The sequence below is a fragment of the Arachis hypogaea genome, chromosome 17 (assembly GCF_003086295.3).
Source record: "Arachis hypogaea cultivar Tifrunner chromosome 17, arahy.Tifrunner.gnm2.J5K5, whole genome shotgun sequence".
In the NCBI taxonomy this organism is placed as follows: Eukaryota; Viridiplantae; Streptophyta; class Magnoliopsida; order Fabales; family Fabaceae; genus Arachis; species Arachis hypogaea.
In genome coordinates this window covers 132,090,535-132,160,703 of record NC_092052.1, presented here as the reverse complement: position 1 = coordinate 132,160,703, position 70,169 = coordinate 132,090,535, and the positions used below count along the sequence as shown (strand labels likewise).

Here is a 70,169-nt window from a genome sequence, read left to right as displayed (position 1 = left end):
CTTTATTTGTTTCTTATTTTGTCAACCATTTTGGTTTGGGAATATAGATATCCTCTTCTAAATTTGGCCACAATATTTGAGTTCTTAACTGTTTTATATGGCAGATCCCACTTACATGATACGTGCAGTTCCAAGTAATGCATCAGACAATGTCTACTGTACGCTTCTTGCTCAGAGTGCAGTTCATGGAGCAATGGCTGGGTTTACTGGATACACAAGTGGGCTTGTCAATGGAAGACAAACTTATATTCCATTCCAAGTAAGTTACTAAGTTACTCCATATACCTACACAGGTTCTGAATTGTTTTATAACTTAGCATTCTTCTACTACCTGCATGTAAAAAATGAAGGCATAGGTATTTGTATATGCTAATATTGTTGAGAACCAAGAATGATTTACTGTTGTACACAGAACAAATTTGTGATGTTTTCACCCCACATGCATTTGCATTCTATTACTTCAATTTTTAAGTGATAGTTTGTGTTTTCCTGCTATACAATAATTCCGACTTTTGTGGATGAATGTTAAAAATTTTGATACACAGAGAATCATTGAGAGGCAGAACCAGGTTGTGATTACCGATAGGATGTGGGCAAGACTTCTTTCTTCGACCAACCAGCCAAGCTTTATAAACCCCAAAGATGGGGAGAAAATCAAGAAAACAGAACAGCATCCTACTCGGTTGTCAGAAGGGAAAAATTGCAAAGATGTTGAAGTCAAGAAAGCAGAGAAACCTCCCACTCAGATCCTCGGAGTGGACAACTCTAAAGTTGGACAAAATTCAGAAAACCATGTTGACAGTAGTAACAAGGCATAAAATCTCATGCCAACTCCTTAATTTTTTGTATTTGGTGGCACCAGTTTGAACTAAGCGTATAGCAGAAGGGATGTTACATTTGTGACCATTTCCATGTGTTGCAAGTTGGAAAGCCCTTGTATCAAGATCACTCTACAGCACCTACTCAGTATGTAGATGTTTCTGTTGCTAAATATCCCGGGGATTAATAACCATGACATGTAACTATTTGTTCTGGAAATGAGGTTTACTAGTTTATCAGGTAGTATTGTTGAAAACTGTGTGCTAATTGAGTTTTATCAAAATTAGTAGGCTAAAGTATTATTTTGGTTTTTAATATTTGAGTTAAATTCTAATTTGGTTCCAAATATTTTAAACATCTTATTTCAATTCTAAAAAATTTTAAACGGATTCAATGTTGTCCTATTATTAAATTTGATTCGAATAATTAATGAAATTTTTTTTATTAGTGATTATTAGTGAGTTGATTAACTTACATACAATAATATTAAATTTATTTAAAATTTTTTGAGATTGAAATAAAACTTTTAAAAAGTTAGAGATTAAATTATAATTTGATTCAAATGTTAGTAATTAAAATAGTAGTTTATCCAAATTAATATTAATATGTGAGTATGTTTTCTGTGTACACGTACGTGTATACTGTAGTTTGATTTGAGAGTCATATGAGATTTAGAAAGTTCACTATAATTCTTGCTTGAGGAATAAAGCAACATTCAAGTTAGGGGTGGCAATACCACCCGAACTCGCGGGTACCCATTCTGTCCCTACTCGCTTGAAGCGGATAATTACTCGCTTCGCACCGGGACAGGTTTTTAGCAGGACGGGTTCTTAGGGGGCAGGGCGGGGTCGGGTTTAGGTATTACCCGTCCTTACCCGTCCCGGTATATATATAATATATATAATTTTAATATATAATATGTATAATATATGTAAAATAATTAGTAAATGATTAATAATATTGTATTATATTTAAATTTTTATTTTAATTTATGTTATGTATGTGATGATAGTTATATAAATTTTGAAATTTAATTTTATTTATTAGATTTTAATAATTATAGGAGCGGGTAGGAGTGGGGCGGGTTAGGGTTCAACGTTTTACTTCTCGCGTGTAGAAGCGGGGCGGATTCTACGCGAATTGTTGTACGGCGGGGCGGGATCGGATAGAGCAAAAATTCGCCTCTACCCACCCCGTTGCCACTCCTAATTCAAGGGGAAATAACTTTGATATCCAGATCCAAAGAAATTATGATATGGATCAAGGGAAAAGAATTCATAGGCACCAGTGTGCTGAGTGGTTCATTGAAGCATTTAGGTTTGATTTGGTAAAATTTTTATTTTTTAAAAGTTATAACATTTATATTTAGTAAATTAAATTAAAAATGACTTAATAAGCACAAACAATAATAAATGTGTTTGATAAAATAATTTTTAAAATTTAAAAAATATTATAATAGACATTAATGTAAGAATTAAATTTAAATATTAATTAATAGAATAAACTATAATTTTTTATTTTTGAATGTTTTTTTTATATTTTTTTTGCCTTACTTATGAAATAAATGATAAGAAATTACACTTTATTCTCTAAGATAAAATTTAAAATTTAGAGGATTTAAATCCTAATTAACATACGAGATTATATTAGTTTTTTTAATTTTAATATGTACATGCTAACTTTTAAAAATCGCAAGCACATGAGTTTTTAAATTTACTAAACACAAAATAGTGTGTTTTTCGAAAAATTTTGCCAACTAAACGTTAAAAAGAAAGAAATATCAAATTCGAAAGGGAATGGAAAGCTCTAGCCAAAAAGAATGACGTTGAAACTTGAAAGTATTGTAAAAAGAGAAGGAATGTAAATATAGCATGCATGAGGATATAAGTTCCTGAGCAGATTCGTAATAATTTTTAATGTTTGGCTACGGCCATTAATTATGTAATTTGTAAGGGAAAAATGTTTTTAGTAAAGTATAGTGCTAGTAAAAGACTAAAAGAGTAAATTTTTTTACTAAATTTGTAGAAAATATTGTTTATAAAAAAAATTCTTCATTTTAAAGGGTACAATGACATGGTCGCTTTTTAATTTTAATATTTAATGATGTTTTTTTATTGTTATTGCCGGTGTGTCTTATCCATGAGTGTGAATGGTTCGTGACGGCGTGGAAGACAAATCGGAAGCGCAGATTTTTAAGGGAATAAAATTGGAGGGTCAGTTTTGTTATAATTCAGAGCTTTAGATTTGAGTTTTGAGTTTGAGAGAAGCCTCAAACGGCCAGATTTAAATTGAAGAGAATCGGACAGTGATGATAGAGTTGGTGAAATCTGTGCCTCAGATTTGAGACCCTTAAAATCCAACAGCTCCGCAAATCTGAGCCTCAGATTTGTGGCCATTCCCATGTATCGCCCATGCACTCCAACTTTTGAAGACTAAAGTCACGCTCCTATCTGAATATTACTTTCTTTAATTTCTTCTCTGCAACACTCCTATTTACTCTTGTAATTCATCTCCTACTCACCCAACAAATTAATCATAATGCCTAAAAAAAAAATTAAAGAAGTTGATCGTTCTGAACTTCACATTATTAATTATCTTAGCCAAATTAATTATGTAAGTATTTTTTTTTTAGTTTTTTTTAAATATAAATATAATAATAATAATATTTGTGAGTTAATATTATTTATAGTAAATAAATGATAATATTAACATTATTTAGATCGTTGTTAGTTTTACATGCATTATATGTTTATAACAGTAACGTAGCTAGTTTACATTAATAATAATAATATGCATATATATGTCTATCACAGTAGCTAGTTTACGGTGTTAATAATAATAATAATAATAATAATAATAATAATAATATGGTTGAGAATAATAATTAATATTATATTTGTTATGCTATAATTATAATTATTTTATAAATTTATTAATTGTATTTGTTAGTAGAATCTGTAATTGAAATTTAGTTTGTTGGTTGAAAGATTTTATATCACCGGATTTTGAGGTTGTTGGTAGTATTTATTTAATGTTAGTGTCATTATGAATTAATTAAAGAATGTCAACAAATAAATTAATAGAGCTTAGTTTGTCGATAATTTGAGTAATTATTTTAAACGGCCTGTTACACATACAAGCAAAAACGAGTTACAAGCTTTACAAGTTTGGCCCAGCCCAAAAAGAATTCACGCGCATGAAGAGGGATTGAATGGAGCGTAACATTCACGCGCTCCCACTCAAAACGGTTACGTTCTCTTCGAGTAATGGCAGACTCTTCCACTTCTTCCACTTCTCAAAGCAATTCGAAGAAAACGCTACTCTTCCGTTTTCGAGCGAAAATCGAAAATCAAAATATACAACTCGTCGCTAACCTTCGAAACCTCCATCAACACACCATCAAACTCTCCATCAAGAATCTCCAGCGAAAACAAAGCAACAATACTCAAGGTACGTTACATGACGATTCCTGTATATTTTCCAGATTACGAACTAGGTTTTACTTTTCTTCTACGTTGTTGTTCTAGGGTTTACTGTTATTCTTGCTTCTTTGTTACACTGTTCTTCTACATTGTTGTTCTAGGTTCTCCTGTTATTCTTGTTGTTCTAGATCTTCTGGTAACTGATTTTTGGGAGTATATTCCGTAGATTGGGGGGTGTATATTGCTTGACCTTGTAATGTTGCTTGATATTGAAGCATGTTTGAGTGATACCTGACTGATATATATGGATGTATCTGAATCATATCTATGGGTGTATCTCACTGTTATCAATGGGTGTATGTGAATCATATCTATGGGTGTATCTTACTGTTATCTTTGGGTGTATCTGACTCATATATATAGGCGTATCTTACTGATGTCTTTGGGTGTATTTTTCATTTCAGAGAAAATGGCAGCAAGAAACCAAACAAAAGACCTTAAGTGTGCCACACATCTCCTAAGTGATAAATTCAGAAACATGACTGAGGAGAAGAAGGCGATTGTGAGGGATCTAGGATTCGGTGGGTTGATGCACATCCCACCACTAAGGGTGCATCACCAACTGTTAAGGGAGCTGGCAAACAACTTCAAACTTGGGGAGAACAGACTGGAAACAGGATATGGTTCTTTCAAAATAACCCCAAGAAAGATAGGTCATGCGCTTGGCATCAATGCAACAGGTAACTAGCTCAAAATTATAGGTGTATATTAAGTTGATGCTTGGGTGTATTTAAGGTTAATGCTTGGGTGTATTTGAACCGACTTTGATACTTTGTTGTTTTCCTTTTTGTAGGAAATCTGTTTCCTCAGAAAGTCGAGTATAAGAAACTTTCTGAGGATGACAAAATAATTTTTAGAAGATTCTAGGGTAAGACCCTCAAAAGTCTTATCGATGAGATGATGGATATCGGCGTTGGTAACGAAGAGGAACGCCTAATGTTCAAGAGGATTTTCATCCTCTATATACAGATGGCGTTCCTTTTGCCAACGACAATAAACAAAATCTCGCCTGTATACCTGGCCCCAATTTTTGAGATGGACGGCATCTCGGAGCGAAACTGGGGGGGACCATGTTTTGACCTTCATCGTCAAGGGCATCACAGACTACAAGGAGAAAAAGAAGAAGGCAATTGATGGCTGCCTCTTTGCCCTGATGATAATATACTTTCATCTTTCAGAAAACAAAGGCAAGAAGAGGGCTAAAAGACCACCAAAACCATGGATTGCCAACTGGAGTAAGGAGCAGTTGGTCGAAAGAATGAATGCAGAAACAGAGGAAATTTTGGTAAGTTGAACATAATATGTTGGATGTATATTTATTTATCTGAATGCTGCTAAATAAATTATCTGATATTTCAGGGGATTGTAAACATGGCGCAAACAAGAGAGAAAATGAAAAAAAATAAAGAAAACAGAAAAAAAACAAGAAATCAAGAAAACAAAAAAAAGGAAGGCAAGTTCAACATTGTCTTCGGAGGAAGAAACAACTACTGACAGTGACAGTTCTACCTCTGAGTCTGAGACTCAAGAAGACTCAGAGAATTCAGCAAGAAAACGCCCCAGCAAAAAGGGGAAAAAGTAAGTACCATACTTGGGTGTAATTTCTTTTTCGAGTTGAGTGTATTTTGTGGAACCATTTGGGTGTATTTTGTTGATCAAGTTGGGTGTATGTTGTTTATTAAGTTGGGATATTTCGTTTGTTGTGTTGGGTGTATATTGTCCATTCGATTGGTTGTATCTTGTGCATTCATTTGGGTGTATTTTGTACCTGTATCTTATTTTGTCTGAATAACATGAAATCTGTTTAGAATACCGGCTGTGAACTTGGGAAGTGATGATCCTTCCTCTCAAGGACGCACAGAACAGAGTAGTGTAAACCAGCCGTTAGAGAGCATGTAATTTCTCTTTCAGATAATCGTTACTTTTGTTCTTCTATTAACTTCTACTTCTAATTCTATATATATATTTTTTTAGAAAAAAAGCCCTTTATTATTTTATTCAAGAAAAAAAGGCAGGAAAAAAAAGCAAAAACTGCAAGTATGTAAGTTCTCAAAAAACAAAGCCTGTCTTCTTTTTGAATTGTTCGGGTGTATTTTTTGACTTTCTTTGGGTGTATTTTAGGTTGAGTCCAGCTGATTCGAATATGATGGTTGTGAGGGAACAGACACCGTCGGATGCGCTTGCAATGTGAGTTTTCCAAGAATATTTCAACCTTATAACCTTATTATTTTCAAAGGCATTGTTAACCTTTCATTTTTCTTCTTGTTTAGAGTCCCGATTCAAGTTTTTGTGCCGGCGTCCCAAACAACCACTGTGTCGGAACTTCAAGAAACACCTGAGACAGATTTTGAACCAACCCCTTCGCTACAGATTGAAGGAACTACAGAAACGTAAGAAATAGTATTGTGTGTATATTTGTTTAGAGTTTGGGTGTATATTTGCTAACAGTTTGGGTGTATATTGTTCCTGATTAGTTTTTTTTACGCCATTATTAATTTTGTGTAACTGTGCAGCACTCTTGAACCCCCCCAACAACTTGAAGAAACCACACCCACACTTCCCCCAGCTCCATCTAAAATGTAAGTTCATCAGACTAAAATCAATCTTTACTTATCATCCGTATATTCTTACTCTTATAATACGTTATACATGATGACGCAGTCATCCAGACGCAGAAGACGTTGCTGCCCTGATGATGATGGCACGGACAACATCCTATGTTCCTAAAACAGATCCAGTGCCATCATTCAGCCTTGGCTTGACTGATTCAAGCCAGGAGGGAGCGTCAACGCAGGAGACAGAAAGGGCAAAATCTCCAGAAACTGCAAATTTGCTAGAACAATTAGACGATTTGGTACAAAAAATAGCAAGCAGTGCGGCGAAAGAAAAAATTAAAAGTCCACAAATTCAAAGGGAGACTAGGGGAGAAAGTTCTGGGAAGTTTGAAACTCCTGAGGGAATAAATCAGATTACGGATGATATGAAAGAAAAGTGCTACATCTGGGGGACGCGACTGAAGACATACGCAGATGGCGGTACTAACGAGTATGACCACATGTGCACTCTGATTGCCCAAGATAATTACATTTTATATAGAATGCACCTTGCATCCCTCCAGGCATAAAGTTATATAGAATCTGAGGTAATATTAGAATAACATTAATGTTTTACACCAAAGTTTACTGCAATGTTTATTAACATAAATTGATTTTGGCATATATTTCTAGATTGTATCTGCCATGTGCCACATCCTCAACCGGAAAAATGATAAAAGGTTTCAAGAACAAGTATACTGTCTGCCCCCTGATATTGTGGTAAGTTGTGTAGTCATTTGGGTGTATTTAAAGTATTTATTTGGGTGTATTTTCAGTATTTCATTTTTTGTTTCGCAATTGTTGCAGAGCATGGCCCTTTCGAAGCACCCAAAGGGGGAATTCATATCACCGAAAACCAATAAAGAATTCAGGGTGGAAGACTACCTGAGTTTTATTCCCTTCATAGATGCAAAAAAAAAAAACTTCTCATCCATATGTAAGTTTTCATTTGCTAAATTTGTTAGTACCGTTCTTTACTTATATGCTAAATAAAACAACACACTGTTGAAATGTGGCAATCCTTCAGATTTTTGCACCTGTTTGCTACTCGGGCCATTGGTGGTTATGGGTGATTGATACAACAAAGCGGAGATGTCGTATACTTGACCCGCTACACAAGAAAGCTCCAAGCGATGAGAGAAAGCAGCTTAATAAATTCACTGTATGTTGCCTCTGTGTTCTTTACTTTAATAGATAGGTCTATTTCAGTTCAATATAAGGTGTATGTATGTTTTGCTTTGGGTGTAATTATGTTCTCTTTTGGGTGTAATTTCTTCGTCGGGTTGGGTGTATTTTGTGGAACCATTTGCCTTTGTATCTTGTGTATTCATTTGGGTGTATATTGTTTATCAAGTTGGGTGTATTTCGTTAGTTGGGTTGGGTGTATATTGTCCATTCAGTTGGTTGTATCTTGTGCATTCATTCGGGTGTATTACTGATTTGTTTTGGTATTTAAGGGATATGTATTTTCAAGATTGAGAGCATATGCTGGCGGGGAACCTCTGCAGAAAGACGAGAAGGAGAAGGAAATTAAAGCATCATATGTTAAAATATCAAGCCAAAAATCAAGGTATAAATTTGTGACTCTGAACATTAAACTTTCCTAAATGAGATTTGTAATTTATTTTCTTCGTTTTCAGCTATGACTGCGGTATCTATGTTATGAAGTGGCTTGAGTTAATTGAGCCGGAAAACATTAAAAAGGGGAAGTATGGATGGGATAATTGGAAACAGGTAACTGTCTTTAGAACTATATAACTCTGTATTACTTTACTGAATTAATATTGCTGTTTAAATAGAATATACTTTTTAATTGTAGGAGGAGGTGGACCACTATAGAGTGGAGTATGCTTCGCGGATACTATTCAGTGAGATGAATAAAAAGAGAGATCAGGCAATTAGAGAGAGTAATGCTATAAGGCTGTCGAAGCCATCCTCTGTATTATTGAGTCCGTTTTGTCAGATAAATTCTGCTGATATAGAAACTGCGTAATCCAACTGCTGGGTAGTTTGTAAATTGAACAAATGTTGTAAATATTTTCCATTTATCAACAACTTCTATTCCATGTATATTTTTTTCCATAATTAAACTATCTGTGCTGTTAAACTGTTTGTGCTGTATTCAAAAGCTGTATTACAGGTGGTAAAATATGAAGGAAAAAATCAAGGCATATATAAACGCAAATTATAAACTTTTACACCCAACGCAAGTGTAATAATACACCCAAGATTTCATAAAATATACACCCAAACTGTCTGTGCTGTTAAACTGTCTGTGCTGTATTCAAAATGTATGAATTACAGGTACTAAAATATGAAGAAAAACATCAAATCAAATATACACCCATAACCTGCGAATTTTTACACCCAAATAAAGTTGAACATACACCCTGAAATCTATCCCCCCCTGATGCTTTGAGACTAAAACCCTGAACCCTAAACACTTAAAACCTAAACCCTTACCCCTAACCTGTAAACCCTAAAACACAAATATTATATATATGTATCTATATGTAAATTGTGAATTAACAAAAATACACCTAAAAGCACAGTGCTTCTACACCCATATTCTGAAAAACTATACACCCAAAGAGTTATCCCCTGCTGCTGGTACCCTGAACTGATAATTCATAACATGTCCTTGATATTGGCTGGAATTTGAATGCACCGCTGATGCAGCATCAAACAGGTTTATCTGAATATAACACTCACATATTAGCTAAACTATTAACGAGAAAAATAAACTCAATCACCACAAATTTAAAGAACATTACTTTTACCTCGCTTAAAACTTTCGTCTTCTTCTTCTTTGTGGCATTTGCGATCTGTTTGTCCAACTTTGAACCTAGCCTATTTTTTGGACGTCCTCTTGTTCGAATCCTTGGCGGGCTTTGAAGCTCGTTAACGGATTCCAAGTTGGCGTTTTCGTGGGATAAAGAAGATGTCCCCTTCCTTTTGGCTTTTAAAGATTCCATCTCAGCCATGACGTTATCGTACGAACGGTGCAGAATTACAGTCAGCTCCTCCGATTCAGATGCAAATTCGCAAATATTTTGCGAACGAAAAACCAATTGGTCGAACCTCTTGCTTCGTGGCTCCATCAGTGGCTCGTCATGGCTGCTCTTAATGTGTGCGTGTCACCTCTTTACCTTCTTGCTCCATCGTTCCAGTATATATCTAGGTGACACTTGGCTTACTTGTTCGAAACTTAACATGCTTAGTGCGTGACGGCACAGTATCCCTCTCGACTCGAATAATAAGCATTGGCATTTTACCTCGGCTGCAACTGAGTTGTAAGTAACCACAAACTTGTTGAATATTGAGCTGGAAACTTGTTCTTCGACTTCGTATACTGAATAGCCTAGAGCGGAATTCGTTAATCTGGTGATGCAATTCGCCTTTCCTCTGAATTGTGCTTGGACTTCCCTAAACTTTTGATGAGTGTACGCATCTTGAAACTGAGCTTCAATGGAGGATTTGGTTGCACACGGTATGACCGTATGAAAATCTGCAGCATCTGATTCTCTCTCTTCTTGCTCCCTGCTTCCGAGGCAATTATCGTATTGTTTGACGAACTGAATAAGCGAGTTGTTCCGGGTGATATACTTGTTAAAAAATGAATGCATGCTCTCGCTCCTTTGTGTGCTTCTCATCCCTGCCCAGAAGTGGTGATCCAGATAGATAGGAACCCATATGTGACGGTCTTCGTACAGATCTGCAGAATACACCCAAACACAGACTATAAATACACCCGAAAGAACATGCAATTTACACCTCTGCTGCAGATTTTAAAAAGACATTACCTGAAAGCCACTTGTTGTCTGCAAGACCAAAATTCAACAGAAAATCATTCCAATTCCTATCGAATAAGTCTTTGCTATGAGAGTTCCAAACAACTTGGCTCATTTCTTGTTCAATATCGGCATGTCCCTTGTACCCGTTTAATTTCTTGGAATCTTCTTCATGATGTGCCAAATACACCAACGGTGAATTGTTGTTGGCATACAGGCCTATAAAGCCCTTTTCATTGATGCGCATTGATCGGTGAGAAACCCTTTCGGAGCGTTTCCTCCCATGCAACGAAGCCAGCATTGAAATAACCATTTGAATGATTCAATTTCTTCGTTCTTCATCAAAGAGCATCCGAGAAGTGTTGACTGACCGTGGTGATTCACCCCAACAAAAGAACCACAGACCAAATTATACCTGAAACAAATTACCATAGTGCAGAATGCAAAATCATTAAATACACCCCAACAGATTCTTCGTATACACCCAAAGAAACAGCCAATATACACCTCTGCTGCGAATTCATAAAAATACATTAATTTAGCATCATAAACAGGGGCAGTTTGTTACCTGTTTGTATTGTAGGTGGTGTCGAATGAAATGACGTCTCCGAAATACTCAAAGGCAGCTCTGCTTCTTGTATCGGCCCAAAAAGCCAGCTTAATAGATTGATCCTCCTCGAGTTCGAGCTCAAAAAAGAAATTATGATTCTTCTCTTTCATTCTTAACAAATATTTTCCAAATTCCTTTGCATCTTCTTGTTCGAAAACATTCCGCACTTCCCTGGTAATGTAATTTCTCACGTCCTTTTCGATAAAATTTAACTCGCGGTGACCCCCGGCAGCCGCAACAAATGATTGGTAGGTTTTGCTTGGTCTGATACCGGCCTCCTCGTTATTCTCTATTGTACGACGAATGGACATGCTTAGTTCCCTGTGCTGTTTGAGCATCTCTGCTTTACTTGGACAGCAGGGGTGTGAATGATCCAGCACAACCTTTGAAATGATCCAAGCACCGACATCCTTCAATGTGTGTATATAAATTCTTGCAGGACAGTTTAGACCGGCTGTTGGATTGGTCTTCTCGGTCGAAGATATTTTAGATTTCCATTTTCCCTCTCTGCTACATGTAATCAGTTGATTCTTAATCTCGTTTCCCTTCCTATTTGTGCATCGAACTCTTGTAGAGAAACCTGCAGCCTTGGCGTAGTTCCTGTAAAATTTTCCAGCATCTTCAAGGGTGGTAAAGGTCATTCCAACCTTCGGAACAAGCTCGTCATCAACAACCGAGAGAGGCTGCACATTACACCATGTCAAAAACTGTAAATACACCCATAGATATGATTCAAATACACCCATAGATATGATTCAAATACACCCAATCATGTCTAATATGATATACCCGAACCGCAATATCTCAACTAAAATGACAATAAAGCCATAAACTGTAAATACACATGCTGCAAAATACACCATGTCAAAAACTAAAAATACACCCAATCATGTCTGATATAATACACCTGAACAACAACAACTCAATTAAAATAACAAAAAACCAGTAAAGTGTAAATACACCCACACTTCTAGCAAAAATACACCCAAAAAAGACCTGATCTACACCCGAGCGTCTGCTATAAATTCCAGATAATTAATCAAAACTAATACATTGAATCGACAGATTCATGTTAACGTGTTAGTTTCACAGTCGATGTTCAACAATTTTTCAACTACACAATGCTATACAAATTACTGCAAGAAAATTCATACTAATCCTATGTAAATCAAACCTCAGGAACTTCGTTAGATTCAAATTCATAATCCACTTCACCTGGATTCAGCTGACAATCTGAGGTTGAATGATCCGTTATCTTCAAAATGAGTTCAAACTTTGATTTCAGAAAATAACAAATCAAAATAGAAAACGAAGCTCGAGTTGCACAGAGAGAGGAAAGTAACGTAAACGAAGAACATACCAGCGAGAAAAGGAGAGGAAAAGAACGATGGAGAAGAAGGAGGGAAGACGCGCGAGAAGAAGAACAAGCAAATCTCCAAATAACAAAAACGAAGAAGGAAACAAATCTTTTAAATTTGGTAGTTAGATATACGCGGGATCTTATATAGCGCGTGTATACAACGTATGTGTAGCAGCGCGTTTTTTTGTTTTATTGTTTAATGAACTTGTAAAGCATACAAGCCCTAATGGCTTGTATGCAGAGCTTTTCCGTATTTTAAATTATATGCAAATATGAATTAGAATTTTTGGTTTAATGTATAAATTATATTTGTAGTAGAATAGATAAGAATTTGAACTAATTATTGCAAAAAATAATTAAGTTATTAAAGATAATAATTAATTAGGTTATGTGTTAAATCATAATTAGTTATGGCCTTTTTATTTACAGTTCTGTGTAGGGTAAAAATTTATTTATTGTTATAAACAAATTGAATATGTTTATCTGGATGTTGTTGATAAGATACCTAGTTATAATGACAATTAAGTAAATATTGATTTACTTGATAATTTTGTGTACGTTCAAATAAATTTAATGTTAATTATTACGTGTTTTAACTTATATATAATTAATTAAGTAAGACAACTTGAGTTATTATTTGTCTATATTTTGTAGGGTACAAGAAATTTGAGGTGTGTCCAAAGGAATTCACTGGAATCACATAATCCGATTGTCGAGCTTTTTATTTGTCTATATGCCTGATGCAAAACATGTGAAACACTATCGGAGGCGATCAAGCTCTATTACTGCGAGCCACGACTGAGCTAATAGAATCATGTCAATCAGAGATAAGGCTCACTCTATCCCATGTCACCATATGTTGTCGCAGGTTACTAAGAAAGAAATGCAACGCATCAGAATTTCACCCTCAACAATGGCAAATGCAAGTGGTACGATATTGTTATTTCCATCCTGTGAAACTGCGACCAACAAACAACCCTTATATTTTCCATATAGATGAGTCCCGTCTACTTGCACATCTGGTTTGCAGTGCTTGAATGCCCTAATGCAAGGATAATAACTCCAAAGACCCGATGTAACACCCGGACATCAGGGACCAAGTCATCCCCTCGGTATACAGGCATGGTCTCAAAGTGGACAGCTGCTGATAGCTCCTTGTGACACATGGCTTCAAACCATCTGGGCAAATCTTCGTAAGAAGCTTCCCACCTTCCGAATATTTTTTCAATTGACTTCTGCTTTGTTAACCATACTTTGTGATAACTTATGGTATAATTAAACTTTGATTGAACCTCAGTAATGACAGATTTCACCTTTACGGATGGGTCAGCCTCCACCAATGGCTGAATTGCTTCTGCAATTGTGATGGAATCTAACTTTGAATGGTCTTGAGAAATACTGGATCTAATGCAAGTGTGACTTCCATTATATCTTCTTATCTCCCAACAATACTTCCTCTGGATCATGCTAACCCTAATCAGCCAATCACAACTAGTGTTATACTATGTACATTTGACATAGAATGTTTGGAGTTCCGATTCACACACCCGGTAGTCTACGCATCTACAAATAACATAATCTTTAACTGCCGCAATCACAGCTTCCCGAAAATTGAATTCCATTCCCACGATAAATTCACCGTCTGTCACAACAGGAAACTCCGCGACAACAACACCATGACCTAAACTTAGAAGTGTACTTATACAAAAATAAGCACGTAGTTTAAATTTATATCAATAAATATATAAATATATAACCTTAGATTTTGAATTTTATATAATTAGTATAAAATATATAATATATAACATAAATAATTATACGTTTTAAATTTTAAATATTTAGTATGAAATATATAATATATAACATAAATAATTATATACGTAGATTTTAAATATTTTATATACGTAGATTTTAAATTTTATATAATTAGTATAAAATATATAATATATCATAAATAAATTTACAATTTAAACTTTAAATATTTATAACATTCCTAAATGAATATGATTATATATATATATATATATATATATATATATATATATATATATATATATATATGCCTACATTAATGCTTACATAGTTAGAAGTACACTTTAAATATGTATCATATATAATATAAATATATACGTTTTAAATATATAAATATATAGTATACATATAAAAATATATTATCTAAACATATAATTAAATTTTAAAATTTTAATTATTAAATACATACATATACATTTTATATATTTCAATATGAGATATAAATTTATAAAATTACACATATAAAATAATAAAATAACCAAAACCATAAAATCTACACACTAATACTTTTTATACTCCATATATAATTAAATAATGCCAATCTTGTTATTATTCTACAAATACAGTTAAACATCTCTAATTGCATAAAAAATTTAATAATAATCATACTATTTTTATTTTATACCAAAATTAATTATTTATATTGTAAAGTTACTATACGATTATTTAAACCACATACCCATATTGAAGTATGCTGGAAATTATAGTGTATGCATATCCTCCAAATCTAACACGCACATGAAAAATGGCTCTTGGAACAGATCTTGGTTAGTCAATGCATTTGCCACTTCTCTCACATCTGTCTCCATAGTGTCATCAGCTTCATCATCATCTTTATTTGGACCAACAATCTTATAGTTGCCTTCAAACTCATCTTTGTTGTCACTGCTGTAATCTCTCCATTCGATATTCTGATCAGCTTCAGATTGTTGGAACTCAATGTATAACTCAATACACGACACTTGTTCTCGAGTTTGACAATAGATTGAAAACATCTCTCGCATACTCACTTCATCAGTGACATATTTCGTTTGGAAATGAACGAACCCACCAAACATTGATATAGGATGCCGATACAAAATATTCGATACCGTCTTTGATATATGCGGGTCTACTCTTTCACAAATAACCCTTTCCTCCATTTTGTTTAAAAATTATGCTTTCACTAATAGTTCATATGGACAAAAAAAAAAAGGAAGAAACTCAAAATGGTAAAGAACCAGAAAAAAAATGAGTGAAAGAAAATAAAATTTCTGCAAGTAGGCCGTTAGTGTGTGTATATATATATATATATATATATATATATATATATATATATATATATATATATATATATATATATATCTGAGTCTCAGATAGTAATTTTTCTATAATTAATTTTTTTTATTTGCAAAACTGACCGATCGATTTGGATTTTTAATTTTTATATTTTTTTATTACTAAAAATTGATCCACCAATTTGTTAAAAGTAAAAAAAAAATTGTTTACACACAATTCGAAAGCTCCGAATTGTGAGCTATCTAATTTCAATTTTCAGCAAACTAAATTCGGAGCCTCAGATTTCTTCTCCTCCCTAAATCGGTGCATCCGATTTGTTCTTCTGAATTAAAAAAAAAACCCACCTCCATATACTTTAGGAAAGTTATCCGGTATGCCGACATAAGTGTGGAATATGGTATTCATTGTACCATCAAGTAGGTTGTTTTAAATTTGTCCATTAGTGAAGGGCAGATAATCCAAAATAACCTCAAACATTCTATTAAAATTACATTAAGGACCAGCTGTGAAAGTAAAGTTGGAGTGGAGCTTCTTAATTAGCATAGCTAGCGTGAGTTCAGAAGCTTTGGGCCTCAGCCGGTTTAGAGAAAACCCATCTGATTGTTGTAATAAATAGTTTTGCAAGAGCGAAATCAGATCGAAGGTAAAATGGAGTGAGAGAGTGGATGTGGCGATCCAGTGTTGGGTTGTTCAGCTCCGAAGTAGTGCGTTCATTTTGTGTTGATTTCGGAATGACGTATTTCAAGGAAGACCAAGGTGGGATGCCAGTGAAGGATAAGGTCAGTAAGCTGTTGCCTATATGATGTTCAATGTGATTTAGATTTTGGTAAGATTTTGCCTATGCTCAGTGGGTATTTTGGGGGGAGGGGCACATGGGTTTGGAACAGTGTATGTCGATCCATTAAATTTTTGCTTAGAAATGTAGATGATGGTATGGGTTTGATGGTGTAGATGGATTTAACCGATAATGGAAGAATATAAATTTATATAGTAAATTTATTGCGTAGCCTAAGGGTGCTGTGATTGTGGAGAGTTTATTGGTATGGAATACCGAGTTATTTTGGGAGTTAGTTAAGCAAGGTACTTTGTGATGTGATTTTTGAGGAAGATGATTATTAGTGTAAGTATAGCATGTTTTACTTTGGAGTGTTGGTGGTGTCACATTCATGGTCTATCCATGTTCTTCCTTCCGGACGTAACTGATATTCTGTTTGCTCAATTTGCCACAGTATTGCTAAATGGTTTTGTGAGGTACAGAGTCTCGGGAGAAGTTGGGGCAGCAGAGGTAGAGCAAAATTTTTTTTAATGTCTTTTTGTAGCAGAACGATCCACGAGTTGGATGCAGAGGATGAAGAGAATTTTAACGTCTCAGAGGATAGTGAGAATTGTGATGCAACGGTATGAGTGGCTTTGGTGTATAATTTAGTAGGTTGTATAGTAATTGTAATTTAGGATTGTTAGTGGTAACCTTAACTAGTCAGCTTGTCTCTGTGCAGGAGACGCCGATGGATACAGGGATGGAGGCAGAGGCAGAGGAGTTGGAGGGAGAATCACCGGATGAACGACACGTGAGCAAAATGGCAGTGCTGAAAATGTAATGCTAAGTCGTGCACATATATTAGAGATGGAGTTCGCTAACCTGGATGAGGCGTGTGTTTTCTATGAGCAATACAGTCGAGCAAAGGGTTTTGCCATGCGACAAGGGAAGAAAATGAAGAATAGGAAGGGTGAAATTGTTCGCTACACGTACCTGTGTAATAGAGAAGGATTTAGACATAGAAAATGGCTTCAGATGCAAGATCGGAAGAGGGAGCACAAGGTTATAACCCGTTGCGGGTGTCAGTTTGAGATGAGGATAAAGCGAAAAGCTGATAGCACCAGTTGGTATGTGTGTCGTTTTGTGGATGAGCATAACCACGACCTTCTTCCAGAAAAGTTTGTGTTATACTTGCCAGCTTACAGGAAAATATTAGATGTTGATGTAGCCCACATCGAAAGTTTGAGGCAAGTTGGGATTTCAATTCCAAAAATTTATGAGTCTATTGCTGTCCAGGCGCGGGGGGGGGGGGGGGGGGGTTTAACCTAGTTCCATTCACGAAGAGAAATATGTATAATGTGGTTAGGCGGCAACGTGCAATGCACTGCGGCGATGTGAATGCCGCATTACGGTATTTCAATTCTTGTGCAAGGGCAGATGAGAACATGTATTGGCGATACCAGGTTGGGGATGAGCAACAAATGTGTGATCTGTTTTGGAGTGACGGGTGTAGTCAACATGATTACAAAATATTTGGTGATATTTTGGCATTTGATGCGACGTATGGGCGAAACAAGTACAATCTGCCGGTGATTGTGTTTTCTGGGGTGAACCACCATAACCAAACATGTGTTTTCGGCATAGCCATGGTGTCTTCTGAAACACAAGCGGCATATGTGTGGGTGTTGGGAAGGTTTTTGGAGTGCATGGGAGGGAAAGCGCCTAAGGCAGTTATTACTGATGGGGATAGAGCAATGCGGCTTGCCATTCAGGAAGTGTTTCCAGAGGCTCATCACAAGCTTTGTGCATGGCACCTACTGAAAAATGCAACCGTGAATGTGTGTAAGCCTCGCTTCACAACTCTGCTTAGAAATTGCATGCTTGCTAATGTTGAGGTTGAGGAGTTTGAGAGGCAATGGGATGCAATGATGGATGAATGTGGGGTGTGGGAAGTAGAGTGGGTAAAGGATTTATATGCTAAGAAGATGTCTTGGGCAACGGCATACATACGCGGATGCTTTTATGCTGGGCTGAGGACAACATCGACTGCATGCAAAAATGGGCAGGTTTGTGGAAAGGAGATACGGAATCTTGGAGTTTGTCACGAACTTCCAACGGTGTGTTGATTTCCTAAGGAATAATGAGGAGGAGCTTGACTTCAGGTCGTTGTATGGGAGCCCCGTTCTCCAAACTCAGTTTCCAGAGCTAGAGAAGTCAGGTGCATTGAACTATACGAAGGAAATATTTGTGCGCTTTAGAGATGCGCTAAAGAAAAGCGTGCGGATTACTATTGTAGAGTGCAACAAATTGGACGATCAGACGGTTTATGTGACACAGAAGTATCGTAGGCCACAGTTCCGGTGGACTGTTGCCCACCATTTTCGAGAGGATTCCTTTTTTTGTAGTTGCTTGAGGTTTGAGTCGTTCGGACTACCTTGTGTGCACATACTTGCGGTGTTGGTGCAGTTGGACATAGGTTGTCTTCCGAAAAGCATAGTGTTGAAATGCTGGTCGAAGACTGCCAAGGTTGAGCTGGAGGGGTCTTCCCCCATGAACGAAGAGGGGGATGTGAATGCAGTATACAAGGTTCGAGTGGGTGCTTTCCTGTAGCATTGTAAGTGACTGGCAAGAGTTGCGTGTATGCGAGATAATGATTTCAAGAGTTATTTGGAGAAGATAGTTGAAGAAACCGCTTTCTTGAAAATGAAGAATGGTGTTGGGACTGCCGGCAGGTGCAGCGTTGATGGTACCGAAGAAGGAGTGCGCGATCCCGTTGCGGTTCGGAGTAAGGGAACTGGGCGTGGTCAAGAGCCTTTTGGGTGCCGAGGAAGAAAGCGGCACAAGTGCAGCACCTGTGGTGTAGTTGGACATCACCGAACTCGTTGCCCGAGCGGTCCAGCAAGTCAGCCAACATGTAGCCAAGACCCGACAGAAGATATTGTACCCCACAGTGAATCACAGAGCCATGCCTTGGTACGTACAGTGACTAACCTTTTTAGTAGAAAAAGTTTGTGTTTATGATATGCTATATGGATGTCAAATAATTTTCTGGGCAAACCAGTTCAGTATACTAAGTAGAGTTTATTGAATGACTAAATAACCTTGTGGGACTCACTGTGTGGCATACTCAAATCTGCAGCATGAGTATTGGTTTGAAATGACAGATCCGTCTTTATTAATGGATTGATTGGTGGGTCCGTTAATTAAGTAGATGATAATGATCCATTTCATATGCATGCAATAACATTGACATAAAGTGGGGAATTTGATCCTAATTTGTGTGTGGTTCGTAGGATGCCGGCGACAAAGACCAAAGCCAGAGAGGTAGCAAGACCGTGCGTGTGATTGCAAGCCCGTTGACCGATAACTAAAGTCCAGCAGGTGGAGTTCATGTTGTTGGGAACTAAACCGTAGTGGAATGTTTGTCTACTAATTAGCTAATTTCGCTTGTGTATTGCTCCATATGTTTGTGGTTGCGGTAAGTTATGTTCTTGAATAGGATAGAATAGCTAATGGAGAACTTTTCTATGTATTCATTTTTACTATGATGTTATCAACATTCAGCAAAACAAATGACCAAAACTTGTTTGTTTGGCAAAACAGCTGTCATGAAAACCTTGCAATATAAAATTGACAGTCTCATTATGTGTTACGTCTTTATTTTTAGCTTCTTGATGCATGATATTGTTGCAGGATATGTGTAGTCTACAAGTAGAGAGTTGATGGGTGAAAGGATAATGAAACCATGAAACGTTCTTACTAAATTAAAGCTCCTAATGGCTTTAGGTAAATAAAGGAAGAATTGACATAATTAACTTTTTATTTAGTTAGAATAAATTTCCGTTTCTAAGCAGGGAACATTAACCCATCATGCAGAAAAATCATAAAATACATATGTAAAAGTTGATATCCATCAAATATTTCAATAGTTAGATAAAACAAGTCAAAAGATAGACAGTCAACTGAGCAATGTTGTTGAAAATAGCACAATTTTTGGTGTCAGGTAACAAAACAAACCAGATATATAAAAGTAGGAGTTTGCGCCAACAAGAGTCTCATGAAATGTTGATAATTAGATGTAGTGTCACATGAAATGTTGATAATTGTTCCACAGCTAGGATGAATTACATGGGTTCCAATAGTTAGGCAACTAAAATTAGGCCACCCACTACACACATGTGTGGCCATGTTTTAGTTGCAACAAAAAATCCTTAATTTAGTTTTATAGACCAACCTAAACTGCACTACACCAAATGCAAGCTGGCCATGCTGACATCATACAACATATTTACCAAAATGCAAGTAACTTGTTCCAACATTATACATAGTGACAAGCCACCGAATAAAAAAATGGAGCATCTATAGCGGTTTGAATGCAGCAAACTGCATGTATTACAGGCCGCCCCTGCTCATGGAATCCTTGTCATTGCAGGATGTGATAAGTCGCCAAACAACTTCAGCCTTGCTGTCGATGAACCCACGACACTGGTTGACATCCGACTGAACAATGCTTAAGGCGGCCCTCATGCGCACATGCTCGTTGTTCCCCTAAAACAATTCCAACCAAAGGGTGGGTTACTAATACAAAAGTAAGGTTTGCATGTTGCCTTAAATCTATTTGCAATTATATTAACATGGCAGTAGGCTACCAGCAACAGCTAACAAAAGAAATAAGGTTAGGAGGAGGTTGGTTGACGTACTATGTGGCAGAATAATTTAGTAGAAAAGCCCCATTGTGTTGTAGCCAGGATAAACACCATATTGCAGATTCTGTGCTACAAAAAATTTTGACCGAAGTTAAAAGTTTATCAAATTGTTTACACCAGGCAAAATTGAAAACAGTCCTTTTTGAGGCAGTGAGTGTGAGTAACCTATCCAGGTCTTTTGGTAGACCCTGTGGGTAGATGAAGTGTCCCCAATTGGAGGGGTCAGGGTTTGTGTGGCGGAAGTTAACGAGGTTCCTGCTGTGGACGAACATTTTCCCCAAAGCATGACACTACATAAAATAAGAAGAAACAAGTCAACCCATGAATGGCGTCCGGAAGGAATGAAAACTGTGGTTACCGAATAAAATAGTAGACAAAGTATAGCTCACGATCTTAGTCATGTTGGACTCCCTTCGCAGAATGCTCTCCGGAGACCGGTTCACATCCAGCGCATATATTTTCGATGCCTTGACGTCCAGCAGCATAACATACCATGCGTCTCTGGCTTTCCAAATTGGCACAAACACATGCCCCGAACAAGCAATGAAGGCAACATAGCAATTCAGCCTCAGTGGTACTATATGCAGAATGCCTTTTTTTTTCACAAACATGGATGACAACTGTATTTTAGTAAACAACAAACTTACATGTTCCAGGTTTTCGGTTTGAGGCATCCAACGTCCTTCATAACTGTTCTGCAATTGTGGGATGGGAGCATCAGCAAGCACAGTAGTAGCAAAGTCATACGGAAAGTAACACATCAATTAGGGGTATTGTACTACCAACCTTGTGGACACAAGTTTTCCGTCCATTAACACCAATATTCACTAACCTCACTCACCGAACTACCTAAGGGTAACACACAGCATAACAGATTCGTCCATGCATGGCATGAATTTCTGAACATTTAGGATCAGGGAAATTTAAACGTTTCAACCAATACTCCAACCCATTTCGCTGCTCCTAAACCATTCTTACAAAAGCCAACAAACTAACCACTGTCACATACTCAAAGAATGGTAGGCGATAGAAGCCAACACACATGGCTTTTCCTTAGAACTGTTAACCCTAAAGCCACGCAACACATGCTCAGCTTATCCACTGTTACGAAGATGGGCCTTAACTTTGGGCCCATTGGCAGCGACGGATACAACTTAATCCACAAATTGGGTTTCAAAAAAATTAAAAAACCAAATGTTTGAGGTCCATATGCTACAATTATCGTCCACTAAATGTTCCTCGTCTTCACATTTCTGTTCCTTGGGAGAATGAGAATGGAAACGTCTTCCGATGAACTTCTGCATCTGCTATGGTAGGCAAATCATTCTCACCTGTCATAGAGGGTAGCCTGTCTCTTCCTTCGTGTCCGTTTCAGACCCACGTGCTCGGTCTGCAGCTATGCTTTGGGGTCCCTGGTGGATACACATCTCGATTTTTAAAGGAGTGACCACAAACTCATTTTGAAATTTAAAAATCACGTTTAAAGGAGACCAATAAAAAGTAGCGCAAGCTTCCTTAACAATGTTCATCGCAACTAATCCCCCGATGAATAAGACCCACATGCAAAAAAAATTAAAAATATCGTCACAATCGACTATAATTATTCACACGGCCACACGGGATTTCCTTTTTAACTAATTTATTCTTTTTTCCAAGATCAATAATTTTTTTATAACACAACTATAAGACACATTTCAATACCATCAAAATTAAAATTTCAAAACATCAACTGCCGAACTAAAATTTTGTGTAAAACCTAAATATTTTTGTTCACAGGTGGGTGGTTTAAATACGAACGTTTTGGACGACAAAACAAGGCTCACGAATACCAACTATAAGAGACAGGTCAATGTAGAAGTCACAGTTTACAACGAGATGTTGCATGCAATTCATTTTGCAAACTTTAGTCCAACTGTGCGCTAAGCATGTCTTCAACACACATTTATGTTTGGCAATGTTTACATGAAACTGTATTATGCTAAAAAATATAAAATGATATTGCTTAGAGTACACAACTTATAATCGCTTTTCAATAAGAATGTACCCCAATCAAGCAACAAGTAAAATAATTTTGTTATATTATCCTATCATTGAAGTGACCGTATTTATTTAGATGTTATTAATTAGCTTAACAATAAATTTAATATTTCTTAACTAAAATAACAGTAACATTTTAAAGTTGTCATTTTGTTAGCTTTCAAGAAGAAAAAATTTGATTATTCTAAAAAAAAGTTCTTCTTAGCATGGTACTCTTTTTCTAGTACTCTAAATAACGTTATTCTTAATAGTATTTGAGAATCCAGCGTGTCTGACTTTATTCTTATATGGTATCATAATTTATATCTTAAAAAAAAGTTAAAACATTCTATAACTAAATTTTAAAATACGAAAACAACTTTTTTTAAGCATTTACCTTAAAAACTAAAATACCATTTCGGAATAAAATTTGCTTCATCGTATTAGAAATTGTAAATTTAATATTCGATACAATTAAAATATTCATATAATTAATTTTTAAAATAACAAAATAACATTTTAAGGTTGATCTAAAAAAAATTCATATACCATTATAGATTAAATTTATGTTGTTTGATCGTATTAGAACTGAAAAATTCGAATTCACTTTTAACAAAAATAAAATACTCATTTAAATGACTAATGTACCCTTTTTAAAAGTTAAATAAAAATATTTTTTTTAAAATTTAAAAAAATACCAAAATATCTTTTAGATATCAACATAGTTGACTGTATTACAAATTAATGTTTCAATTTCATTATAAAAAGACTGAAATTTACCTAAATTTCATTTTAAGAGAAAAAAAAATCTTCTAAACTTCAATTTTAAAGAGACAAAATTTTTTGTTATAATTATAATACATCTTATTATTATTCATATTAATCACGCACATTAATTGCTATTATTATAACAATTATTATTACTTTTATTATTGTTACTTCTTATGACTACCACATTTTTTAACCAAAACATTTTACACCTTTTAATAAAATTGTTTTAATTAACGAGCAAGTGATTTAAATTTGCATGTTACTCAACATGAATTTCTACTGGCAACAATTTCAGCCCTTTTTTTGCCAGAGCTATGTCTAGTCTTAGTCAAACTGTCCATGCTTTGTCAGGAAGAGTAGAATATATTTTCATTCTCTACCAATGCCATCTATATCATTACACCCATTTGAAAATCTAAATTTTTTATCCTTGCACCCTCGCATATGCTACACATTCTTCCTATTCATTTTAGTTACTCCTATATAACTGCCATTTTGACGTCAGGGTCGTGGAGGCCACACACAAACCACAAACAAAAAAGAAATTCACCCACACGGGCCGCATGGAACCAACACCATACTATTATTGCGTTTTTGCCGGTTGGGTGCCTAGGTTCTACACTTCCTTCGAAGAGGTTCAAGAACAGATCAATGACTTCCATGGTCCATCTTGGTGTAAGTTTGCATTTCTTGATAATGCCGATAAAGCATGGGTCCTCTTCTTCGGCGACGGGGACTACGATCGTGGTCTAAGCCGGATTAACAATGGCTTGGCGCCAGAGCCAGTTACCCTGGACCATTATCGTGAAAAACAGCGTGTCGCATTGCGAGCCTTGCATGAACAGTTTCGCTGCGAAGACCAGATCCCCCTTCCTTACTACCTGCGAGGTAAGTTCCTGTCACACCTAAACTGCTTTATATTCATACTCTAATCACATTTCCTTGCTAGTAGCACCTAATACTCCTCTTTGTTTTCGTAGCCGACGACCTTGCCCCCAGAAAACCCACCAACGCTCACCTTCTCACCTTCAGCATGAGAAAACTGCTTAGTGATGCATGTGACAGGCTTGAAATTCCGGAACCCCTGTACTGAGTCATCACAAAAACCTTTCGCGATGGTCGCACATGTTACCGCCACCTCGCCTCACTGGTCCCTCCCCCTGTCAACAACCTTTGGTCGAGTCTGGCCGGATTGCCTTCGATGTCGATACCAGCATAGAAGACGCCGCGAGAATGACACTACGCGCACTCTGTGCCAGCCTAGAAGTCGCCGTCGACGACTACAACTACGATATTGTCCAGGCTTTGACGGACAAATATGCTAACCTAGCCAATCACTTTCGCAACACCGAGCGAAAGGGAAAGATGAGCGTCGCACACTCAGACGACGACACTGAAGAACCCCCAGAAAAGGTTTTTGACCTTGATGCCATCACCAACTGCAGGATGGGTGCATCCAGCTCCGCCATCCCACCCGACTCGGACTAATCTTTCTGGCCGCATCCTGCTCCAACTGCATCTCCACCCGGCTCTAAATATAAGTTCCCGCACCTTAAGTCGTCTCTCTTCTATGTCACATGTTGTTCTACCAGTCCCATCCTCCCTTCCATATGGTTACCTTCACTACTTCCCTCATGCCAGTTTCTGTCTTTAAACTTCTGCAAGTTTCTACCAATACTTTTATTGTCATGCAATGCTAATCACGTTGTAACAAATTTTTTTTATTGTCATGAGTTTCAGCATGGGTTTACCATTTTTATCATATCTCATTCTTAACCATCATCTCTTTTAAAATTTGGTATTAACTGGACGAAATAACAACTTAAGTTGTACTAATCACTCTGTACTCTAACGATTCCTCCCTACTTAAGTGCTAATTACAATATACTTAAGTTTAATCATACCAAAATAACTACCTAAACCCTTTTTTGGGAGCATTTCCTCATTTTGCTTGGAGCCATTCTCCTGCGACATCTCCCATCCAATAAATAATGACTGAGTAACATTTTACTTTACTCCTTCATTTCTTCTAATTTTATTTTAATCTTATTTCATGAATTTCACTTATTTGAAATTTTTTTAAAGAAATATCCATTACCTATCAACTGCAAATTTTGGTAAACAAAAAATATTCTAAATTTACATAAATATTAAAAAAAATTTGCAACCACAAAAGCATATTTTTCCTCCTCCTATTTTTGCAAATACCATATAATTCACTTTTAGAAAAAATCAATAATTTTTTTAAAAACGTTTTCATGCACAGGACAAATCAATCAAAACTAAGACTTGCTTCGACTTAATTTGCTCACATTTTTTCCTTTGAAATGTACCTGACAAAATTTAACTTACATTAAAAATTGCATCCGCTATGTGGTGTTATTATGACTTTTTTTTTCACATAAAATAAAAAATTATACTTTTCGTGCTCATATTAGTCATTATAATTAATTGATAACGAACGTCACACAACAAAACAAAGGATAACGACAGCAATAAACAGAAGAATTACGCTTTCAACAAAATAACTTAAAATCAAAAGATTATACCACAATAAATAACATATTTCAAACCAATTAATTTTTTACAATTCAACTTAAACATTTAAAACAAAAAATAACCATTTAAATTGGTAACAACATACATTAACTTAAGCCTAATTTTTAGAAAGGTCAAAATTGTACTAAATAATGCCTAACTTTTAACTTTCATGAATTTGTTTTTGCAAAAATATTTTTATAAAAAAAAACCACTTTCACAAATTTCTCTACAAGCGAACCATACTTTATTTAAAACAACAAAAACATCGGATGCTTTTGATATTTTGAATTTTTTAAACATATTTTTCTAAACACAAAAATAATTTTATCTATTAAAATTTTGTACACATAACAAATAAATCCACAAATAACTCTAACTCATGAAATAGCATTAGAATAAAATGAAAACAGGTAACCCGGTCACATAACATTTTACCCACTCAATACTCTTTTTTGGAACACACTCATTCACAACGGTCCAACACAGCATTTTTGTTTTATAGAATTGAACTGGCCCAAACCATAAAACATGGCCCAATCATAGAAGACAAGCAACCAAAAAGGCAATTCGCCCAAAACCAGATCGGCTCCACTCAGCTTCGCCATATCACTCCTCCACAGCTTTCAAGCATCAACTCACTATGGGCAAACATGCCAACCGCTTTCTCCCTCAACGCATAACTTTACAAACCCGTTGAGGCCCCACCATGCGTATTACACACTCTCCTTCACGAAAGACAGCATGCCTCCAATCCTCACCATTCCACTTTTTTAAATTATATCTGTATGGCTGAATAGCGTGGAATATCACGTTCCGCAACGCCACAACGCCATACCTGAACATCTTCCTATACTTTATAAACACACCTGCTCTCCGTATTCTGACATCGTAGCATTATATTGTCCAATTTGTAATGTGTTTTCGTTCTACTTTTTGTTTTCTACTATAATCCTTCAATGATTTCTCTCATTTTTTCACTTGATTCCCACTTATAAAATTAATAATAAAAAATCATATTTTACAATCTCAATTATTAAAAAATAATTAGAGAAAATTCCACTCCCCTCCCCTCTATTTTATAAATGTACATTCTCCTCCCTTTTAATTTTTAAAAAACCTCCTCTTTAATCCATTTTAAATTTTTTGTGTTAACTAATATTAACTTTATCCATTTTTTAAGAAAAAATAAATTTTTTTTTAAAAAAATACCCATTAGTAAAAATTTTATTTTTTATCATTAAATTTTGCTTATCAAAATACCCTTTTAATAATTTTTTTATTGATTAAATTATATTTTTATTAAAATACTTTTAAAAAAATTAATAATTAAATTATTTTTTTTAAGATACATACTCTTCAATAATTTTTTAATTATTAAAGTGTGATTTTACCAAAATTTTTGTTAACAATTATTTTTATATTTTACTATTAATTTTTTTATTTCAATATATATTATTTTAACATTAAATAAAAAATTTTAGTAAGATATAAAAAAATTGTTATCGAAAATTTTGGTAAAATTATAATTTAATAATTAAAAAATTATTGAAGAATATTTTAGAAAAAAATTATATAATTATTAAATTTTTTAAAAAATACAATTTAATTAATAAAAGAATAATTTATTAAAGGATATTTTGGTAAGTAAAATTTAATAATAAAAGATAAAATTTTTACTAATGGGTATTTTTTTAAAAAATAATTTATTTTTTCTTAAAAAAGGGATAAAGTTAACATTAGTTAACACAAAAAGTTTAAAATAAAGGTGGAAACTCAGATACAGTCACTTGAAGTTGATAGTTGAGAACCGTTAGATGAAAATTTAGTCAAATCAGTCAAACTATCTAACGGCTCTCAACTATCAACTTCACGTGAAGTCGACTGCACCTGAGTTTTCACCTAAAATAGAGGGAAGGAGAATGTACATTTATAAAATAGAAGGGAAGAATGTGTCATTTTAGCATCTCGTAGGAGAGGAGAATATAATTTTCTCAAATAATTAAGAGAATCCATTCTCCTACTTTTTCTCCCAATGTTTCTTACGGTGTGTGAGAAGTTTGACCAACTATCAAAAACAGAGAAAAAGAATTTCATAAAAACATTAGTTTTATGAATTATGTCCCGCATCCTTTTTTTTGCCGGTATCCATGTCTCCTCTGCAAGGGCAGGGCAGTTGTACACTTCTTGATATTGGATTAAAAAAAAAAAACAAGAATAAAAACGAAAAATTAGAAATCTATAGGGTTTTGGGGGAATGTATATGACCTTTAAATATATGACCACCTTTAAGCAACCTTGCTTTTGATTACAAAACAACATTTATTTTGAAACATAGGAAGCAACAGGCAATAGTTAAGAAGGTATGCCATTTAGATCTCTCAATCAAAGAATGACTGCTAAAATTACAAAGAATTTGATAGGATTTTTTTTAGCCCCTATATACACCAGAGGGCTCCGCATTCTGAACAATCCAAGGGTGTTCAAGCAGTTTGTGTAAAGGTAGACGTTGAGAAGAGTCCTTGACCAGCATCTGTTGGTAAAAATAATCAGAGAAAACTGAATAATCAGGCAAATGCGCACACTTAGCTAACCGATCAATATTTAGTATTCGGATCTTATCAAAACATAATGCAAAGAAGTAATGAACTAACCTGACTGATGAGGTCCTTTGCAGCAGAAGACACAACGGGTTTTGGGGGGAACTTGAGATCCACTTGTACAATCCTGCAATATATAAATGTATTCATTTGAATTTGAATTTTGATTATAAATTTTGAAATAAAAAGATGGCAACATAACATGATTTCCTATTCAGTATTGATCGGAACAAAGTAGCTTGAAGCACACTAAATTCATTAGCTTCCTTCCTAGTTCATTCAAACAGTTTCTTCCAAAGTCCAAACTTACACCTAGCATTTTTGTCTTCAGTTTTGCAAAGGTCTAAACCATTGTTTGGGTTGCAATGGAAATCCAAACATCAACTATATTTCCCACCCTTTATATCAAACTGCTTACCTCCTATAAGTATCAGAATGTTCTTTAGCCTCAAAAGGGGGGACTCCATATAGAAACTCATAGCACAGGACACCAAGACTCCATATATCCACGCTCGCATCATGTTCTATACTCTCCACTGTTGAAACCCCAAAAGCATACATTAGAAAGAGATAAATGGTGCATAAATATACGACAGAGTAATTAATGTGAAAAACATACCCATCTCAGGTGGAAGGTAATCCAGTGTGCCACACATGGTTCGCCTTCGGTTGAAGGTGTGCACTGACCACCCAAAATCTGCTATCTTCAGTTCACCCTGAAAACGAGGTTAATACAATGAATTAAAGATGAAGACAACATAAAAATGGTCTACTCAGAATTAACAGGTGCTGGAGAATACCTGAGCTCCCATAAGGAGGTTCTCTGGTTTAATATCCCTATGTATTACATGCTTTCCATGGCAATATATCAGGGCTCGGGCCAATGATGCAACATACTGTCTCAACCATAAAATGGTAGCAATCAAATTAAGTCGTCTATCTCAAACAAATGTTCAAGTGAGAAATATTCAGGCAAAAGTATGAAATATCTCAGAAGAAAAAATATATAGAGAATAAGAACTGCTATATGCATAATACTTACAGTAGCTGCACGTCTTTCACTGAAATATTTGCATTTCTGCAATTCTTTGTATAGTTCACCTTTAGGTGCATACTCCAAAATCAAGTAAACTCGTTTCTGCAGCAAAGTTATTTCAGGCATGAAATGTACATAGTTAGTGATATATTTAACCATCTTCATTATTAATGGAGGATACATTCTAAAGATATCAGCAAAGCAAAAAGTATACCTGATCATAAAAGTAGCCGTAAAGGCGTAAGATGTGAGGATGTCTGAGATGACTCTGAATCTCCACTTCTCGCCGAAGTTGATGCTCAACTTGGGACTGTTGCAACTGGCTCTTAAAGAGTACTTTCAGAGCAACAATATGATTACTCTGTTTCATAAACACATACAATCACATTATGAATAAACACTTTAGAAGAACAAATCAAAACAACGGCAATGATGTAAATTGTTTGCAGAAAAAAAAAAAAAAGAGACTTGTGGGAACAAAACAAATAATTGAAGTTGAAGCAGACTGAGACCCACGAGAAAAAGAGACTCACTCTCTTTTCCCTGGCCAAATAGACATGGCCGAATTTCCCCCTTCCAAGTGGTTTCCCGATGTCGAAATCGTTAAGTGTCCACCTCTTTTGCTCCCCAGCTGAAACCTCCGAAGAAGCCTGCCACAAATAACGCCGAGAAATTGAGAGAACTAAACTATCTTTAGAAAACACAAATCCCTAAATTTCGAAAATCAAGGTTCCCGGCCACGCCCTCAACGTCTTTTGTTAAAAATCCGCAGCTGATTGTCTAAAATAACAACAAATTCAAGCCGATTTCCGAAGCGAAAGAATAATAACTAGAATCTTTTTTTACCTTTCTAGAAATTCATTTCTAATCTTCTTTTAATGTACATTAACCTCGACGTTGAACAATCAAAGAATATGGCAAAAATTACGGTAACGGAAACGAATCAGAGGAAGGGGGAGGGTTAGGGGTTTAGAATTGGGGCGAATCGAAAACCCTAGGGAGGGATTGTAATTAAAACTGTGACATAGGAAGGGTTTGTATAAGCTATACCTGTTGTTGATGTTGTTCTTGAGGTTGCTCTGTTGCAATCGCCATGAGAGAGAGAGAGAGAGAAAGAGAGAGAGAGAGAGAGAGAGAGAGAGAGAGAGGAATTTGATTAGGAAGGAATGAAGGAAGGGAAGGAAGGAAGACGAGGGAGGTTCTTCTTCTTCTTCGCCTTCGTCTTCGTCTTTCTTACATTCAATTGAATCCAAGGACCCCTTTCTTCTTTGCAATGAATGAATCCCTAACGATCAAAAATAGAGATCTACAACGGTCGAGTAACGGATATCTGCCACGTGTCAACGCATTTTGAAATCTCTCTCTCTCTCTCTGTTGGGACTTGGGAGCGTCCATTTTAGATCTGAGAAGTGACATCGTGGTAATAACTAATAACCATAGTAGTAAAAGTGAATTGTTATCTTCATTTTATTATTTATTTTTTAAATTTAATTATTTTGTTAATTTTATAGTTTTATTAAATTTATAATTAGATTTTTATATTTTTAATTATATTATTATATTATTTTTAATTTTATAATTAAATTTTTTTTGTATTAAAAATATTAAAATTAATAAAATATTTTTTATAAAAAATATTTAATAAAAAATTTAATTAAATTTTTAATTATAAATATCTTTAATTTGTAAAAAAATATTTTGTTAACTCTAATATTTTTTATATTAATAAAAATGTAATTATAAAATTAAAAATAGTATAAAAATGTAATTAAAAAATACAAAAATTTAATTTTAAATTTGATAAAATTATAAACGGAATAATTGCTTTTTTTAATGACATGAAGAAAACATAGAAAGGAAAAAGGTAATTAGATAATGAAAGGGTTAAAGTTATGAATAGTCGTATAAAAGTTTTTTTTTTTTTTTTGGTATAGTATTTTTTAATTCGATAGATCAAAAACTAATTTACCAATGTAAAGGTTTGCTGTTAATAGTCGTATAAAAGTTAGTAATACATCATGTTTATTATCAATTTTTTTTTTTCACCCACAATCACATGAAAAGAAAATTTTTTTTTTAAAAAAAAATTATTCTACTATGAAAGAAAGAGGAATTTTTTTATTATAAAATAAAAAAGTTATTTTCCAAAAAAAAATAATTATGTGCGAACTTGCCCTCTACTAAAAAAAAAGTTGGATTCTAGATATAATGTTAGAATTATTCTTTTCAAAAAATAAAGTTTTTTTTTAATTTTATAATAAAAAAATTTCGAAGAAAAAAAGTTAAAGAACATTTAATTTCTGTTAACAACGCGATATTTTTTTGTCAACTAAATTCTTAGATGTGATGGTGTGAATAAGTATTATTTTACGTATGCCTTTTTTTTAATTATTAATTTTTGTTTTTGACTAGGTACTATGTAGATGGATATGTTGGGGTTTTTTTTTTCTTAATTTACATAAAAATAAAAAAATACATTTTTATGTATTGTAAAGACATTACGGCATTACGCAATTGAAATTGTGAAATTAATTTTTGATCAGTTAAGGCAGAATTTTAAAATCAAATTTTCATCTCTTAAAAAATTTGATTCCTTTGAGTTAAACACATTTTTTTTTATAGATACAAACTTCTTTTTTTTTTTTTTCACACCATAATGACTCAGGTATGAACTAGTGGAAATGGATTCTCTCAATTTTTTTCAATAATTGAGAGAGTAAAGTGTGATCTCTCACTATTAATTATTATAAGTGGGATAAAAAAAATATGAAAAAGAATACATTAAAAAATTATAAATTACATTTTACTTCCTCAATTTTTTTTAACAATTGAAAGAATTCATTCCCGAGCTACAGCTACCTCAGTTGTGGTACTCGAGGTAGGTTAAACTCTTAAAGAAGTCGAGCCAACAATTTGTATGTTTAGAGTTTATGTTGGACTTTCTTGTTATGTATAAACTTTATTATTAGACTCTTTGTGCATGTTTGATTTGTATTACATGTTATTGTTATTATGTATTCATTTTATTGATAACAAATAAACACTAAAATAGTTAAACATATTTTTTTTAAATAAAAAGCTCAACACAATAAAGTAGAATAACAATAGAACAAAAGAAAATTAAATAGTAAGTGCAAAATTTAATGGATAGTCATCTCTAAACGACCTATTAATAACTTTTGATATTCCTATTATTCTTTTTCATTCATATATGTCAAATGATAACCAAAAAAATCAATTAATCACCTATTATTCTCCTCTTTTTTTACAGTCACTCTTGTTCAACTCTCAAAGTGTTACTAAATTATTTTTGGAATAGATCATAATTTAGTATAGTCAACTAACCACGTACACCACATCTGATAAGTAAACTCATAACGAAAAAAGAAACAAGTGGTGAAAGTCCTCAACATTCTTTTTACATACAACACACACATTATCATGCTGATCAATAATGCCTAATCTACATAATCTCTCCTTAGTATTGACTCTATCAACTAATACAAATCAAGTAAATAACTTAATTTGTGGAGGTACTAAACCTCTGCAAATAAAACTAGTGAAGTTATAGTTCATAATATCCTCTGAAAATGTTTTTGCCCGCAAAATCTGCACAAAAGAGTTAGTAGAATAAACAATTGATTTATCAAATTTTCACACCAGTCGGTCCTTTCTGTCAGTTATTAAGTTGAATGATCGTAGAACTCCAAGAAGTTGGTTAACTAGTTCCAACTTCCATTGAAATAGTTCCCTTCTCCACTGAAAGTTCTATATTCAGTCTAACCCATCCCAAAATCTACAGTCTCCTATAATAAATCCATTTTGATTTGAAATCGAGAAAAGTCTTGGAAAAGTATCCTTCAATACATCTGCTGGTAACCAATTGTCCTCTCAAAACCGGACTCTTCTACCATTTTTTACCTCTAAAGATAAATCTCGGATCATCTTCTCCCTCACCTCCTACTCCTTTATTTGCAACTGACAAATATCCTTCTATGTAGGGCTGGCAATGGGTAGGGTAGGATAGGACTTGGACCCTATCCTAACCCTATTTGGGGATTGAAAATTTCATTAAAACTCTATCCTACCCTATCCGTGAGTTGAGAATCTCTCAACCCTAACTCTACTCGCACCCTAAAGTTCTAAATCCTATCCTATCCTACCATACTCGCAGAAATATCAAATTTTTTTAAAGCAAATATAAAATTCAATCATTTCAAATTTCATACATATTAATAAAATAAAAAATATAAAACTAATGCTCTTAACTAATAAATTAACAAACTAGTTTAATAGTTTCTCACTTATTACATGTCATTACATGTGGGAGGTTGTGGGTTCAACTTTCACCTCCTTCACTATATATCTAATTTTTATAAGAAAACAATATATTAGGATTTAAATTATTATAAGAGCACACAATCTTCTTTCATAATGGACAATCTTTTTTAGAGAACTGCCACTATCATCTGAAGTATTACATCCCCACTCCCAAACCTCCTAGTTTTTTTGAAACTTGTACTATTTTCCATTTCACTAATGGTATCCCATACTTGCCGTCTTCATTTCTCTACAGAAATCTCTTCTGCAGTGAAATTAACTTCTCTGTCACTATTTTTAGCATTTTGTACAAGCTAAGCTAGTACAGTGGCAAAGTATTAAGTATTGATTTAATAAGAACCAACTTATCAGTTTTATTTAAAAATTTCGCTTTCCACAAACTAAGTTTCTCTTCTACATTGTTTATAGTCGGTTTTCATGTCTTGACAAGTTTCAGATTCGCTCCAAATGGAACACCAAAATATTTAATTGGCAAGGATGCTTCCTTACACCCTAACAATCTGCACATCCTTTGCGTCCATTCCCTCTCGCAATTAACTGGAATCAAAGTGGATTTATCAAAATTAATACTCAACCCAGACATCACCTCAAAACACCACAAAAGATTCTTGTAATTCATGATTGTAACCTCATCTTATGGACAGAATAAGATGATGTCATCTGCAAGCTGTAAGTGAGACAATTTAATATTGTCCCGTCAAACCAACAAGAAAAAAATCCTGTTATTTCTCACAGCCTCAGCTATCATCCTATAGAGTACATCAACAATAAGAATAAAGAAAAAGGGAAGAGAGGATTGCCTTGCCTTAAACTTCGTTCCATGCTAAAGGATTTAGATGGTGAACCATTTATCAGAATCGACATAAACGCCGAGCAAATACACTCCTTGACCCATCTTCGCCATCTAATACCAAAATCCATCTTTTGAATGACGATATCTACAAAACTCCACTTGACTCTATCATATGCTTTTTGAAAATCCAACTTAATTATCGCTGAACTCTTCTTCCTCGTCTTCAGCCACTGCACAGTCTCACAAGCAATCAAAACTCTATCATGTATCTTTCTCCTTTTCACAAAAGCAATATGTGTCTCTCCTGCTAATCCTGGCATTACGCTTCTTATTCTTCGTACCAATATGACTATCTAGTGTTTTGTGATCGAAAATGCGAAAGAAAAAAGTGAAAAAACTGGACGACCAGTGAACAATACCTTCAATAATCTTTCATCTTCTGTTTCTATGTTTTTTGGTGAAGATTTGGAACGTAACTTTAAGATTTTCTTGAGTTTTTGCATAAATTTTGAATTTGATCTTTAGGTTTTGATTGAACGAGAAGAATCGTTTTTCATATTAATGTTCGCACTATTAAACAGTTGCAAAAGTATGTGTTTATACGTGGTTAGTTTTTGTGAATTTAGGCCAACCCGATTGAATTTAATTGTAAAGAAAAAAAACTTATTTTTATATAGTTTTTCTTTTGGTGTTCAGCTCAACTACTCTTTATGCGTCTTAAGAAAAACATGCAAAGTAGTTTTTTGCGGTGAATTATATGGTAAAAATATAAGTTTACAGATTTTTTTTAATAGAATAAAAGAAAAATTAATAAAGGTAAGACCCACATTTTAAATAATAATAAAATAATAAAAAATAACTATAAAATGAATTATATTCTCTCTATACCATTTCAATTTGTCCGAGTGCTCTTTTTCCGCAGCCTAACGTCGATGAATAGATTCTTTGTGAAATGGAAAAGTATATGGAACCAAAAAGTGATCAGCCAAAAAGTAAACAAAACCGTTTAATTAGAATCACTTTTTGAATAATCTGTTTGAAAACTGTTCCTGAGATCACGGAGCACAAACCAAAACCCAATTTTTCATAGAACCCAAACATATTTTGGCTGGTTTTTGGCTAATATGCTTTTGGTTCCCTAGTTGTTCTCTTGTGAAATATATAAAAGAAGCTTCGTCAGCTTTCTTGCATTGACACGAGAGAGTAAAACCAAAATTACAGTTCGAACAACGACGTTATCACGTACTTAAAAACAATCGTAATAGTATTTTAATAATAGAGATCGCGCGCATGTAGTTTAATCATAATCGTATATTTAATACGTAATGTAAACTTTTAACTAATAAATTAATTTTCATGCCTTGTTATTATAACTATATTAACAATTAAATTTACGTTTAATTTTATAAACGTACATACTTCTCTAACATATTAAACATGATATTTTTATTAGGTTTTAAGTAAAAAACATCTAACATTTACATAATTGAATATAATATTAATAAATGCCTTAAAATATTATAAAGTATAAACATAAAAATTGGAAATACAATGTATCATCATTTAATCATAGAAGACATGAAAATAACTTTTCTTTTGTAAGTCTTTCGCCTTATCTCAATTCTCAAGCACAAAAAGATTCTTCTCTGAAGCCAATATTCCCATGCAACTTTTTTTTTTTTAATTATTATTACAATTGTGTCGATTTTTTTTTTTAAATTAGAAAGTAAATTATCTTTTTTTCATATATTATTGTATAATTTTTAATTAGTAAAACATTTATTTATTTTTAAAATAAAAAACCAAGTACTTATTTATGGTTTACTCATCAGAGTAATTAAGCCGTTAATTAATTAATGTTATGAATTTTTTTTCCCAAATAGACAGTTATTTCAAAGAAAAGGAGACATAACTCTATTAAAAAATATCAAAATTACCATTATCGAAAGCATGCCATGGTCCCCAGCAGAGAAAGGGTCCTGTAACAATGTAACAATGTAACAATGTATGGTGATCAGTGTTAGAAGACACCAGTCAGTTAAAGGGACAGGTGTTGCATCACCTCCACCTCAGTTTCATGCAAAGCCGCCACGACACAGCAATGCACCCTCCCCTTTTGCCAGCTTAACCTCCCTTCATTGCTATACATTCCCTTCACTTCTCTCTCACTCTTCCTCAAACCCCATCACTTCTTGTCTAAAAATTCTCAAAAGTCACCAGCCACCAAAACCCATTTACCATTATGTCTGATCAAACAAGGACAGGCTATGGAGGAGGAGGGTCCTATGGATCATCCTATGGTGGAGGAGGCACCTATGGTTCATCTTATGGAACCTCCTATGACCCCAGTACTAACCAACCTATACGCCAAGCCATCAAGTTCATGACAGCATCAGCCATTGGTGTCTCATTCTTGATCCTGTCTGGGTTGATCCTCACTGGAACTGTCATAGGTTTGATCATTGCAACACCACTTCTTGTTATCTTCAGTCCTATCCTTGTCCCTGCTGCCATAACCCTTGCACTGGCTGCTGGTGGATTCTTGTTCTCTGGTGGCTGTGGTGTTGCTGCCATTGCTGCATTGTCATGGTTGTACAGCTATGTCACTGGGAAACACCCTGCTGGCTCTGATAGGCTTGATTATGCTAAAGGGGTGATTGCTGATAAGGCTAGGGATGTTAAGGACAGGGCCAAGGATTATGCTGGTGCTGGTAGGGCTCAGGAGGGCACACAAGGGTATTGATCATCATTGTGATGATGAAAAATGGAAGCTTTGTGTGTATGTGTGGGTGAGTGAGGTTGGAGGTGGTACTCGAAGTCATAGGCACCCTTTTGAGATTTGCATGTTGGAGTTTCATGTCACGTTATCATGTTTGTATCTTGTGTCCACTGTCCAGTGTTATATTCTGTATTTGTCTTTTCACTTTTTATTGTATCTTTGTTGGTTTCTGAGGATGAATCTCTCACTTTATTTGTGTAGTCATCATGTTAATAAATCAGAACTCTTGTAAGAATATTTCCTCGTCTTAAGATATGTGTTTGATTATTTCTTAGAACTGTTCCTTTTTCACCATTTTTGTTGCTCTATTAACTAGCTGTAGGGGAAGCAAAAATATACATCAGATGTGTGTGTTAAAAATTATGTTTGTGAAATTGATTTTAATAATTAAAGTGACATTAATAGAAAAAATATAATAAAATAATAACGAGGTAAGAAAAAATATGTATTTTTATTAATATTATATTTTAATTTTAGAAAACTACAAGATAGTATCTTAAAACTTATTTTTTTTTTTCAAAAGCATTTTAATTTTTCAAAAAGGCAATACTACCTTTATAAAAGCATTCTTAATTTTTCAAAAAGCTAAAATATAACCACATGATTTTTTGATTTATCAAAAATATTTGTCACCCCTCCAAAAAAATTTTACCAGGTTATCCATGTGTGAATTCAAAGCCATGCAAGATATTGGTAATCAGAAACAAAACTGAAGTAACGCATTTCTAAAATAGTAGTAAATAATGTTAGGAGCATCATCATCAAAAGTAAAAATGGAACCTCTGTTTCTTGCATGCAGAATACATCTAAAATATGATGGGGGTATATAAAGAACCTGGTGGATTCCAAATTTGTCTTCAGTGTAACATGAATATGTAGGTGTGCCTCAAATAATGTTATAATCACAATCACTTGTCAAAAAGTTTTTGAGACATGTTGAGTAGACCTTGACACTTGGTTTTTTGGTAACAAATACGGTGGAAGAAAAGAAGGGATGACGAATGCAATGCATAGACAGAGTAATGCCAGCGCCACTACCCACCAAGCTTTGTGGGGTATGCCTAATAACAGTTCGTCACAGACTGTAGTAAAAAAAGAGGAGGATACAAGATATCAATATCAGAATTCCATGAGGACAAGTCATGGAAATAATGTAAATATCTTAAGATGAAAGAGAATTCAATGAAGGCATGCAATCAACCCCTTTGGATGCAGCCACTACTAATAGCAATTAGTATGTTTATGGCAATTACATAATTTTAACTTAAAAGTGTGAAAGTTCTTATATATCTGTAGTTAGAAAAAAAAAAAGAATAAATAATTGGAGACAATAGAAAAGGACCAAATGGGATACGTCATATATACATAGATTGCAAATACAGATACTTTGCAAAAAAGCTTACCAATGTTGAAGATAATAAACTCCCTCTCTTGTACATGTGGTATTGCTGGAAACCCCTCTGGCTCCACAGTTACCAATAATATGTTGTGTTTATCCTGAATTATGTCAATGTTGCAAGGGCAGAACACAATAAAATTAAGCACATGCATACATTTAAGTTTAAGAAATTTCAACTACCATATTTCATATTAAATATTGGACCTCATCACCATAGGATTTGAAAATGAGCTTCTCAGTGTTGAGTAATCTCCTGTTACTGTTCACCAACAATTTCGATTTAAGTAGTTGTATGGAGAAAATAGCTGGTACCTGGTGTTTTTTAATTTTGTATATGTCAGTTTCCAGAGTAGAGATTTCCATGCAAAGAACTTAATGAAGGTATGCTATGTATACATACAGAAGCTGGATATGATATCTTCACTTCATACCAAGTGTGTGGTCTCAGATTCTCTAATTGATAAAAGCGAGAGCCACCTTGTAATAGCAACGTTTCTCTCTCAAGCTCTTCTCCAACTCTCAGAATTTTATCCTCATCCCTGCCACAGTGAGCATTTGACCTTAAGACTAAGTTCACAACAAGAATTCTGATATGTAGAATGTAAACCAAAAGCATGTTTGGCAAATAACTGTCTCAGGTAAAGATATTCCTTTGTGAAAAGAAGAAAAAAATTGTATGTTTAGTTAACAACAAAGTCTTGTCTTATTGATTGTCTATTTAGACATAATCGACTACATAGATCAAACGATATCATAATAAATCATATGCTACATGAGTCAATGTCAAAATGCCCTACATAAATGATATATGTTTAAACTATTTATATTTTAAATCTATTTTTAACAATTTTCTCTAAAGTTTGTTTAGGTCGTCTTCCATCTGAACCACTTTTCTTATTGGAGTTTTAATAAAACTTCTCCAAACATATCCATACTATTTAAGATGGTGCTACCCCAAAACTCTTTTCTAATGCAATCATTTCTAAAATTTTATAATGGAAGCATAACTGGGGACTTTTATATGGTGCTTACATATTCCCAAAGCAGAGGGCTGGGCCCTTTATGATGATCTGGAGAATGCAAAGTAGAATAAACATATTACACATATAAATGTGATGGGTAGATGATGAAGATGACATCCAAATCTTCATCCGATACCTGAAAATGTTCAGTATTTTAGTACACACTTGACCATATAATAGTATGCAGAATTTAGCATGTTTGTTGGTTTTTGTTTTTATGAAACTGCACCACCTGTCACCTGAGACTAGATAAAGAGGAGAATACATCACATGTATATAAGATTTTACGATTTGAGAGTGATAAATTTGTTTAGTTAGACTAGTTTGCCCTTCACTATGAAATAAATAGACAAATCAAATCTTGAAGAATGATTATGTCCTTCTTGTATTTGGCCAAAATGAGCTTGGGAATTTACTTGATTATCATGGTGGGATGGAGAGTGAGCAATTCTCTCCCTTACTAAAGCAATCTTATGAACACAATGTTTGATTCCAGATCCCTGAGCTAACTAAACTAAGTAACTAACAACTTCCGCACAGAAAGGTAAACAAAGGCAGAACAATAACACACAGTAGCCTCTTGAATACTTTGAGAAATAAAAAAGACATGATAATGCAGCTTCAGAATTGGCAACTAATTTGGATTGAACCTGCTGAAATGCCCCCAGCTGAAGGGGAAAAGAAGAAAAGAAAAGAAGAAGATGTCCTTGACTAGTTTTCCGTAGGCCTTTTATCAAACACCTTCTCTTCAGTTTCCACTCAATTAATTTCGCCAATGATTTACAGACAGAACCAAAATAAAAAATTCTAAGCTCATTCCAGTCATATCAAAATTAACACTAAAATCTTCAGTTGCGGTAGAAACATGCATACCTTTAAATGCAAAACTTAGAGAAGCCAAAACCGGGTGAAGGGAAAAAGAGGCCGTTGTTAAAATTTGATAGTTAATTAGTTATTATACCCATAGGTGTAAGAACCGACCTGGTGATCGAACCCATCAGGCTATTGGGTCACTAGTTCAACCGGTGGATCACAGTTGAACCAGTCTTATTTAAATAAAAATATAAAATAGTAAAAAACTTAAAATTAAAATTTGAAATACAAGTTCAATTTTTTGAAGTCATAAACTAAAGTCACACAATATATTAATTAACAAAAGTCTCGTTGAGACAAGAAGTTCAACAAAACAACAAAAGGAAAAACAAGTATGTATTTGAACTTGTAAAAAGCTCACTCCTTGCTGATGAAGATAGACTTATGCCAGCTTAAAAGCTGGAATTGAAAAAATCTTAGCCATAAGCACTAAAAATCAAGGGAAGGGAAAACAAAAATAGGTAAAAAGATAATAAATCAAGGCATTGCACACTTGATTGACGAAAAAGGTGCTAACAGTCAAATTATTAATTTTTTTTTGGTGACAGTCAAATTATTAATTTGGTTAAGCTCAAACTGATTTGAAAGTTAAAATAAAAACGTTTTATCTTTTATCTGCATACAGTTTTCAGTTCAAGCACACACTGACAAAGTCAACTAAACAATTTAGTTCAAATTTGATATTTTCTAGAGAGGCTTTACACCAACCAAGTCCTATCTAACTACGAATAATATTACAAATAGAGCGACATAGAATCCTCCCAACATTATTTTCTTCAAAAGTTCAATCAAAAAACATATAACTGGCACTTCAACAAACTGTGAATTCAGAACACTTTCCAATCAAAACCACTCAACAAATCCAAGTATGAAAGAGATCAAAGGAGCTAAAACCAATTCAACAATCAACAAAGACGCAGCATATTCATAATCAGCAAAACCACTGCATATTCATATTCATAAACAAATTCAAAAACCAATTCAACAATCAACAAAACTCAGCATATTCATAATCAGCAAAACAACTGCATATTCATATTCATATTCATAAACAAATTTAAAAACCAATTCAATATTTCAACCACTGCCATATTCTAATCAGCATCATAAACCAAGCAACAATAAAATTAACAGCAATAACATCAATGAATAACTGGAAAAAAAATAAAATGGTTACCTGTTGTTGCAGAGGCAGAATCGATTCCGGAAGGTGGACGACGAACGGCAGCGTGCAGGCAGCAATAACCACGGAGGCACGGACCACGAGGAACGAGCAGTAACAACCACTCACTGAGACGGAGGAAAGGCGGAGGGAGGCGCGGCGAGCATGCAGTGGCGGTACCGAGGTGAGCTCCCAGCTCTGCCTCTATGTGACAGTGTCTCTGGTGGTGCTTCAGATTCAGCCAGGGTTTTTTTTTGTTAATTAAAAAATCAAAACGACGTCGTTTGGAATGGGCGTTTAAAAAAAATGAGAAGTCAAATGAACTCTCGCACTTTTTTCTACGAAGAATGTTAGGGCAAGCAATTTTTATGATTTGTAGCTATCAAATAATTATCAATGATAATATGGTGTGAAATTTCATTCAATAGCTCACTTTTTTTTTGCTGGTTACATGCTGGCCAGAATTTAACAAAATTGCTGTCCCTAAACTTTTCCTTTTTGTATTTCTAAAATAATGATAAAAAAACAGAAAATGACAAAAAAGCAAGAATCCCTAAAACGATGTCGTTTCTTAAACGGTTGAAGGGCCGTTCTGAGAGCGCGCCCGCTCTCCCTCGCTTACAAGCTAAAACAACCGGAAACGGAGAGAGAAAAAAAATTCGAAAGCTAAGACTGAAATCGAAGCTTGGAACCCTAAAAAATTGATGATCTAACAGTGACAAACTAACATTTTGCATTTCTGAACATTGAATATGGTACATGCATTTTCGTCTTTATCGTGTCGTTACTGCGATAGCTTCTACGTTTCTCACCAGCTTCGTCTTCAATGAAATGCTAAGTTTTCGATTTGGAATCTGATAAGAGCTCCTTTTTTTTTTCCTTTTCTTCTTAGTTCTCAATTGCAGCTATCAATGATACTGACCCGAAAGCTAAATGGGAGCCACTAGCTCCTACCAAAGAAGCTCAGGCATGTTCCTTTTTACTTAACTTCTATGATAAATGGTTATGGCATTATATTGGAAATTCAGTTTAGGGTTCAGTGACTAGGGTTCTTCATAATCTTAGTAGCATTGAGGTAGTAATGTTCCGTGGCTTGTTGTTCATGTGCTTTTTTTAAAAAAAAAAATTATAATCATTGTTACTGTTTGAAAATCTAGGGTTATGAAATTGTGATCGACATATCCGAGTGTCTCAAGTGCTGCATAGCATTATTCATTCAGCATCATTTTTCTTTTCCCTGCTGTTTCAGGAATTTCATCTGACTCAAACTTATCATGATGGGTTACTCAAGTTACAATCTAAAGACTACCAAAAGGCTCGCGAGTTATTAGAATCAGTACTTAAAGATCCTCTTTTAGCTAATGCACAGGTTTTGGATTTCACCTAGTGCATATATTTTTTGTTCCATGGTTGTATACACTTTCGTTTTAAATTGGAAGTACAATGATCTAATGGTGTATTTTCTGTCATCAGGTGGATAGCAGTGTCAGTGATAGTCATCTTTTGCAACTAAGGTTTTGTTCTTGACTCTATTATGTATTGTATTCTATCTCATGTTGTGTTTTCAATTGTTCTGTAATTGTATTCTCATATAAACCTCCTCTTTCAACATTTAGTCTGTTAGAGTGACATTGGGCACGAGTATATTGCAATGAGTTCCTTTGCCATGGGTTAAGGGCTCACCATGATTATGATATTCTGATAATTTTGTTACTTTATGCATTTTGACAAAGTGCATGGGTGGTGGATGTTAGTCATAAAACCACTGTGGGTCTTCGTAAAAATGGTTGCATAGCCTCACACAACAAAAGCAAAGGTTGGCAATCCCCATCAACAGATGAGTATGAACTATTTGCATAGCTTCATACATAGGCATAATTTTGACTTTTTTAGATTGTGCTTTCCAAGTGCTTGGCCAGGGTTGCTTGATGTGGATTTCGAGGCCCTATGTGACTTGTGTAATACATGTCTACAAATGTCTTGTGTCATTCATGTTGCAGTTCTCTATGCAACTGGGTTTTTGGCCTCCCACGTGCTTATATTATTCTTATTCTCTTCTGAACAATATTCTTCTTTAAGTATATGTGACTGTTAGCTATTGATTTTCTCCACAGATTTTTGGCACTGAAGAACCTTGCCACTGTATTTCTTCAGCTAGGTTCTGCACATTATGAGAATGCTCTGCACTGTTATCTTCAAGCTGTCGAGATTGATTCAAAAGATTCTGTTGTCTGGAACCAGCTGGGAACATTGTCATGCTCAATGAACTTACTGAGTATTTCCCGTTGGGCATTTGAGCAAGGCCTCATGTGTAGCCCCAATAACTGTAAGCACTTGTATATTTTTAATTATGTCCATTGGTTGGGGTTTTATTTGTTGAGCTCTCATTAGTATTTCCCGGCTGTGAAATTCAGAGTTTGTTTCCCTTCTGTATGATCTTTGTCCTTCAATTGAGTGTATCCTTCAGTCTCTTTGTTCTGCAGTGTTCAAATGCATTATGGACAATAGAACTACTTTTGGTTTTTTATTTCCTTCTCAGTTGGCATCAAATATGAAATTAATATCTGGAGAAATGTGAAATGCTATTCAGCAAGAAGTAATTTTTCATTTATTCTGACTGAATGGACATCAGGGAGAATTTATGTTACGTATTTGACATTATTTTACAAGGATTAACCACTCCAACCATAACGTTTAAACATAGCTCAACTTTGTTCCTTTTTTGGAGGTTAATTTGTAATTATACACTCAAGTAATTTCTATTTAACCCTACCAAAACATAAATAAGTAGAGGAGTCCGAATGCACAAGGCTCCTACAGTTACGGGATATTAGGTCAGGCATTGACGCCCTTTTACCCCTTTAAGCACCATGACTATCATGTCTCAAGTTTGAAATTTTACTACGATGTGAAGATCACCCTCTTACTCAAGCAAAACTAGTTATTTCAAAATTGGTGAGGTAGTTATTTCTTATAATAAGATTTTTGCTCTGAAAGTTCTTTTCAAATCACATTCTTTTCAATAGTAATTCAGTGCATGTCATCCCCTCCAAATATGTACATATTACATAGAGCGTAATGCACATATTACATATGTATATGTCTTCGTGATCTTTTGCCCTTGATGTAACTACAGGGAATTGCATGGAAAAGCTTTTGGAAGTTCTTATTGCTATTGGCGATGAGGTTGCTTGCTTGTCTGTCACTGAGTTGATTTTGAGGCACTGGCCATCACATTCTCGTGCATTGCATGTTAAAAATACCATTGAAGAGTCAGAACCATTGCCATTTGCTCCCAGAGGCATAGACAAACTTGAACCAAAACATGTGCGCCTCAAATTTCCGGATAAGAGAAAAGCTAGTAATGAGAATGCAGATGAGGGTGTTGCATTCAAAAAGCCAAACCAGAACAGAGAACTGCAGCTGACAGAAGCTTCCTGGGTGGCTTTGGCTGATGCCCTGCTGGAAATCCTACAAAGTTCTGATGTAAACCCTGAAAAATTGTGCATCTCTCCGGATGTTAGACTAAGCATAAGCTTACCTTGTTTGGAAGCTGCTATGAATACCGTGGAAGGGGTAGGGCCCTGTGGTGAAAGCAGTGCTTCGCGTGATGGTAACATAGAAAGGCCAAGTGCTAAAGGTAAAGAAGCAAATATCCAAGAAGAACAACCACATGAAAGGCGAAGTTCTCGACTAGAAAGGCTGCGTAGTCGTAAACCAGGGAAAGAAGAATCAGATTCTTGTGGCAAGGACCGGGCAAAGGTTGTCATTCAATACTTAGAGCCATTCATTGATCGTGGATTGGGTAGTCCAGATATTGTTGATAGTGATAACTGTGCATTATCCTATTCAGTAAATTCTGAAAATAATAATGTTTGTGCATTTCTATTACAAACTTCAAAAAATTACGGTGCTTATCATATGGGGCACTTGCTTTTGGAAGAGGTTGCAAGACAAGGCCTCCTATATCAAGATGCTTTTGTCAAATTTCTTGAGTTAGAAAGGTTGACACGGCATTGGGGAATGGAACGAACTGCTGAATGTAGTCTTTTTCTTGCCGAGTTGTATCATGACTTTGGATTATGCTCCTCCCCTGGTTCTAAACAATCAGAATATATGTCAGAGACATCTTATCATCTCTGTAAGATCATAGAGTCTGTAGCTCTAGATTATCCATTTCACTTGAAACATGCCTTGAATGAAGATGAAGGTTTGCTTGGTAGTTTCCAAGGGATGGATAGAATATCAGTTGATACCTCTAATGAGAGCAATTCAGACAGCTCATTTCTGATGGAGAATAGTGCATTTTGGGTTCGATTCTTCTGGCTAAGTGGGAGAATGTCTGTTTTTGATGGTAACAGGGCAAAAGGTTGTGAAGAATTTTGTATTTCTTTGTCACTTTTGGCAAAGCGGGAAACTATGGAAGATTCTCCATGTTCAGTCCGTCGTATGCATTGCAAGGCCGTAAAAGAGCTGAACATTGATAGAGTTCTTTACGAGATCAATATATTAAAGGTCAATTTCTTGATGGAAAATTCTGTCATTGAGTTGATGGAACAAGAAAAGTATTTGGAGTGTATATCATTGCTCTCTCCACTTCTATTCTCCACACAGGATGTCTACATTGATGCATTTTCTCTTACAGTGCCAGATAAAAAAGATGAAAAAATAACTTCCATTGAACTAATGGCTTTAGATGTTCTAATAGAAGCATGTCAGAAGATAGAGCCAATGGATGTAGAAATGTATTTCAATTGCCACTATAAAAAGCTGAAAATACTTATGGCAATAATGGGATTAAATAAATGTATGACATCATTTAAATTTTCTGATCAAACTATTGACTTAGTGGTATCTCCTAATTTTGAGATTGATTCAAATGAAAGTTCAACCAAGCATTGTAGTCACTTGGTTGCACAGGAAGTGAAGGCACTCTCTGATTGTATTTCTCAAGTGAAGAAAGTTATTGACCATCGTGGAGATTCTGTAAGTATATATCATTCTCATTAGTTTAGGATTCTAAGCTGTGATAGCCATGAAGCAAGTTTCTGAGAAAAATATTCTCACTGTTCACCCAGGATTAAGTTTATGAACTACAAATGTAATTAAGTTTCCTTCATGTTCACAGCAACATCTAGATATTGTCAACATGGTAAAACATTTCTCATTGCATGTAAAAACCAAAAGGTTGTACTTCATTGTTGTGTATGGTCATGATTTTCTTTCCCCTGTAGTGAGAGATTTCTTGTGTTAGATTCAAGGAGACTGATTGGCTCTGCTTTACATTTTATCCTTTTGGGTATATATGATGGTTTTGGTTATAATTTTTCTATTCCATGGAGTGTTTCTTCTCTGAAATTATTTTTCTCCTACCAAATCTGAAGAAAAAAAATAAGGACAGAAGTTACTTTTGGAGCTTTGTTCTCCCGCTTATCTTGTTCTTTTCCTCTAATATGTATTTCTTTTGTTCCGTATGGAATTCGAAAGAAAAAAAGGGGTCTGATTCTTTGATTTGGAATTATTTACTGGAGACTGTTAATTATCAACTGAATCTTTTTAGGTTTTCCTTTTGTATTCCTCCTCTTAGAGAGTCTTTTAAACCTACCTCACAGTGCTGTTAGTTATCCAAATTATCAGCTTGTTTTCACTCAGTAACATTTGGGGTTTATAACAATTGGATTTCATAACGTTATTCAGGATTTGGTTTTTGCTTTATGTTTTGAAATGGTTTTGTTGATACAGACATCCATTTATTGGACTCTTTTAAGGGAAAGATACAGAACTTTGTCTGCACAGCAGTTTTGCGACCCTGTTGCTCTTTCTCCTACTATAGCAGGAAGTACTTATTTACGCAAGAGTAGAAAATCCCCATCAGTTGGCTACGTGCACTTTGGTCCTGTTACTTTAAAAATGTGCAAAATAGTAATGACCTAAGTGCACATAACTCAAAGTTGCGGGAGTTCTGTAAACTTTTTCCTAATTATTTAATTGTTTGATGTACTAATCAGTCGTCAATATTTAGTAACATTTTCACTGTGCAACAATTTAAGGTCTTCCAACATTTGTAAGCAATTTTTGCTGTCCAAACTGTGTGAGTATATGTCAAATTAACATGAGCTGCTGCCTTGAGATGACGGTCAATCAATGCTTTAATCTCATCTATGGAACTGGGCCCATCTAGTGGGACAAGACTTCGACATTGTGTCATTCCTGATGCAATATTCTAATTTCTCTTTTATACGTCATTCATTTTCTTTTCTCTTCAGTTATGGAGGATATCTTATTATCCTAAATGTTGCATTTTTCTCATTTTCTATTTAAAAAATAAAATTAGCCGCAATATGTGTTATGTGAAATCTGGTTCACATAGCCTGGTTTTAGTCATGACACATTTTCATATTTAACTATCAAATATCACTTGTAGTGAAACCATTAATGTTCTTATGCTGGCAGGATGGCCTTACAGTTCCAACAAACAGCATTTTCCAAATGCAGTCTCTATTATTGTTAATCATGAGATATGTTGCAAACTTACTTGTCTGTAACAAAGCCTCTGAACCAGTACATTCTGATGAAGAAGAAAACAACTATTTTGTTGATGCAGCCGTTGTTTTCTGCAAACTCCAGCATCTCAGCCCAGCTACACCTATCAAAACTCAAGTGAGCTATCCTGTGGAAAAAAAATTACTTTCAATGATTTGGTTGTATTATGGTTTTTTCTTTTGGGTAATTAAAAACATCTCTTTACTCTTTTCTGAACCCTTAACTCAGGTTGATTTAATTGTTGCAACGCATGACTTGCTTGCTGAGTATGGACTGTGCTGTGTCGGTGAAGGTGGAAAAGGTGAAGAAGGAACATTTCTTAGATTTGCAATAAAGCATCTCTTGTCCTTGGATATGAAGCTTAAGTCCAGCTTTAACTATCTAAATAAAGAATCCGTGCAATGTGAAGAGGTATCCAGGAATAGTCTTGTAAATTCATCTGCAGAAGATTCAAAGTCAGATATATTAGATGTCCAGATGGATTGGACAAAAATAGGAGAACTAAATTCTGGGAAGGAGGTTTCTGAAGGAACAATATCAGAAAGGATTGCATCTTGCCGAGTTCAAGAAAAAGACAGTAAGGAAATGGTGTGTGAAGATCATGGAGGGGCTGGGACTGACAGCAGTTTCAGTAAGGTTGAAAATCCAAGCAATCTATTGATTGATGGGAATGAACTTTCAGAAGATGAAATGGAGGAACTTGAGTCAAAAATTGACAGTGCCTTAGATCAATGCTTTTTCTGTTTATATGGATTGAATCTAAGATCTGATTCATCATATGATGATGATATAGTGATGCACAAAAATACAAGCCGGGGAGATTATCAGACCAAAGAACAATGTGCTGATGTTTTCAAGTATGTACTTCCCTATGCAAAGGCATCTTCTGTGAGTGCTCTCTATCTCTAATTTCTGTGGCTCAGTTTGTTTGCAGAATGTTGTATAGAACTTTGTTTCTGATTTTGTTTTGCTAAAAATTTTGTATTTACAAGAGGACTGGATTGGTCAAACTACGTAGAGTTTTAAGAGCCATCAGGAAGCACTTTATGCTGCCACCAGAGGACCTGTTGTTAGGAAACCTGATAGATAAGTTCTTAGATGATCCGAATGTTTGTGAAGATAAACTCTCAGGTGATGCTGGATCTGATGGATTTCTTGAAGCTATAACAAGGATTATGTTTCCTGATAAGGGAGGACTTGTACAGTACAACACAACATTATTGAAGAGGTAAACATTTATAAAGTACTGTTATGCTAAACCAGTCTCTTCTATATTTTATGCCATGTATCCATGATATTCCCTGCCTCTAGCTTCTTAGGGTTAAACCAAAGTGTATTTGTTTTCAGGTCTGAGCCATATTTGGAGGTCTACTGTAACTTATATTATTTCTTAGCTCTATCTGAGGAAATGAGTGCTACAGATAAATGGCCTGGATTTGTTCTCACCAAGGAAGGAGAAGAGTTTGTTGAACAAAATGCAAAGCTCTTTAAATATGATCTCATGTTCAATCCTCTACGTTTTGAAAGCTGGCAGCGACTTGGGAATATTTACGATGAGGCAAGTTAGAAATAATAATTGGTTCACTAAACTGTAAACCCTGAAAATTCTGCAACAGGCAACCCTTTTTTTTTATTTCAACATATGTTGCCATATATGGTTTTATGAATGTTTCTTGATTGTACTGAGCCAGGAAGTAGATTTGTTGCTAAATGATGGCAGCAAGCATGTAAATGTTGTGGCATGGCGGAAGAATCCTACTTTATCCAGTAGAGTGGAAACAAGCCGAAGGAGGAGTAGACGGTGCCTGCTAATGAGTTTAGCTTTGGCTAAGACCTCTGCGCAACAGGTTTTACATTCTTTGTATTTACGCTTTTTAGTTTTTAAGTGGGAGATGAAGCCTATTATAATTTCCGTTTCCTGGAGGAGCATAGTTCCTGTCCTGGGGTATTACTCTCTTGGTTAATCCAAAACAAAACTTAAGAAAAGGAAAGAATTTCTATGGAAAAAAAGGTTCCTTCCACATGTTATATTCATGGTAAATCAAGATTATGGCAGTCGTTGTTCATGCTAGCTACGCGGTTCCATTGAATTTCTGAAAATATTGAAGAATGAAGTTTACAAAAAAATTATCTTTTATGCTGTGATATCTCCAACATACAAGTGCTTATGGATTTGCAAAATTGTATGCGTGCGGTGTTTATTTAACCCTAACCATACTCTTAGAATCTTTTTAAATGTTGAATCATATTGATTATGTTTGTAACTTTTTCTGTGAACGTGTTGTCCAGTGTGAGATACATGAGTTACTGGCACTGGTATACTATGACAGCCTTCAGAATGTAGTGCCATTTTATGATCAGAGATCTGTTTTGCCCTTAAAGGATGCAGCATGGAAGATCTTTTGCAAGAATTCAATGAGACATTTCAAGAAAGCATTCATGCTGAAGTATACATTCTTTGCCCATGGATTATTGTGTGTCTCTTTGGTTCTTTCGTGGTGTTTATGATTGATTTCTTTGTGCAGGCAAGATTGGTTGCATGCATTTTACTTGGGTAAACTCAGCGAAAAGCTTGGATATTCACATGAAACTGCATTAACGTATTATAGCAAAGCCATTGCTTTGAACACATCAGCTGTTGATCCTGTGTATAGGATGCATGCCTCACGTTTGAAGCTGCTGATGAAGTGTGGAAAACATAATTTGGAGATTTTTAAGGTTTTTATTTTTGTTCCCTTTTCTGACCACTAAACTCTATTTTGGTATGTTTTGTTTTATTGCTATTATGTATTTATTCTTGTTCATCAATTTTTTTTTTCAAGATATTTTTGTGCTTTCAACTGTAATCGTTAATTTTTAAGTTAGGAAGGGAATCTGGTGCACCTAATCTTAATTGGCAACACTTTGGTCTCTGGCAGGTTCTTTCATCACACTCGTTTGATCAATCTGTAAAAGATGCTGTCATGAGTATCCTTTGTGATGTGGATAGCTCATTATCAAATGAAAAGGAGAGAAGCATTAAGGCCAATTCTCTAGAAATTAACAATGAAGGGTTGCTCAAATTGGAGACTGCATGGTCTTTGCTTTATAGTGATTGCCTTTCGGCCCTCGAAACCTGTGTGGAGGGAGATCTCAAACATTTTCATAAGGCCAGATACATATTAGCTCAGGGGCTTTATAAAAGAGGTGAGAGCGGTGATACAGAGAGAGCAAAGGATCAGCTTTCTTTCTGCTTCAAATCTTCACGCTCATCCTTTACAATAAATATGTGGGAAATTGATAGCACGGTTAAAAAAGGAAGGTACGGTTTTATTATTACTCCTTTATTGTTAACTTACTGCAAGTTTGAACTTGAACAAAATGGAATTTTACCACACACGATTCAAGGTTCATACAATGGATGATTTTGAAGTATGAATGACTATTACATTGAACATGCTGTTTAAAACAATCTTTTGAATATTTTAAAGATGTGATTTCTTGGAAGGATTCTCTTTCTTTTACTCCCCAATTGGAAAGAAATCATACCCAAATTGTCGTGTAACTTTAGGGTTTCCTTGTTCAATAAAAATAAGCATTGGATATGAGTATGACTTGTTTATTGTTACACTATGAAGGAGCAAGGATATAGCAATATTGTCAACAACATAGTAGTAACCCTAATCTATGTTCAATTTTACAATATTCAGGCGCAAGGCACCAGGATCAGCTGGGAACAAAAAATCCCTTGAGGTTAACTTGCCAGAAAGTTCGCGAAAATTCATTACTTGCATTCGAAAGTATGTGCTGTTTTATCTCAAACTATTGGAAGAGACTGGAGATAGATGTACTCTTGAACGTGCATATGTTTTTCTTCGAGGAGATAAGCGGGTAAATCACAAAGAGCTTGATTTACTGCTTAAACTGAAGTTACGATTTGACTTATGCATATTCACTTTATATTTGAGAATTGTTTTAGATTTTGATTTGTAGAATTGCTGCTGTTATTTCTGCATTCTTTGTTTTTTGATCTGATAGATTCATATCCTGGTTGTGTTTATATATTGGCTTCCACCATATATGCAGTTTTCACTATGCATTGAAGATATTGTACCAGTGGCCATTGGAAGATATTTGAAAGCCCTGGTTTCAGCTATGGGCCATTCTCAGACTTTAAGCTCTGGTCCAGTATGTTCTGACAATGTGCTAGAAAAAATGTTTGCTTTGTTCATGGAGCAAGGGAGCTTATGGCCAGAAATATGCAGCTTGCCTGAAATTGAGAGCCCAGATACATCAGAGAGTATCATATACGGGTAATAAAATGTTGAACAACAATGACCGTCCTTAAGCATAAATGCTGAACATTATTTTCAATGAAAAAGCTTATTCAAATCTTCTAATCTTTTCAGATATCTGCATGAACACATTGTATCATTGGAGAAAAATGGAAAACTGGAAACCCTTGAAGCAATAAATGAGAAGATTAGGAAACGATTTAAGAATCCTAAGTTCTCAAATAGTAGTTGTGCAAAAGTATGCAGGCATTCTTCTGTTGCTTGGTGTCGAACTCTTATATATAATTTGGCACAAATTACTCCAATATCATGTGAATTCCCGAATAGAATTCAAGTTCAGAATTCAACAGATGGTGGGATGGATAATGGCCAACTGCTCTGTATTGACTTGCAACCGCACGAATTATGGAGTACAACTTTTGAAGATCCAACTCATTTGGAAAAAATTGAAACAAAATGGATCGCGATTTTATCAAAAATAAAGAATATAGTGATCAACAAAGTTTCCGATGAAAATTTGGAAACTGCAAACACTTTGCTCCGGGCTTGCTACAATTTTTACCGGGAGAGTTCTTCTGTGGTGCTTTCCTCTGGGCTCAACTCTTATTTGATCCCATACCAATTAGCAGCAGAGACCCCATTAAACCCTAATATGAGTGGGATTGAAGCACTTGATCTGAGCATCCCTAGGAAGCTTCTTTTGTGGGCATATGCTCTACTGCACGGACGATATGCAAATATCTCCTTTGTTGTAAAGCATTGTGAAGAATTCACAAAGGTAGGCTAACTGAATTTCTCTGCTGGAGTTGTTTGACGCTCGACATTCGAGTGTTCCTAATTGACCTTGGATTTACACCGTACAGTATGAATTAGGAGTACTTCTCCACGGGACAGTGGGGAATTATGCAGTACTTCTATGGCTATTGTTGTCTTGTATATTTAAAGGATTAAGAATCTTTTCTTTCATGTTTAGTTGACAATGTCAGACATTATCCTGAAGTAAGAGAATCATTTGACCGCCATTCCTAACTTGTATTTCTTTTTTGCAGTCAAAGATGAAAAGAGGAAGTGGAACTTCACCCGGAATTTCAAACTCACCTGCTGCCTCGACTCTTCCAGGTTATTTTGTCCTCGACAATAATGTTATTTAGGCCAGAGTTTAGTGCCACTCATTATTGTCTATCGCCACATCTTTTCATGATATTTTTCTACCCTACATCGTGATTATATACTCCCATTATTTTAGACATACTGATCTAAGGAAAAATAAGTGTAGTGTAAATACACATAGAAAGCGATGATTTTTAATGATACTACTACATGCTTGTTGTAGGTAGCAGCAGAAGTGTACAAAATTCTGCAGGATGTAGTGATGTTGATTCTACCCAAGTCACAGCAGTCGGGTCTGGTTCTTTGCCTGGCAGCAATACAACGAACTTCGTGAGTTCCGATGAGATTCAAAAGAATCTCTTTGCTTTTCCATCCCACCTGCATCAAAATACCACTAATGATGCAGAAAGAACCAATTTGACAGCTCGAGAAGGAGATGCAGATGGAAATTGATTTTGTACAAAATTACGAGGCACATCTCATAATAGCCGCCTGACTTCTGCGCTCTGCCAATAGGGCTTGAAGATGTAGATACTAGATAGTAGTTGTAAATCTTGGTGTGTTATATAAAAGATTCAGCAAAATGTAAATAGGATTCTAGTTGAGATGTTAAAACTGCGCAATATGCAACGAATAGCTCTGATTTCTCCCTTCTTTTATTCATTTATTTATTTTTGAATTAGGTTGTTAGTCTAAGCGCAACACAAGGTTATGGGGTAACGGTCAAATTCGTCTTAGGACTACTAGGTGTATTGTGGTGTCACTTGATGAGTCACATCATCAAATTTTGATACCATTGGTAACGGTAGGACTAAAATGACTAATTTAAAATTTTTGAAAGACGAATTTGATTAAAAAAAAATTTGGAAACTAATTTAAAGAATAAGTGATCTTTCGAGAGCTAATTTAATTATTTACTCACAAGGGTTTTTTTTTTTGGTCAATAGATTGAATAACTCCTAATCTTAAGTACTTAAGATGAATTGGACAATTTCCAATTTTAGATACACATCATATATCCACACATTCCTCACATTTACCAAATTTTTTCTCCTCAATAAGACTTGAGCTTGAGACTTTTGAGGTGGAGAGAGAAAAATATGCCATGTGAGCTAAGGTTTATTGGCACAAGGTTATTTTACCTACATGTACATTTGCCTACACTTTTGATGGGAGACCCAAGGTATATTTTTCAATTTTGTTCTAGAAAGTCTGGAAGAAAATCAAACGATGAATAGGGAGGTTCTATCAAAGCAGTGAAAGAGTTTCCAATTAAATTAAGTGGCGCAGGCTGATCATAATTATTTAATGGGATGCTTCTAGATTCCAAATGGACATTTTGAGGGATGGTTCGGAAGAGATCCATTTGTAATCCAAAGAATGGGGGGATTGATTGTTTAGATTCAGGATTCATGTGGTTTTAATCAAGCACTTCTGGCAGAGGTTTCTTTTCTTTTATTTTTTTTCACTTTTCACTGTATCTTTCAGTCTGGTTAGCCAATGATTAATCTGTTACAAATTGGAGCTCTATTTAAGGGTGTTGTTGACCAATGAGTTGTCACATGCACAAGACGAAATTTAAATGTCCGATACTTAAGCGAATTAGTGAGCTAATTATTAGAGCAACTCAAGTTAGTTTGGCGATAAGGTTATTAGAGAAACCGTTTCTTCCCTTGTTAAAAAATGGATGGATCTTATACTTTTCATGTTGCCGAGCGAGGCTCAAGCTATGTTTGCAAACTCATTCACGGATGTTTATCTAAAAAGACAGTTTGCTTCTGGTCATTCATTTAGTATATTGATGGGAAACCCATGCATGCAGTGGAGAATGGGAAGCCAGAGAACCAATGGAGATTCACATCCATTTTGAGAATATTAAGTTACGCTTTCAATATTACCAGCTTGCTTATCGGTGGGTTAGGCCCTGTTGGGGTTTTAAATTGATTGATGATATCTTCAGTGCTGTTGGCTTCTTGTTAGAAACATAATAGTTTGCATGTCAATTTAACTCATAAAATATTTTGATATTACAATTTTAAATAACTCAATCAATTTACAAAATTTCTATTATATTTATCGATTTTACGATATAAATCTTATTACAATATCATCTTTTATATACCTATTTTACTTTTAAAATTTCACCTAAAGTATTAATTTTAAACCAATAATTTTGACAATTAATGTTTGAACATTTTATCAAAAGAGATGTACATTTTAAACTTGTTACGTGGAACCTATAAAACATTTCTTTCCCTTCCGAATATTTATCACAATTATTCCGAAAGAGTCTTATTAGCTAGTGCCCAACAAATATTACGAGTAGAAAATTTGAATCGAAAACTAATATCCTTAGGACATTCTTTAACTAAATCCTTATCAAAACTTTTTGTTTTTTTTAAGTCTGGAAGGGAGGCGAATGATAAATTAGGTATCTTGTAATGCATTAACACACTAATAACGCATAACGCATTCAGTTCCAAATTCACATGCCACATTGCCACATCCACCGTACCGTGCTGTTATTAGTTATGACTATACAATCCATGCAAATCGAGACATAACGTATAACATTTTGATCCTACCGTAACCATTTCTAAATGGTCTGCTGTGTTAACCTGATCAGATGAGGATAAAATTTATAGAAACATTACTTCGTAATATACAAAAAGTTAACAATGCGAATATTAGAACTCTAGCAGCCGTTCATTGCGGGGATTCATTCAAGAACCAGACCAAACGGAGTTACGCGAAAATAAAATGATAATATTAAATGACAATATGTTAGTTTGTGAGGAAAACCTAGGAAGTTGGGTGAGATATTACCAAAGACTTGGACAAGGATTAGATACAAACAAAGAGTTAGAGAAAGGGCAGGTGCAGCACAAAAGAAGCCCTCATTTAAGCACAGCTAATAAGCTTGGCAACTGTTTGAAACCGAAACAAGCCCTCAACGACCCATATGCTCCTCCCTCACCCCATCAATCTAGAAACGTAAACCAGAACCCCACCCAATAAAGCTTTAAAATCTGCATAATTGAAGCTGTCTAAATATAATTAAATACACAGTAGCATAATCAATCGTAATCTTGAAAACCAACCATGATCTAAAACAAAAATGCTAAGTAATACAATTGTAGTATAACTAAGTTTGATTACAAAAAAATGACCAACAGCTGAAACAACAAATATGAAACAATAACTTCTCTTTTGTGGCAAGGTTGGCGGAGGATTGAAGCTCAAAAAATCTTATTCCAAGACTGCCAAATTCTCATGGTTGATTTTTACTAAACTTGAGGGCATTTCCCAAATGAACAAAAATGACGAAGTATGCATTAAGACTAATCTACAACTACATTTAGAGAGTGCTTATTTACTTTATATTTACACAGTAGGGAAATTCAAGGTGAAAATTTTCTTTTTTTTTATAACAAAAACTATTGAACATCAGGTGTTACAGTAATGAATGCCTCTAAAACTCTACTTTGGATTTTCTGTAGTGCTATTTCTCCCCACCTTGAGTTTTCCTACCATCTCTATGTCAATCTTTGACCTAATTCTAGATGGCCGTACTCAAATTAAACATGTATTAGATCAAGGGAAAAGGAGGGGAAGGAGGAAATGAGTTACTGTTGAATATATGTATATATGCTGTGAACATACCATCATGACTGCCAGAACAGCTCAAAATCGTTACTATACAAGGAACGGTCTTGAATTTCCAGATTGGCAACATGCCAATTGATGAGTTGAGATTGGGACAATTTACACAACACCAGTCCAGCTGGAAAAATCCACCATTCATTTTCGTCCCTGCATCCACATAAAGTTGAAAAGAGAAAAAGTTCTACTAATCAAATTTCCCAAGCAAAAAAACTGTTATATATAAGCTTGGAATACACTTACATGCCAATACTCCATGGCTGAGTGCTGGGTTGTTTTTTACCCGAAGATGATTGAGAGTAGTAATGAACATATCCACAAAGAAATGCAATGACCTAGTAACAAAAGAAACAGCCAAGTCCCTTAGATTTGAAAAGAGGGCTATGCTAAATCCAAAATGAATAAATAAAGGGAAAGGGTCTCTGTTGATATCTTCAACTCTTTTAAGGTATGTTTAGTTGGAGTTAAAAAAATGGAATGAGAACGTTCATAGAAGACCTCTGTAAGTTTACACATTAAACCCATCCGTGAAAATTTCCAGCCTATTTTAAACCCCCTATTCCCCTAACCAAAAATATGAATAAACCTCGTTTGTCCCATTGCATAAGGTAAAAGAATAACTGCAACTGATCAGCTGAAACCTGATAGAGAGAACTCACAACATTAACAACAGATGTAAGGTTCCATAGAGCATAAAGGCGTGCAAGGCCTGCAGAACGTCTTGGTCCATGACTAAAGAGAGCATTAATTCCAACAGGGAACGGGAGGAGAATACCAAAAGGCAATATGAACAAAACAAGGAAGACATCCATCATCGAAATTGAATACAGTTGAAGCAGCGTAAGTAATACTAAACTAAAATCTCCTAGAAGTAGCATTGAGATTACTAAACCAACAAGATCCTGCAACAACAGTGCAAAAGGGAAAGGGGGAACATGTCAGCTCTAAAAAACAATACGAATAAATTATATCTAGTGAGTACACAATGATCAATGCAACATACCTGATGGCCAACAGGTTTTGTATTATGAAGTATAAAAGAGAGAAGATAAAAGATATCCCTCTTCTCATCAAGCATATGCAAATTGTTCACACTTAAAGCAGCTCCGTGTGTCTTTCGCCTCATATAATTGTTCTCAGTTCTTCCACGAGGGCTTAAGTGACCTCTGCTTCTTGGAAGAACTGGGGGTCGATCCTTCTTAATATTAAGCCTGGAAACAAAAATAACAAAAACCAAATCATAATACAACTATCACATACCAAAAAATATACCATAAATTTCAATAGATCAACAAGAAAAAGAAAAATAGTTTCTCTGTAGATGACATGAAAAGAAGGTGATGTTGCAAAGTAAAAAAAAAAAAAAAAAAGGATTACCGTGATCTTTCCTCAGTTCTTGAAGCTACATCAATATTTTCTGCACCGGACGGATAGCCTTCATCCTCAAGAGCATAAACCACAAGCCCATAGTTGCAATATCCACTACTTGTCGCCTGAAACCAGCCAAGATCAACACGAATACCATGGATACTCAATGCAGGATTAGCATGAGTCTCTAGCCATTTGAGGACAGGTCGAAATGTTACTCTTAGTCGTCCTCGACGAACTAAGCGCAACTGCGCGTTAAGTCCAGCCACTAATCGATACCATGTTGTTGGTTGAACTGACTGAAACATATTAGACAAACACAAGTAATTTTATTTCCCTAAATAGAACAAAATGCAACAAATAAAATGTATCTGTCTGTCAAACTCATTTTATAGTACAAAAATCATTATACAAACCTGACTCATAAGGCTGGTAAGAATATTATCATTGTTGAGGGAGAATGGAGCCATATAAGTTCCATCACCCCCAAAAATCAATGCCATTGGAAACCTTTCATGTAATCGGGGAGGCAAGTCTGTCCTCTTTTCATCTCCACCAAGAAAGAAGTCCACATATGCAAGCATCAAATCAGAAGTTGCATTCACCTTTATAATTTCACAGGTCAATTAGCATTCTGATTTTTCAATTGGAAAGAAAAGTTGCACAGATATCTTAAGAAATCTTTATTTTAAACAGCTCTTCAATTTAAAATACAATGAAAAAATGAACTTTAAATCAATGATGAGATTTTTATCTCAGATTAGTAATCAATGTTCACCGGGGTTTTAACTGGAATTTCTCAGCATTTACGGGGGCAAAAAAAGACAAAATAAAAAGCAATCAACAACAATGCAATGAACTAGAAGGCATCTCATATGACAAGATCATTGTTGGTTTAACTATAAAACACACCTATCAGGGGATGGCAATTAAATGAAAATAAACCATTAGATCATCTGATGACCATTTATCCATACTGATACAGTTAACATTTATTGTTGATAATAGAATGCACAATACAAAAGGATTCAAAAATGCAATTTAACCAACACAATCATCAACAAGTAAAAAATACCATCAAATACTTAATTGTTCACCGGTTCAATATACATATGAACAAGTCAAACCTTGATCCCTTCATAGAGAGCTCGAGAACGACATGAACGAAGGCAAGCATGATCATACTCTGATCGAACAAACTCACGCAAACGTTGCAACATCAATCTCCTACGCCATTGTTGCCATGACCATGCAAGAGGATATGCAAGAACAGCAAGAATGCTATAGATTGCACCCTCCCACCACTGGTATGTTGCTAAAGCATTAATCTCATCCACAAAAGTATTGAATGCACCTTCAAAACTGTCATAACAATTGTTGAAAGATATCCATTTTAATATCATGACAAAACATATTCCAAGAAAAAATAAATTAGCTAGATTCTTAAATTCCAACCAGCGAATCTACAATGATCAAACAGAGAAGATTTCTCCTTACACAATATCCTGTATCTGTTCAGGAGGTGAATGTGGCAGATGCCAAGGCTCACTGAAAGTATTAGGCCCCATAAAGTACATTCTATAAACATGACTTTGGGACTCCTCAACTCTGTTTGTTTCCAAGACCTAGGCATTGCAGAACATCATGTCATCACCATACAATTGCCAAGGACGTAAAGAGAAGAAAACTAATAAGAGAGAAAGACATAAGCATCTTAATTCATAAATATAACAAGGAAACAAGAATCATGCTTGATGAATACCTCATTTAGCGACTCCAGGAAGGGGAAAGAATGATCTATTTGTGAACCATGTTGGGTGGGTGCTGGGCCAGGCAATTCATCAACCCCAACAAATTTCATTCTAGCAACACTAAGCACCAGTGCTAACAGGATCAGTAGACAAGTAAGAAAAAGACCAAACAACCATGGACCACCAAATGTGTAGATTAACTCTTCGAGAGCAGTATAACAGTTTGGCATGTGATATCTGTCTGAAATACATCTGTACGGGCAAGGAGTTTCAGCATTCCCACCTGTACAATTGGACAATATGAAAATTTGTGCATTTTAACTTTCAATATAATTCTTCAAAATAAAACAGAATAGTGTGCCGTGCTAATTCAGTCAAAATCCTTTATGTTGTCTAGTCTACCTCGAACCGTAATATATGATGCACGATGAGGAAGCTCATTAACTGGACACTGGCGACAGAGAGATTTATCAGATCCAGTAACATTCTTGTAAGTGCCAGCTGGACATTCCTGTAGGCAAGCAAAAAATATAAACCTTAGTAGATTATTTAGAAGTGGAACCAACAATTAGTCAAAGAAGTTGGAATGCTCCTAGAATTGAAGTGGGGTAAACAAATCAAAGTTCCAATTAATTTGACTAAGCTTCCTCCAATCCAACATTGTCAAAAGCATTGGCAGCCAAGGAACTGAGGGCAGGGTAGGATGCAGTCAAGCAGCTCACTGCCATTGAGGAAAGGTAGAGCGAACAACGGGCAGTAGCCACATCAAATGAACTTATGCAAGGCATGATGGACAAAAGGCTCACAACTTTGACATTGCAGAAAAGAAGGCCCAGGTTCCATGAAACTCATTTCTTCTTTTACTCCCCTCCCCACCCCCCCACCCCCCCAACAAACAAACAAAAGTCAAATCCACCACCCTCAATTCTATCAATACTTGCAACATATAGTCACAGATGTAAACAAAAGCACCAAGAAACATACAAGATCATACATCCATGGAAACTCATGATCAAGCAAGACCACATATACATGTAAGAATTACAATTAAATTGTGGAACTGTCAAGAAAATATACCTCACAAAATGTCCCATAGAGCCCTTTGGGGCAATCCCTTCCAGTTATTGTCCCATTTTCTCCAGAACCACCCTGTCCTTTACCTTGTCCTCCCCTATTATAATCATATAAAAGGATAACCTTTTGAAATTACCATTATAACATATGAATGTAAAAGAAAAAACTCAGAGAACTGCCATTTACTTGCAGCCATAAATATTAAGGAAATTCAGAAGCAAACTTACAGAACGCACACATAGTAGAATCTAAACAACATACCCAGTATGAATGTCTCCTTTTACACTAGCAATAGGCTGATAAAGATCTCCAGTGGGAATGTCAGACCAATGAAAGTGAATTCGTCCACCACCTCCACCACCGCCTCCATTTGTGCTATAACCGCCCATACTAGAAAGAATAGCTGATTCAGCAAGTGAAAGGGTATGGAGAAACAATAGTATGGTCCCACCAGATCCACCCCCAGAACCTCCAGTAAAATTATCAAAAAATGCAAGATTCTCCCTCCTGGTTGCTGGTTCAAAATTCTCTCCATCAGCATTTATAGAACCTTTAATGGACAAACTTGACAAAGAATGTTCTAATGATCCAATGACTGCACAGCACACATAACAAGATTGGAAGTTAGAGAAAATTTGTAGTAATCAACATCTTTGAGTATTTAAAATGAACCAATTAATTAACTGATCCAAACATAAGCTTACCTACAATACCACCCCCAGACGTTCCACTAGCTGAGCTGCTATTTCCACTTCCACTACCAAGTTCACAGGGCAGGTTTGCATTCCCATATGAAATGCCACCTTCAATACAACTATCATTATAACATGCAGCCCCTCCTTTCCCACCATGCCCACCGCCACTACCAACACCATTGCTTAGAACATTTCCATGGCCCAAACCACCAGTACAGCCTGTGAACATTAATTTTCAAGGGACACAATGAATATAGAAATGCACAGTAGTTTCAGCTAAAAAGTGACAGCTGATAATAGCCTCTTGAAAAGAAAAATACCCATTCCAGAGGCAGATATTAATCCAGAAGGTTCCACAGTTATGGTCCTTGCCCTGTGGAAATGGACAACAGAACCTTTAATAAGGCCTTCAACTAGAATGTCCTCAACTCGGCAGATCTAGAAAGGAAGATACACAAGAACTTTCAACTAAAGATATATAAGCATAACCAAATTCACCACACTTCAGGATAGTTTACAAGTACCTGAAGTGTGAATGACAATGATGAATTCACATTGCAATCTTCAGGAGGATGAAGTAATTCAAAGGGGCAAGTTTCATTGTCACAATAAAGCTTGGGAGTCCTGTCAAATCATACGAGTACATAAATTTAGCAGAACTAAAAATCAGTGTACAGAATGAGATGAGAAATTAACAAATATATTTAACAATATCCAAACATACGCATCATCAGTTGTTGCATTCTCCAATGGACCACGCAAGACAGACCCAGGCCCAACCTACCGAAAATGCCAAAAGCAAACTCAGGTTCGGGAGTTAAGACTAAATCTTGCTTAACCAAAGTGTAAACACATGCACTATTATCACATTAGCTACTGCCACAAAGCAAGTTAACAATATGGCTCTACTTAAAAAACAAGAGAAAATTGATAACATCCAAAACCCAAGGGCAAATAGAGTCCATAGTACCAAGAACATCTCAGATTGCAACAGAACCACACACACACACCAAAAAAAGAAAGGTACCCAAAGGGGGAAGACAGTATATTTGATCTAAAAGGTAAAGAATAAGCACCACATGAAGATTATGATCCTGATAAGATGAAAATGTAGAGAGGAACAAAAGTTTGCAATCTATAAGAGAATTTTTCTCTTAACAGTTTCTAAATATTTCAGCATAAACAAAAATGATGCAGTTTCTTCATTTAAGTTTAAAAAATTTATTTAGGAAGATTATTATCATTATCTAAATATAAATATTTTGGCATAAACAGAAAGACGCTTTTTCTTCAAAATAAATTTTAGAAATATATATAGGTAGTAAAGAGATTATTATCATTATGAACTATATATGCAAAGACCACACACACACACCAAAAAAAGAAAGGTACCCAAAGGGGGAAGACAGTATATTTGATCTAAAAGGTAAAGAATAAGCACCACATGAAGATTATGATCCTGATAAGATGAAAATGTAGAGAGGAACAAAAGTTTGCAATCTATAAGAGAATTTTTCTCTTAACAGTTTCTAAATATTTCAGCATAAACAAAAATGATGCAGTTTCTTCATTTAAGTTTAAAAAATTTATTTAGGAAGATTATTATCATTATCTAAATATAAATAAAAAAAGGGCAACCCGGTGCACAAGCGTCCCGCGTTTAACGCAGGGTCCGGGAAAGGGCCGCAACCAAGTCATTGGATCATTAGATATATATATAGCATTGGATATAAGAATGGAGCCAAATAACAGTTTTCAGATGTATCCATTGAATTATGGACCTATATATATCATAGATTGAATACAAGGATTCTATTCGGAGAATTGAAGAACTTCACTGCAACTACAATCTTTTACTAAACTATTATCCAGGAAGAACAATTTGCATTCGATGATTACAATAAAATAACAAATGTAAGATATTCATATTTCACTGGTATAGACATAAAATGTTGTTGTGTGGAAAAAATAATGAAATAATATTAAAATATTTCTGGAAAAGGAAATATTCCAGTTCATCATATTAGATGAATCAATTGGCAAAAACAGAAAATGATCAGTATAAAAATAAAATCTCACATGAATACTGTAAAATAGGGATAAAACCAAGCGCTGAGCTTCAATCCAATCCCCTGGCCCTGACAAATTTAATAGACCTTGTCCATGAACTCCAAGGTTTGCATTAGAATGTATAACAGAAGACTCCTGTCAATAAAACCAGATGAGTTAAATGATAGACCACATGCAATAACATTTTAGAGTCAGAGTTGTTAAATACCCTGAGAACAATCAAATTACTAGCTTCAAGCAAAGAAGTTGCCACAGCAGTTCCCTCCCCGGCATCTATGAGCAACTTTGAGTTCCACATCAAGAACATTTTTACTGACATACGTAGAGCCCCATATACCTTTGCCACACAAAATAAGTGAATATAAGGCATAAATTAATGTCAGCCCATTTCGGATATGCTCATTTATATCTAGTCATTCTGGATAAAATAGGTGACGAAGATAAAGAAGTGTATGAGTCAACATTCAGTTCACACTTCGAAGATACAACAGCTAGTGGATTGAGAATGACTGAAGATTCAACAAACAAGATCTAGTAAACAAATTCTGACAGATATTCCAACTACCTTCAACTCAGAATCACTCATCAACAGTTCTTCAGCCAGTAACTCAAACTCTGAAGAAGCATAATGTCGCAGCCCAAAGCTCAACACCCCACCCTGCAAGATACTTATCTGTCCTTGCACCTACATAATGAATGTGAAACACAGTTGAACTAATTTCCTTACATGGCAGATATTTTTTTCTCCAAACCAGATGAAAAACAGACAGGTATCACAATATATCTTCCTTTTTTGCATGGGAGTAAAGAATTAACATGCCAGAACAGAATTGCAAAGAGAGATGAAGACAAGAACTCCTCTAAAAAACCTTGAAAGAGGACAAAAAACAAACATGGAAGCAGATATCACAGTAACAAAGCCTTGAAATCCTCAACATGGATTTAAAGACATCCTGATAAAAAGGCTATGAACTTTCAAACCATATCACACTAACAGCTGAATTTATCCCATATAAGGTGGTCACTTAGAAACCTCCAACCTCCTTAGAAGTAGGAGAGCTTTGCTCTATAGCAAAGTACATCATATTGTAGCATAGATTGTATATGAACATAAAACTTCTCCCAAAGCCATTGGATGAAACCTCATGACCCAACGAGTTAGGTTATGACCAACTAAAGAAGCAAGGCCTAAAAGAAGAGCAGAAGGTTCTCACTTTCTCTCTTTTAGAGACAAGAATTCACCAGAAAAAGATAAGGGAATACAGAGACAGAATAAAAACGAAAAAAACAATAAATAAAAAAGCCATCCACTAAGAAGAAACAAACCAATAATATTAACAGAATACTAAAGTGACGGTCATATGAGCTTTCATATTTCTGATCTCTATGCAAACCTAACAACCTCCCCCCTTTCCCCCCACAACCCTTCTCCTTGCATCGTAAAAATACACTGGCAAAACGGCAAGAACATTAGATCATGAATACCAACAAAGCTCTTGAAAAAATACTCAATCTCTTATATATCAAGAATAAGAGAAAACACAAATATATGGTTTTAAGATTAAGAGAGGCATAGACAGCTTGCAGTGTAAAGCAATATACATCAATCAAATGATCACAGGGATATAAAAACACACACTCCAGAGAGAAATGGGTGTTGAGCTGAATTTGACAAACCTGTACACGACTCCAGAGCAAAGGAACCGTGGCCCTAGCCTTATTTCTAACATAAACATTGGTCCAAAGAGGTTGATTAGGAAAGTCCAAGAGAAGTGTCTCCGTATCAGTTGTCATGTTAAAGTTATCAACAATGAGGCTTCGAGGAACTGCATCATAAAGAGTTCCAGCAGCACCTGCATTTTCAGCACAGCCCACGCTACTACCACCTGAAATAGCAAAATCAATTGGCAGTTAAGAGAAAGCAATCAATTTTCATGCAACAAGTTAAAGATCTCTTGCCCAACCTTCCAGGGTTGTCCATAAAAATAGGATACTGGTTAAAGAAAACTCCAGAGTAGAATGAGAGTAATTCCCAAATCCTAGGTGTTTATAACTAAAGTGCAAGTTAATTCTAGAGTGCAACTAAAATTTCACTGGCAAAGTAGGAGAGAACTCCCTCCTCATCTGCCAGGTGCAAAAAAAAAAAACAGGAAAAAAGGGTCATGTCACACTATATATTAAGAGCATAGCATAAAATGAGTACTTAATCTGCAGAGAAGCTCTTCTGCCAGGTATATTCATAAAGAACTAAACATAATGAAATCCTCACCATGTACATAAATTTTGGGCTCATCGTGCCTGCTGAAAACATCAACTGAAACTCTGCCACCACCACCACCAGCATAACCATCACCACCACAAGCACTGATCATCCCACCACCAGTCCTGCTCTTTAAAACAATTAAAGAGATCAATGAAAAAGCATACAAGCAATTTTCATGAATAGTAATTACATTTCAGCTGCAATTAAAACCAGAACAAATGTACAAACATTCCACTAGTTGCAATACATGTCTTTGACTCAACGCATATTAATATGGGGAAAAAGACCATGGAATCCGATAAGCAAGAGACGGTGTGTTCCAGGCTCAGCATGCTATTTTGTGTGTAGATATTGTCATAAACAGATTAGAAGGCAAAAATAAACTTCAAATCTAGGGATAATTTGCGTCTTAACTTCACAAAATGACAAACGATTCTTTGTTCTTTAAATGCGTGTCAATTTACGTAGCCATACTTAAAAATGAAATCAAAATACAGATTCTTTGCTCTTTGTTATTTGTTTTATAATATACATATATCTTAAAAAATGAAAACAAAAGTGAAAACAGCAATAATGAAGATTCCAAGATGAATATCAAAATCGTCCAACAAGAGAACCACGAGATATATGACAACTGAAATAGCTCAAAATCAACAAGAATATTCTTATGTCAATCAAGAAACACACACAAACACAGACGCAAAATAAACGAATAAATTATTTACATTCTGTAAGCCTTGATGTAGATGCTGCCACCAGAGCCACCTCCACCTTTGTTACCTCCATTTGCACCATCAGCTAAAACCCTAGCATTCATCTCAAGAACCTGATGAACCATCAATTTCACAATCCCACCACCTAACCCACCATAGTCTACCTTGAGGCTCGTAGACCCACCTTTGCTCCCAAAGCTTTCAGGGTTCTGAAGCGTATCCCAAGCATACGCATCCCCTCCCCAAACATCCTCTGGCAGCTTCGACGTGTCCGTCAAGCAGCTCGCGCCCCTCCCACCGTGCCCCCCGCCGCCTCCATCCTCCCCTGCTGGCGTCCCGCTAGTCTGCGGTGGCGGGTTCCCCGCCATCCCCGTCGTATCCACCACCGAACCGTTACCAAATTCGGCGTTCTCCGATTCGAGCTCGAAGGCTCCAGTCACAATCGAGGAGTTGGCGCCTAAGGTAAAGTTCCCGGTGACATTGACGGTTATAAAGCACCCATAAATCTCACAATGGAACCTCACACCGGGGAGGATGTTGAAATTTCCCTTCCCTGCTATGTACACGTCGCGGGTGAGGTTCAAGTCGTTCGTTATCTGGCACGTCGTGTCTAGCGAACCTACCCCGCCGAGATCGTCCTCGCAAGAAACCGACGGCGGGCGCGGTGGTGGAGGTGGAGGAGACGGCGGCGAGTAGTCATGGTGGAACAACCTGCTCCAATCTAGATCAGTCACCTGCTCTATGTCGTTATTATCGATCGTCGGGGCTGTCCATTGCTCTCCATCGCCGAAAACGGCGGCACCGGCGAAGGCGAGGACGAGTATGGCAAGAGTACGGAGTCGCCGGAAACGAAATTGAGCCATTCGCTGACGACAGAAGTCATTACATTGAGGGAATGAGCTGAGATTTTTTCGCGCGATTTCGGTTATTGTCGAAAATCTTGGGATTCAGGAACCAATGCAATGACCTTTCGTTTTCACCATGAAGGTAAATGGTACAAAATGAGGGGAAGAAAATCGAAAACCCTAGTTTTCTGCGAGCGCGCCAAATCTGAATCTCAGTGAAAACCCTAGAAATCTCTCACTGAAGAGACGCACGGGGAGAGAAAGATCGCAATGGGAATTTGTTTACTCAGAGAAAGAACCACGATGGTGCAGAGGAGCTTTATTTATTTTATTAATGAATTATTAATTTGATTAAATAATTATTTCTCGTGAGAAAGAAGAAAGTTGAAATGTTAAAGTGCGGTGAGGTTCATGTGAATCCTGGTGTTCGACTCTTTTTCTCGCCCTCTTTCCCTTTTGATTCTGCAGTCTGAATAATTTTCCTGTGATTGGGTGGCTTGGATTATGAGGATCTAGGAAAGCATGGAGAAGTGAGGTGTAGCGAATATTTCCGTGTCTTACCGAATCTCACGCTGCTGCCAGAGAGCGTCAGGGGCACAGCTCAAGTTAATAGAAAATAATTAACGGACGAAACCACGTGTAACGGGAAAGTGAATAACGACAGAAAGGGTAGGTTACTGTCTGCGTGAAACCACGCGCTGGCCCTTTGCACGTAACCGAGATGCGAGGGAGCGTGTTGGCGAGCAGCCTCCGCCGTCAGATTCAGGTGGCGAATCAGATTGGCGAGGCGATGACCATTATGACCTTGGAAAGTGACTTGGTTATATAAATTATGGATATAGATATAGATTCAACTAAGGAAACAGGCACACGGCATAATAATAATAATAATAATAATAATAATAATAAAATTTAAATTTTTAATACATTTAATATTTTAAAATAAATTTAATAAGTCATTTTTAAATAATATTCTTAAAATATGTGTTAAAGAAGAATAAAATATTTATTATCCTAACTCATTTTACTTTTATTATTATATGTATTTAATAAAAATACTAGTAAAATAATTATTTGCGTATTAAGTATGAAAATTTATTCTTTTTGTTAGAATTAACAGTGTGTCTTTGCTTAAGTTTATTAAAAAGTTAAAACAAATCTAACTAAAAATAGTAACATTTTGAAAGTTATTAGGAAAAAAACGTTATAGTCAACAATATTCATATATATAGTTTCGTTAACAAATATGTGCTTGTTAAAA

General features: G+C 35.3%; 7 protein-coding genes and 1 long non-coding RNA gene across 16 annotated transcripts in view; 5 read left to right on the top strand and 3 right to left on the bottom strand.

Moving 5' to 3' along the window:
* The window catches only part of LOC112767386 (ATP-dependent 6-phosphofructokinase 6), a 5,490-nt gene extending 4,356 nt beyond the window's left edge, over positions 1–1,134 (top strand). The window contains exons 12-13 of the mRNA XM_025813250.3: positions 105–259; positions 546–1,134. Of these exons, the coding sequence (XP_025669035.1) occupies positions 105–259; positions 546–818 (428 nt within the window). The 3' untranslated portion in view covers positions 819–1,134. The remainder of the gene's footprint in view (positions 1–104; positions 260–545) is intronic.
* Positions 1,135–7,818: 6,684 nt separating this feature from the next.
* LOC140180886 (uncharacterized) lies at positions 7,819–8,956 on the top strand. Its single transcript, XR_011874975.1, has 3 exons — positions 7,819–8,057; positions 8,353–8,465; positions 8,536–8,956. It is a non-coding gene; the product is annotated as an uncharacterized lncRNA (long non-coding RNA).
* Positions 8,957–17,370: 8,414 nt separating this feature from the next.
* Positions 17,371–19,113, top strand: LOC112763993 (protein FAR1-RELATED SEQUENCE 5-like). The gene is made up of 3 exons (XM_025809517.1): positions 17,371–17,750; positions 17,870–18,460; positions 18,570–19,113. The coding sequence occupies exons 1-3, from the start codon at positions 17,371–17,373 to the stop codon at positions 19,111–19,113; spliced, it is 1,515 nt and encodes a 504-aa protein (XP_025665302.1).
* Positions 19,114–28,752: 9,639 nt separating this feature from the next.
* LOC112763250 (serine/threonine-protein kinase Aurora-2) lies at positions 28,753–31,536 on the bottom strand. The gene is made up of 9 exons (XM_025808971.3): positions 31,221–31,536; positions 30,704–30,820; positions 30,385–30,531; positions 30,177–30,272; positions 29,935–30,030; positions 29,754–29,850; positions 29,553–29,670; positions 29,189–29,261; positions 28,753–29,067 (listed from the first exon to the last, which is right to left on the bottom strand). The coding sequence occupies exons 1-9, from the start codon at positions 31,263–31,265 to the stop codon at positions 28,966–28,968; spliced, it is 891 nt and encodes a 296-aa protein (XP_025664756.1). The 5' UTR covers positions 31,266–31,536; the 3' UTR covers positions 28,753–28,965.
* Positions 31,537–37,219: 5,683 nt separating this feature from the next.
* On the bottom strand, positions 37,220–42,914 carry LOC112763249 (uncharacterized). Of its 4 annotated transcripts, none has more exons than XR_003815103.2 (7): positions 42,555–42,914; positions 40,515–40,640; positions 39,883–40,021; positions 39,687–39,794; positions 39,487–39,580; positions 38,919–39,165; positions 37,220–38,399 (listed from the first exon to the last, which is right to left on the bottom strand). XR_003815103.2 is itself a non-coding variant. In XM_029294481.2 (6 exons), exons 2-6 carry the CDS (start codon positions 40,631–40,633, stop codon positions 38,999–39,001), a joined length of 627 nt encoding a protein of 208 aa, XP_029150314.1. In that variant the 5' UTR covers positions 40,634–40,640; positions 42,555–42,914; the 3' UTR covers positions 37,220–38,998. The 4 variants fall into 4 exon arrangements, 2 of the variants coding, with proteins under 2 accessions (XP_029150314.1, XP_025664755.1); XR_011875711.1 differs by having other exon boundaries at positions 40,515–40,552; positions 42,555–42,830; XM_029294481.2 differs by having other exon boundaries at positions 37,220–39,165.
* On the top strand, positions 37,547–38,334 carry LOC112763247 (oleosin Ara h 15.0101-like). Its single transcript, XM_025808969.3, has one exon. It carries the CDS (start codon positions 37,547–37,549, stop codon positions 38,045–38,047), a length of 501 nt encoding a protein of 166 aa, XP_025664754.1. The 3' UTR covers positions 38,048–38,334.
* Positions 42,915–43,122: 208 nt separating the features above from the next.
* On the top strand, positions 43,123–55,145 carry LOC112766509 (calcineurin-binding protein 1). Of its 3 annotated transcripts, none has more exons than XM_025812400.3 (20): positions 43,123–43,294; positions 43,432–43,506; positions 43,789–43,908; positions 44,013–44,053; positions 44,273–44,380; positions 44,654–44,865; positions 45,676–47,525; positions 48,993–49,199; positions 49,311–49,970; positions 50,075–50,310; positions 50,430–50,640; positions 50,774–50,929; positions 51,372–51,529; positions 51,608–51,800; positions 52,001–52,383; positions 52,772–52,952; positions 53,148–53,374; positions 53,471–54,134; positions 54,406–54,475; positions 54,690–55,145. In XM_025812400.3, the coding sequence occupies exons 1-20, from the start codon at positions 43,292–43,294 to the stop codon at positions 54,917–54,919; spliced, it is 5,985 nt and encodes a 1,994-aa protein (XP_025668185.1). In that variant the 5' UTR covers positions 43,123–43,291; the 3' UTR covers positions 54,920–55,145. The 3 variants fall into 3 exon arrangements, with proteins under 3 accessions (XP_025668185.1, XP_072079796.1, XP_025668186.1); XM_072223695.1 differs by having other exon boundaries at positions 50,430–50,644; positions 50,778–50,929; XM_025812401.3 differs by lacking the exon at positions 44,273–44,380.
* Positions 55,146–57,074: 1,929 nt separating this feature from the next.
* Positions 57,075–69,337, bottom strand: LOC112766014 (uncharacterized). Of its 4 annotated transcripts, none has more exons than XM_025811864.3 (23): positions 68,076–69,337; positions 67,357–67,472; positions 66,765–66,973; positions 65,653–65,772; positions 65,296–65,424; positions 65,097–65,222; positions 63,742–63,797; positions 63,542–63,641; positions 63,338–63,455; positions 63,027–63,236; positions 62,584–62,917; positions 62,326–62,419; positions 61,651–61,759; positions 61,260–61,531; positions 60,995–61,122; positions 60,625–60,859; positions 59,914–60,102; positions 59,507–59,796; positions 59,133–59,340; positions 58,789–59,031; positions 58,373–58,464; positions 58,130–58,279; positions 57,075–57,509 (listed from the first exon to the last, which is right to left on the bottom strand). In XM_025811864.3, exons 1-22 carry the CDS (start codon positions 68,924–68,926, stop codon positions 58,132–58,134), a joined length of 4,377 nt encoding a protein of 1,458 aa, XP_025667649.1. In that variant the 5' UTR covers positions 68,927–69,337; the 3' UTR covers positions 57,075–57,509; positions 58,130–58,131. The 4 variants fall into 4 exon arrangements, with proteins under 4 accessions (XP_025667649.1, XP_025667652.1, XP_025667651.1 ...); XM_025811867.3 differs by having other exon boundaries at positions 57,075–57,495; XM_025811866.3 differs by having other exon boundaries at positions 57,075–57,452.
* Positions 69,338–70,169: the final 832 nt, after the last annotated feature.

What these genes read in the sequence shown, in the direction of transcription:
- LOC112763993 (XM_025809517.1), top strand. Translation starts at nt 17,371, where the DNA reads ATGGAGTTCGCTAACCTGGATGAGGCGTGTGTTTTCTATGAGCAATAC. An exon ending in GCCCACATCGAAAGTTTGAG is followed by an intron (nt 17,751 to 17,869) that starts GCAAGTTGGGAT and finishes TAATGTGGTTAG; the next exon opens with GCGGCAACGTGCAATGCACT. An exon ending in TGTGGGGTGTGGGAAGTAGA is followed by an intron (nt 18,461 to 18,569) that starts GTGGGTAAAGGA and finishes AAAAATGGGCAG; the next exon opens with GTTTGTGGAAAGGAGATACG.
- LOC112763250 (XM_025808971.3), bottom strand. Translation starts at nt 31,265, where the DNA reads ATGGCGATTGCAACAGAGCAACCTCAAGAACAACATCAACAACAG. An exon ending in GTGAAAGACGTGCAGCTACT is followed by an intron (nt 30,031 to 30,176) that starts GTAAGTATTATG and finishes TGGTTGAGACAG; the next exon opens with TATGTTGCATCATTGGCCCG. An exon ending in TTACCTTCCACCTGAGATGG is followed by an intron (nt 29,671 to 29,753) that starts GTATGTTTTTCA and finishes GGGTTTCAACAG; the next exon opens with TGGAGAGTATAGAACATGAT.
- LOC112763247 (XM_025808969.3), top strand. Translation starts at nt 37,547, where the DNA reads ATGTCTGATCAAACAAGGACAGGCTATGGAGGAGGAGGGTCCTATGGA.
- LOC112763249 (XM_029294481.2), bottom strand. Translation starts at nt 40,633, where the DNA reads ATGAAGATTTGGATGTCATCTTCATCATCTACCCATCACATTTATATG. An exon ending in GCCCTCTGCTTTGGGAATAT is followed by an intron (nt 40,022 to 40,514) that starts GTAAGCACCATA and finishes TCACTGTGGCAG; the next exon opens with GGATGAGGATAAAATTCTGA. An exon ending in TCAAATCCTATGGTGATGAG is followed by an intron (nt 39,581 to 39,686) that starts GTCCAATATTTA and finishes GACATAATTCAG; the next exon opens with GATAAACACAACATATTATT.
- LOC112766509 (XM_025812400.3), top strand. An exon ending in CTCCTACCAAAGAAGCTCAG is followed by an intron (nt 43,507 to 43,788) that starts GCATGTTCCTTT and finishes CTGCTGTTTCAG; the next exon opens with GAATTTCATCTGACTCAAAC. An exon ending in ATAATTTGGAGATTTTTAAG is followed by an intron (nt 51,801 to 52,000) that starts GTTTTTATTTTT and finishes GGTCTCTGGCAG; the next exon opens with GTTCTTTCATCACACTCGTT.
- LOC112766014 (XM_025811864.3), bottom strand. Translation starts at nt 68,926, where the DNA reads ATGGCTCAATTTCGTTTCCGGCGACTCCGTACTCTTGCCATACTCGTC. An exon ending in CCCTATTTTACAGTATTCAT is followed by an intron (nt 63,798 to 65,096) that starts GTGAGATTTTAT and finishes CATTTTCGGTAG; the next exon opens with GTTGGGCCTGGGTCTGTCTT. An exon ending in CAGCCATGGAGTATTGGCAT is followed by an intron (nt 58,280 to 58,372) that starts GTAAGTGTATTC and finishes ATGTGGATGCAG; the next exon opens with GGACGAAAATGAATGGTGGA.